The sequence below is a fragment of the Ovis canadensis genome, chromosome 22 (assembly GCF_042477335.2).
Source record: "Ovis canadensis isolate MfBH-ARS-UI-01 breed Bighorn chromosome 22, ARS-UI_OviCan_v2, whole genome shotgun sequence".
Classification (NCBI taxonomy): Eukaryota; Metazoa; Chordata; class Mammalia; order Artiodactyla; family Bovidae; genus Ovis; species Ovis canadensis.
In genome coordinates, this window is record NC_091266.1 from 67,036,763 (window position 1) to 67,097,710 (window position 60,948).

At 58.9% G+C, this 60,948-nt stretch overlaps 2 protein-coding genes across 2 annotated transcripts; one reads left to right on the plus strand and one right to left on the minus strand.

Moving 5' to 3' along the window:
* Positions 1 to 3,101: 3,101 nt before the first annotated feature.
* LOC138427642 (olfactory receptor 226-like) lies at positions 3,102 to 10,607 on the minus strand. The gene is made up of 2 exons (XM_069567408.1): positions 9,964 to 10,607; positions 3,102 to 4,548 (listed from the first exon to the last, which is right to left on the minus strand). Exon 2 carries the CDS (start codon positions 4,538 to 4,540, stop codon positions 3,575 to 3,577), a length of 966 nt encoding a protein of 321 aa, XP_069423509.1. The 5' UTR covers positions 4,541 to 4,548; positions 9,964 to 10,607; the 3' UTR covers positions 3,102 to 3,574.
* On the plus strand, positions 8,352 to 57,967 carry SCART1 (scavenger receptor family member expressed on T cells 1). The gene is given in 36 exon segments (XM_069567439.1): positions 8,352 to 8,491; positions 25,346 to 25,614; positions 26,253 to 26,768; positions 27,371 to 27,684; positions 28,068 to 28,368; positions 28,508 to 28,531; positions 28,534 to 28,977; positions 28,980 to 29,111; positions 30,872 to 30,940; positions 30,943 to 31,185; positions 31,387 to 31,446; positions 31,528 to 31,566; positions 31,569 to 31,841; positions 33,996 to 34,059; positions 36,926 to 37,121; positions 37,358 to 37,615; positions 37,803 to 37,860; positions 42,899 to 43,054; positions 43,101 to 43,113; positions 44,547 to 44,692; positions 44,909 to 44,999; positions 45,083 to 45,213; positions 46,309 to 46,617; positions 47,932 to 48,263; positions 48,647 to 48,947; positions 49,087 to 49,110; positions 49,113 to 49,556; positions 49,559 to 49,690; positions 51,451 to 51,519; positions 51,522 to 51,764; positions 51,966 to 52,025; positions 52,107 to 52,145; positions 52,148 to 52,420; positions 54,170 to 54,405; positions 56,607 to 56,711; positions 57,547 to 57,967. Coding segments are annotated over 35 exon segments (6,483 nt in total). The 3' UTR covers positions 56,691 to 56,711; positions 57,547 to 57,967.
* The last annotated feature ends 2,981 nt before the right edge of the window (positions 57,968 to 60,948 follow it).

Here is a 60,948-nt window from a genome sequence, read left to right on the forward strand (position 1 = left end):
CTGTTTGGTCAAACTATGGTTTTTCCAGTAGTCATGTATGGATGTGAGAGTTGGACCATAAAAAAGGCTGAGCTCTGAAAAATTGATGCTTTCGAACTCTGGTGTTGGAAGATTCTTGGGAGTCCCTTGGCCTGCAAAGAGATCCAACCAGTCCATCCTAAAGGAAGTCAGTCCTGACTATTCACTGGGAGGACTGATGCTGAAGCTGCAACTCCAATACTTTGGTCACCTGGTGTGAAGAACTGACTCATTGGAAAAGACCCTGATGCTGGGAAAGATTGAAGGCAGGAAAAGAGGGGGACAACAGAGGATGAGATGGCTGGATGGCATCACTGACTCAGTGGACATGAGTTTGAGCAAGCTCTGGGAGATGGCTAAGGACAGGGAAGCCTGGTGTGCTGTGGTCCGTGGGGCCGCAAAGAGCTGGACACGGCTGAGCAAGTGAACAACAAGACGTGAGCCTGGAGCAGGTGGACACATCGCTCCCCACTCCCCCAGGTGGACGCCTTGCTCCCCGCTCCCCCAGGTGGATGCCTCGCTCCCCGCTCCCGCAGGTGGACGCCTCGCTCCCCGCTCCCCCAGGTGGACGCCTCGCTCCCCGCTTCCCCAGGGAGGCTTCTCGCTGGTCCCTGCTCCTCTGAGCCAGCACCCTCGGTCCCATTTCTGAAATGCTGTTGTTGTCCCCTTGGTGGAGAGGGTCCCTCTACCACTGTCCGGGGGGAATTAGAGGTGAGAGCGCATGGTGCCCAGTCCACTCTGCCTGAGAGCTGGTCTCCACTGGGGGTCGTGGGAGGAAGAAAGGACACAGGAGACCTGCGGGTGGGGTGGGGAGGGGAGGGGCCGCGGTCCCGGCATGAGCTGGCATTGCAGCGGAGCACTGGCACGAGGCAGCTAGCCTCCCGACCGCTGATGGGGTGTCTTGCCTGGTGGAGCGGGGTGCGCTGGGCAGACCCCCTGGTTTCTGGCCGCTGCTCCGACAAGCAAGTGGGAGAGCCGGGCCCGCAGGCCTCCTTTGCTGTAGCAGCCGCGTCTTCATGGTGCAGATAGAAAGGCATAGCCACTGGGAATACACGTTTCCAGAGTCCGAGGAAACAGATGGAGGGTGGGGTGGCGCGGGCTCAGCCGGGTCCCCCCCACGTCCCCCTACCCTGGGCCCCGCCCCACCCACAGTGGACCCCTCAGGGCGCCTTCCTTTGCCCTTCAGTTGGGGGCGTGTGTGTGGAACGAACGACCGTCATGGGTGGACGCACCTGTGTGGACACGCCTGGGAGCTGGGGCGGTTTGAGGGGCCTCCGTGTGCAAGTCCTGCTGGTCTGTAAGGAAGAAGGCGGGGAGAGGCGGGGTGCCCTGGGGGACCAGGCTGGGAGGCTGGTGAGCGCTGGATCGCAGGGTCCTGGTACAGCTTTGGGACTTTGTCCGATGGGTAACGGGGCTTTGAGGAGGATGGTGGGGAGGGGCGGGGGCTGGGGAGGGCCTGCAGGGGTCCCCGTTGGGGGGGTACAGGAGGGCAGTCGCAGAGCCTGCAGGCTGGTGGTGTGGAAGGAGCAGAGGACGGTGCCGGGCTGGGCCGAGGGGTGGGGGGCTGGCTCTGCCCTTGGAAGAGGAGGGGCCAGCAGTTGCGCCGCCTGGAGTGAGGGCGTTGAGGGCGGTGGTGGGCCTGAACCTAGAGGACCCTCCTGTTGGAGTAGATGAGAACGGTCCTGGGCAGCGGCCAGGGCCCAGGGTGTGGCTGGAGCCAAGGGTCCCACACAAGGAGGCCTGCGAGGGGCCCCACAGCTCTGCAGAGTCTGGGAGGGAGAGCCCCACCAGGGTCTTGGGGCTCAGACCTGCGCAGTGTCGTGCCTCAACAAGAGGCAGCTGAGCACTGTTTATACTAGCAGGACACGGAAGCCACCTGGATGTCCGCTGGCAGACGAACGGGTAAGAAAGCTGTGCTACCCAGACACAATGGAGTGTCGCTCAGCCATTAAAAAGAACACGTTTGAATCAGTTCTAATGAGGTGGATGAAACTGGAACCTATTATACAGAATGAAGTAAGTTGGAAAGAAAAACACCAATGCAGTCTATTAACACATACACACGGGATTTAGAAAGATGGTAACGATGACCCTGTATGCGAGACAGTGAAAGAGACACAGATGTAAAGAAGACTTTTGGACTCTGAGGGAGAGGGCGAGGGCGGGGCGAGTTGAGAGATAGCATTGAAACATGCGTATCACCATGCGTGAGACAGATCGCCAGCCCAGGCTTGACGCATGAGGCAGGGCGCTCAGGGCCGGTGCACTGGGACGACCCTGAGGGATGGGATGGGAGGGAGGTGGGAGGGGGGTTCATGGTGGGGGATGCGTGTGCACCCGCGGCTGATTCACGTCAGTGTATGGCAAGAGCCACCACAGTATTGTGAAGTTATTAGCCTCCAACTAAAATAAATAAATTTCAAACAAAAAGGGTGGGCTGAGGGCTGAGGCCGCTGGCCGGGAGGCGCCCGTCCCAGCTGAGGCCGCCCGCCTGTCCCCACGCTCCTCCCGCCCTGAGTGGGTCGGCCGTCCCTCTGTCCCCCTCCCCGAGCCCCAGACCCTGCTCTCCCCCGCTGGCGTCTGGCCCGCTGCGATGAAGCCAGTGGAAACGCCTCGTCTCGCCTGGCCCTCTCGTCCAGGTCGCCGCCTGCGTGCTTCAGGCTTTCTCTGAGGGTGAGGGTGGTGTCTGGCCTCTTCCTTCCTGGGCCTGCATCCTGCCCTTGGGCACGGTCCTGAGTCCGGCTCCCGCTGTATCCTGGTGACACTGAGGCTTTATTCTGGCGCCTTCTGTCTGGAGCCCCAGATCCAGGCCGTGCACTGCCTAGGGGTGTCTCCAGATGTGAGCTCAGCCTGGCCTGGGGCCTGCCCTCCCCCCACCTCCCGTCACTGCGGCCGTCCCACAGGGGCTGACCACACCTCTCCCTGGCCTGCTGGCTGGCTCAGGATGGGGCCTGGGGCCCCGGCACCTTGGAGGCCCTGCTGTGTGGTCCTGACCGCCCGTGCCTGCTGCTCCGCTGTGTCAGCCAGGCGTGATTCCCTGACCCCCCGGCCTCAGCAGCACCTCGCAGCACCCGGCGACAGGCTGGCATGCAACACTCACTTTATTGGTTAGATGACAAGTCAGGGACCCAGTATTTTCACTCTGCTTTTTACAATGATTGCTTCACAGACATTTGATTTGAAAGTACACCCATTTTGAAAGAGGGGCACACCCATAGTTTCTGAGCTTAGGCGCCTCTCAGGGGACATCTGTTCCGTCCTAGTGGCTGCCATGATAGCTGAGCGGCCGGAGTTTCGGAGCCTGGCCTGGCGCAGCGATGGGCAAGCTCTCCCAGGGCGAGCCCCCTTGGTGGGCTCTCCCCACAGTGCTGGCTGAAGGGGCAAAGCGTGGGTGTGGCCCCCACCCACAGTGCTGGGGCTCTGTCCCCTCCCCTTCCCCTGTGGATGGTGCAGAGGCCTCCCTCTCAGAGCCTTGGGCTGCCCAGCACTGTCTCCCGGTGCAGCAGGCGGTCCCGTCTGTCTGGGCAGGGTCCCGGGGGTGTGTGGGGAGCCTGTCCTAGGAGATGGCGCCCCGGGCCTGGGCTGCCCTCTGCACCACCTTGTGCAGGGCCTCCTTGACCTCCCGGTTCCGCAAGCAGTAGATGATGGGGTTGAGCAGCGGTGTGAGTATTGTGTAGACCACGGACACCAGCTTGTGGAGGTCAAAGGAGTAGATGGCACGAGGCCGGGCGTAGATGAAGAGCGAGGCGGAGTAGAAGATGACCACCACGGCCAGGTGCGCGGCGCAGGTGGAGAAGGCCTTGTGCCGGCCAGCGGCGGAGGGGACACGCAGCACGGTGCTGATGATGGCCGTGTAGGAGGAGACGGTGAGCAGCAGGGGCCCAAGCAGGATGAGCAGCGCCAGGAGGAAGTCCACCAGCTCAGCCAGGGCCACGTTGGAGCATGCCAGGTTCAGCAGGGGTGACACGTCGCAGAAGAAGTGGTTCATGACGTTGGGGCCACAGTAGCCCAGCCGCGCGATGAAGAAGACCTTCCCCACAGAGATGGTGAAGCCCGAGAGCCAGGAGCCGGCAGCCAGGAGGCTGCAGAGGCCGGGGCTCATGATGGCCGGGTAGCGCAGGGGGCTGCAGATGGCCACGTAACGGTCGTAGGCCATGACCCCCAGGAGGGCGCACTCGGTGCAGGCCAGCGCCAGGAAGAAGTACAGCTGAGCCATGCAGCCCGCAAAGGAGATGCGTCGGGCCCCGGGCACCACCAGGCTGACCAGCATCTTGGGCACTGTGACAGAGACGTACCACACCTCTAGGAAGGACAGGTTGCTGAGAAAGAGGTACATGGGCTTCTGCAGTGCGGGGCTGGCGCGGACCACGGCGATGATGAGCAGGTTCTCGGTGACGGTCAACAGGTAGGCCAGCAGGAACAGTGCCAACAGGCACGCGTGGAGCCCCAGCGAGCCCGGGAAGCCCACCAGGATGAACTCGGTCACCTCCGAGTGGTTGGCCCCTGCAGACGGGGCCTGCATGGCCCTGCCTGAGGGCAGAGGTGGCGGATTAGGCGTCGCGCCCCCTGTATGGCGCCCAGCTCCCTGTGACGAGGGGTCCTGACCATCCACATCCCCGCTGCTGGCCACGCCTGGTCCACGGCAGTACAAGTTTCCTGCCAGGCCCTGGTGGGCGCTGGGCAGATGTCTACTCTGGGGCCACCAGCCTGCCTGGCAGCAGGCAGACAGACGTGGTTATTGTAGGGAGGGGGAGCAGGTCGCCTGCAGGACACCTCAGAGGCCAACCTGGGGACCTGCAAGACAGCTTTGGGAGGGATGGGTGGGGGGCCATGGTCCAGGGCCTGTGGTTGGGGACAGTGGGCAAGTGAGTGGGGCAGCTGGGAGGGGCTAGGCCTGGAGCCAGGCTCGCTGTCTCCCCAGGTGAGGGCACCCTGCCCGCAGTGACAGCCTCGCCAAGCTTCCCCACAGTCACACCGCAACTCTCGGCAGACTCCGGGAGGGGGGCACATGTTTCCGAGGAGAAGCATGCTCCAGAGGGTTAGCAGCACCCAGGGGCCGAGTCCCCCCACCCTGGGTCCCCTCCATGGCCTTCAGGGTCCAGCCCTAGCCGCCTGACCAGTTCTGTCTGAACCTGGCCCTGGGGCGGGACCATTCTGTGTGGGTCTCCGCCCCCTCCACCCCAGGGGGACAGTCAAGGGGCTGCCGGGGTTGGCGGCAGCTTCCTCCCTGTTACAGGAAATCATTCTCACAGGCTTGGAAGGGCTGGATCCTCAGGCTAGAGTCAGCCCTGACCCCACCTCACCGGGCAGCCGGCTCTCTTCTCCTGCTGCCCCACCCCAAACCCCCTGCCCCACGTTAGCCTGTTCCATCTGTCCTGGGCCCTCTGGATGCTCCTGTGAGCTTCCAGGCCTCCAAAACCCATTTACAGACCACTCAGCTCATTGCGATGTGGCTGGGTTTAGCTTTGTGTCCACTGTAAGAGCCTCAGAACTGGCCCTGAGTGGGCCCAGGCTTGGTGCTGGACTCACACCCCGTTGGTGGCAGGCTGGTCACCTGTGGAGAGCGTTTCTGGGTAGCAGAAGCCCCAGCCTCTCATCTCTGCCCCGTGTCCGGGTGCTCCAGGCGGCAGGAGCTCCCAGTTTTCATCCTGCAAAGACGTCAGGGGCCAGTGGAGCCCCAGGCTCCCGGGTGTGGCCCCAGGGCTGTCTGCTTGGGTTCAGACCTTGCCCTCCTCCGTTCACCTGCTGTCCCCTCGCCTCCGGCCACTCAGCTGTCCCGCGGGGGCATGGCATGGCCCCCGCTCATGGGGATAAGCTCTGAGGACCTGCACTCACTACTGACCCTGGGGCGCCTTGCGGCCCGCGGGGGCGGCAGTGACTGCGGGCCGAGGAGGGCGCCTGGCTAGACCACCGGGGCGGTGCTGGGCCCGCTGTGGCCGGGCCTGGGCGGACCGCCCCGGGCCCCCTCCCCACCGTGGTCCCCGGTGGTCTGGCAGCCACGTCTGCTCAGATCGGTCGCTGACTGGCTGCGGGGCTTGGAACAAAGTCTGTCTTCAGCCAGCACCCGTTTCTCTGAAAGATGGAGCAAGAGGCTGCTTCCCAGGGTCGTGGGAGGGGGAGCCCCAGAGCTCGCCACCTGACATGTCACACAGACACACAGCACATCACGCACACAACAACACATCACACAGACACACAACACATCACAGACACACAGCACATCACACACACAACACATCACAGACACACAACACATCATACATACATAGCGCATCACACAACACACAGCAAGCACATCACCACCCAACACATCACAGAGACGCACAACACATCACAGACACACAACGCATCACACACACAATGCACACACACAACAACACGTCACACAGACACACAGCACATCACACACACAGCAACACACAGACACAACACATCACACACAGCAACACATCACACAGCAACACACAGACACAACATATCACGCACAGCAATACACAGACACACAACACATCACACAGACACACAGCACATCACACACACAGCAACACACAGACACAACACATCACACACAGCAACACATCACACAGCAACACACAGACACAACATATCACGCACAGCAATACACAGACACACAACACATCACACAGACACACAGCACGTCACAGACAGCGACACAGCACATCATACACATGACATGTCACACATCACACAGACACCCAACACGTCACACAGACACACAGCACGTCACACACACAACACAGACATACAACACATCACCACCCGACACATCACACAGACACACAGCACGATACACACAGCGACGCACAGCTCATCACACATGACACGCCGCACAGACACACAGCACATCACACACACAGCAACACACAACACATCACACACACAGCAACAGACACAACATATCACACAGACACACAACATCACAGACACACAACATCACACAGACACCAGGCACACAGCAGAGACGCAGGCCACGCCGTGCAGACCCTGCGCAGTCCCTGTCCTGTGCCGGGATGCACGGTGAATGTGCTGCTCCCCAAACCTGACACGATGGCTGAGCCCTCAGGCCCCAGACTCAGATTCATTCACGGGTGCCCGCTCCCTGCACACCCAGCCCACGGGCCCCAGCAGAGCGCCGTTCATGCGGACCCCACGCCTCCAGGCAGACAAGGGCACACAGACAGACGTCCTCTGCCCCACGCCACCTGCCTAGACGCGGCTCTGACACACAGGTAATCCCCAAGCCACAGACATGCCCCCTCACGACAGCGCAGTCGGGGCAGCCTAGGTCGCTGTGGGCACAGGTGCGCCCCAGTGTGCTCTCGGCCATGCCGAGACTGCGCCAAGACGGCAGGGTCCCCGGGGTGGAGGCGGGCTCACTCCAGCCCTGCCAGGGGGTCTGAAGATCTCTGGGGCAGGGACCCGGCCAGCGAGGCTCCCTGCCTGGTCCGGGGCGCTCAGAGGGGCTCGGGGGCTGTGAGGTCAGGTCACGGTGCGTGGGGGTGGCCAGGGCTCACACAGGCTGGGCCTGCTCTCAGCTGGACCCGGGTCTGGGCGCCCAGCCTGCGGATGTCCCCTACACCCCCCACCCAGGGCGGTCCGGTTCCCCACAACCATCTGGGTGCGTCCCTACCAGGACAGAGCTCTGAGGAGGCGGAAGGGTGAGCCTGGTGGCACAGAGCCCCTTTGCAGCAAAGAGGCCCCTCCAGTCAGGAACGGCGGCGACACCTAAGGTGGAAACAGGTGCCTCCTCAGGGTCCCCGCGTCACAGGAGCAGAGGCTGGGCCTTTTGGGGAGCTCAGGGACCCCGGTCCTCTCTGCATGGGGAGAGTGGCCAAGGGCAGGCGCCCGGGAGCCCACACCGCCCCCTCCCCAGGCGCAAGTGTTTCTGCAGGGGAGCCGAGTCTTAAGTGGGAGGCTGAGCTTGGTCCCCACTGCCTGCCTTCTCACATGAGATGAGGAGGAGGAGGTGGGGGCAGACAGGGCTAGCCCCCCCTACCCCCACCCGCCCTCCTCCCAGGGGCCAGTGCCTGACACTGCACGGCCGCAGCTCCTCTGGGGAGGCCAGGCCTCCGCCCAGGGGCCCTCCGCCCCTGTGATCCACCATCAGTCGTGGCGGCTGGAAGCAGAGCTCAGAGGGAAACCTGCTTTCCCCGCTCTCCTCCTGGGGCCAGAGCTGGTGTGATGGGTGTAGTGTATGTGGACCAGTGGACACTTTCTTCACCTAGCAGCTGCTTGGTGCCAGCAGAGGGGCCTCAGACAGGAGCCCCTGCCCAGCATGGGCCAGACCTGGGACTGCAGGAAGGGCCCAGATCATGGCCCAGACCTGCTGTCCTGGGCGAGCTCCATGCTGCCCCGCAGAGGGGCTGGAGCTGGGGCCGCCTGCTAGTCTCACGGTCACCTGCTCCCCCGGGGCCTACTGCGGGGGTCACAGGAGGTACACGGAGACTCCCCTGTGAGGCAGGAAGGGGAGCTGGCGCTGGGACCATCTGCCCTGGGGAGGTGAGGGGAGGTGCTGGAACCCCACGAGTGGGCCTTGGCAGCCCGGCACGTCGGTGTCTGCTGGAGCAGAGAAGGGGCCCACGGGTGACAGGGACAGCTGGCCAACCCTAAGAGGCGGGCAGGGGCCAGGAGCGGAGCCGGAGGTGGGCACATCAGGGAGGGGGATGTCAGCCCGTGAGGCCGGCTTTCCCTTGCTGTGGGCGAGGGCCTTACCGCGCCTTGTTCTGAGGATGGTAAAGCTGACCTACTCGGGGTGATCGAAGTGACCGAGAGTGTGGCCAGCCCTGATGACACTGGAGGACACTGGGATGTTGTTGATGGTGTGGGTGGCGCCCTTTCAGTCTGGCGCCTCTTTTCCTGCTGGGTGGAGCAGCTGTGGGCTCTGGGCTGGGCGGCCCTGCCTGGGGGGCCCTGTCTGCTGACCCTGTGGCTATACCTGCACGGAGGCCCCTGGAACCTCTGTGGGGGCGTGGCTCCGGCCTTGTGAGCAGCCCCCCACTCCTGCATGCTCAGGGCTCGTTCTCAAGCCTCAGGGACCTGGCACCAGCCCCCATCCCTGAGTCAAGGTTGAGTGTCTCCTGGAGCCCTGGTGAGCACGCAGTATCTCAGAGTATCTCAGGCTGCAGAGCGCCTGGGATGTCGTGCTGTCTGTTGAAGACCTTGGCGTGTGGTTGGAGCTTCTCTTCTTGGGAACCCAGGCATCTGTGGACAGCCTCTTGGCTCATGGTTGAGGGTTCCCCAACCTCCGCTTCCCAGGGCCCTGCGCCCCATGCCGAGTCAGACCCCCCCGGCCGACACCCCGGCTTCACGTCACCCCCTGTCTAAGACCTCTTATCCTGCCTGTTTCTTGGGTCACTCCCAAAGCAACCCTCCCGCCCCCGTCCCACATGCAGCCTCACCCACTCACCCACCCCTGCGGGGCCCCCTTCTCTGTCTCTGCCACAGGAACTGCCTCCCCAGGAGCCACCTAAACTCCGCAACTCCACCTGCTCAGAAAACAAGCCACACGGTAGGGGCAGGCTTCCTGCCTCTGCACAGAGAGCTTATCTGTACCCAGGACTTCCGAGGCCTCCTGCCCGCAAGTGGGGCTGGCCTCCCCCTGCTGTGCTGAGCTCCACACCCCACCCCACACCCCGAGAGCCCTCCCCGGCTTCCCTCCTGGCTCCCCACCTGCTTTCGCTTCTGGCTTCCAGCCCCAGTGTGGGAGCTCCCAGCCCCGTGGTCTCTCCCACCTCTGCCCTTGGTCACAGACCCTCCCTTCCACACCCTGCTAGTGCCAGCTGGGCAGAGGGGCCTGTGACCAGCCGTGTCTGTGGGAGGAGGGAACCCACTCCTGCGCCCCGCTCTCTGCCCCTGCTCTGCTCTTCCGCCCCACGCTGCCTAGCCAACCCGTGTGGGAGACCCCCAACCACATGGACCACTCACCCAAAGAGGGCCGCTTGGAGCTGCTTGCATTGCCTGGGATGGCTGTTTCTACGTGTTCGGTGCCCGCATGCTAAGTCGCTTCAGTCGTGTCCTACTCTATGTAACCCCGTGGACAGTATGTCGGCCGTCAGGCCCCTCTGCCCATGGGCCTCTCCAGGTAGGAATGCTGGAGTGAGTGACCGTGCCCTTCTCCAGGGGGTCTTCTTGGCCCGGGGATCGAGCCTGCCTCTCCCAGGTCTCCGGCATCAGCGGGTGGGTTCTCTACCACTAGGGCCACCTGGGAGGCCCGTGTAAAATTCGGCATCATTTTGCCAAGTTCAGTCCCTTGTTTAACATGCCATCTAGGTTCGCCAAGGAGCAGGCGCCTTTTAGTTTCATGGCTGCAGTCACCGTCTGCAGTGATTCTGGAGCCCCCCAAAATAAAGTCTGTCGGCGTTTCCATTGTTTCCCCATCTATCTGCCATGAAGGGATGGGACCAGATGCCTTGATCTTAGTGTTTTGAATGTTGAGCTTTAAGCCGGCTTTTCACTCAGTCGAGTTATTCCCAAATAGTTCACCCTTTTGTTGCTTTTATGAGGCATTGCTATTTAAAAGACTTAATTTTCTGTTTATTCTTACATGTAGAAAAACAAATGGTTTGTTTATTGACAAGTATCAACTGCAAATTGGCACTTGCCAAGAGCGTTTGCCAGCAAGTGAGGAAAAACAAGGCCATTTGCCACCCGCCTCCGGGGAGACGGCGCCCTGTGCCGCCGCAGCTGCAGAGCGTCAGCACCGGCTGACGGGGTTCCGGGTGGAAAGCGGGGCGCTGTGTTCCAGGGCATCTGGTGGGACAGGTCTTTAGATAGTTAGATATTTTCAGGAACTGATTTCATGATCCCAATCCTTCCATCTCTTTGTATCTAGAAAATCACTAAATTCCTTAATGGTGACATCAGCTCCTCATGACTATCAGAGAAACTTTTGTAAATAAGCACTTGATGGCCTTGAACTCCCCCCTTCGCCAAAATCTCGTACACTGACCGCCGCCGCCAGCGCTCTGGAGCAGTCTGGGCGCTGTCTGAGGTGCTGTCCCCAGGCGGCAGTTCTCCTTCTGACCCCAATAAAACTCGGCTCGCAGCTCTCACATGGTGCGTCTTCAGTCAACACAAGTTAGCCAGTTATCTTGCTAAACTTCTTCTGAATTCTACTAACCTCTCTATAGCTTCTTCTGGATTTTTATATCCCAGGACCTTGTCTGTGAGAATGGCAACTTCACACGCATTTCCAGCCCTTACACGTTTTCTTCCCGTAACTCACCACACGGTCAAGACTCCAGGGCAAAGTCAGACAGAGAAGTGAGAGTAGCCTGTTTCTGGTCTCAGAAAGTAGGGCGCTGGCTGCGAGCTGTGTTCTGGTGACGGTTTTCATCAGATTAAGGAAATTCCCTCCCACTTCTCTTTTGCAAAGACTTACCTTATTTATGGGGCTCCTCCAGTGGCTCAGATGGTAAAGCATCTGCCAACGCAGGAGACCGGGGTTGGGTCCCTGGGTCGGGAAGATCCCCTGGAGAAGGAAATGGCAGCCCACTCCAGTGTTCTTGCCTGGAGGATTCCATGGACGGAGCAGCCTGGTGGGCGACGAAGAGTCGGACACGACTGAGTGGCTAACATGCATGGGTTTGCCATGTCTGCCTGTTGGCCGTCATTTTGGTTGCTTGAGATTCTGTCTGTTGTGAATAATTCAGTTGTGAACATTGCCCTGTAAGACTTTTCACACACACAGGTTTTAATTTCTCCTGGGCAACCATCCAGGAGTTAGACGGCAGGATCGCGTGCCGGGATGTACATCACTCACTGTGAAACGTCCCGCCTGCCCGGGGTGCTTGTAGACTGAGCTCCAGCTGCCCCACGGCTCCTCGGCCGTCCTGCCGGGCCTGTACGGCTGCTTTGCCCTTTTAATTTGCAGTTCCCCAGAGAGTCACTGGACGTCTATGTTTCTTCTTTGGTGAAGTTCAAATAGTTTGCTGATTATATCGCTGGGTGGTTTTCTTATCCTTGAGTATGAGACTTTATTATCTTTTGAATAGAAGTCCTTTATTAGATGTGTAATTTTCAAATATTTCCTCCTCATCTGTAGTTTGTCTTTTTGTTCTATTTCAAAGAATGGTTTTTAAATTTTGATGTAGTCCATTTATCTATGGTTGTTTTATATTTTTGGGTCATATCTAAGAAATACTGGCATAATCTCAGGTCAGAAAGATTGTCTCCTATGTTTTCTTGATAATGTTAGTTTTTTACATTGAAGTTTATGATATATTTTGTGTTAATTTTTGCATATGGTGAGAGGTCAAACATTCATTGGATCATAGAGAAAGCAAGGGAATTCCAGAAAAACATCTACTTCAGCTTCATTGACTACGTTAAAGCTTTTGACTGTATGGATCAAAACTAACTGTGGAAAATTCTTAAAGAGTTGTGACTACCAGACGACCTACATGTCTCTTGAGAAACCTGTATGCGGGTCAAGAAGCAACAGTTAGAGCTGGAAGTGGAACGACTGAGTAGTTCACAGCTGGGACAGGAGTGCGACCAGGCTGTGTGCTGCCACCCTGTTTACTTGCCTGATATGCAGAGTGCATCATATAAAACGCTGGGCTGCGTGAATCACAGGTTGGAATCAAGATTGCCAGGAGAAATAGCAACAACCTCAGATATGCAGATGATATGACTCAAATGGCAGACAGTGACAAGGAACCAGAGAGCCTTTTGAAGGTGAAAGAGGAGAGTGAAAAAGTTGGCTTAAAGCTCAACATTCAGAAAACTAAGATCATGGCATCTGGTCCCAACACTGTGTGGTAAATAGGTGGGGAGAAAATGGAAACAGTGACAGATTTTCTTTTTTGGGGGGCTCCCAAATCATTGCAGATCATGACTCCAGACATGGAATTTAAAACTGCTTGCTCCTTGGAAGGAAAGCTGTGACAAACCTAGACACGCTGAAAAACAGACACGTCACTTTGCTGACTGAAGTCCAAGCTATGGTTTCTCTAGTAGTTATGAGAGTTGGACCATAAAGCAGGCTGAGCTCCAAAGAACTGATCTTTCAGACTCTGGTGTTGAATAAGACTCAGGGGAGTCCCTTGGACTGCAAGGAGATCCAACCAGTCAGTCTTAAAGGAAATCCACCCTGAACATTCATTGGAAGGACTTATGCTGAAGCTGAAACTCCAATACTTTGGCCCCGTGATTCGAAGAGCCGACTCATTGGAAAGGACCCTGATGCTGGGAAAGATTGAAGGCAGGAGGAAGGGGATGACAGAGGATGAGATGGTGGGATGGCATCACCGACTCGATGCACATGAGTTTGAGCAAGCTCTGGGAGATGATGAAGGACAGGGAAGCCGTGTGCTGCAATCCACGGGGCCGCAGAGTCGGGCAGGACTTAGTAACTGAACAACAGCAACTTTGGGTTGTAATCTGATGTTGCTTTATTTATGTGGTTGCTCACATTGTTCTGTATTTGGCCTCTGGGAGCTCTTTCAGTTTGCCCCTGTGCACCTTGGGTGTACTTCCTTCAATTTTTTTTATTATTGTTTTTGATCACTTCTTTATTAGCTTCAGGTGTACAGTGATTCAGTACTTTCACAGATTGCACTAAATTAAAAGATATTATAAGACAATGATTCCCTGTGCTATAAAGCTAAACTTGGTGCTTATCTACTTTGTATCCACATGGTATTTTATATCTCTCAGTTCTGTACCCCCGATTTTCCCCTCTCCCTTCCCTACCTCCTTTGGTAACCATTGGTCTTCTTTTCCCCCTTAACATCTGTGCGTCTGTTTCTGCTCTGCATACACGTTTATTGCATTGTTTTTGGATTCACATGTGAGTGACATCACGCAGTGTCCGTCTTTCTCTGACTTGTTTCCCTAAACATAACGTTCTCTAGCTCTGTCCCTGTGTGCGTGCTCAATTGTGACTGACTCTGCAACCCCATGGACTGTAGCCCACCCTCTGCTGTCCATGGGATTTTCCAGGCAAGAATACTAGAGTGGGTTGACGTTTCCTTCTTCAGGGGATCTTTCCAACCCAAGGCTCCTGCACTGGCGGGTGGATTGTTTACCACTGAGCCACCTGGGAAGCCTAGGTCTGTCCACTGTAGATGGCAGAATTCCATCCTTGGTGATGGTTGAGTAATACTCCACCGCACACACGCACCACTTCTTTACCTGTTACTCTGCTGATGGGCACCGGGTTGCTTCCATATCTTGGCTGTTGTAATAACATTGGAGTACATGTATCTTTTCAGATTAGCATTTTAATTTTTTCTGGATATATGCCCAAGAGTGGGACTGCTGGACCCTATGCTGGTTCACTTTTTACTTTTTTGAGGAACCTCTGTGCTATTTCCATAGAGGCTGCCCCAAATTACATTCTATCAACAGTGTGGGAGGGCTCCCTTCTCTCCACCTCTGCTCCAACATTTGCTGCTTGTGGCCTTCTTGATGGCCGTCCTGGCAGGTGTGCGGTGGTGTCTCCTTGTCTTGATTGCATTTCTGTGTCTCTTGAGATGGTCATGTGATTTGTATCTTTCCTTTCGTTAATGTGTATCACATTGGTTGATTTGAGAACATTGAACCATTCTTGTGTCCCTGCAGAATAAATCCAGCTTGGTCATGGTACATGATCCTTTAAATATATTGTTGGATTCCACTTGCCAATATTTTGTTGAACATTTTTGCATCTATATTCATCAAGGATATTGACCTATACTTTTATTTTTTTGTAGTGTCTGTATCTATTTTTTGGATCAGGGTAATGGTAGACTTGTAATGTGAATTTGGGAGTGTCTCAACCTCTTACATTTTTGGAATAATTTGAGAAGGATAGGTACTACTACTTTTTTATATGTTTCATTGAATTCCCCTGTGAAGCCATCCAGTCCTAGAGTTTTATTTCCTGGGTTTTTCTTAAAATCACAAATTCAGTTTCACTACTAATGATCAGTCTTTAAATTATCTGTTTTCTGTGGGGTATTTTTTGGCCATGCAACCCAGATTGTGGGATCTCAGCTCCCTGACCAGGGGCTGAACCCACGCCCTGAAGTGGAAGTGTGGAGGCCTAGCCACTGGGCTGCAAGGAAGTCCCGCATTCCGTTTCCTCGACCCTGTCCTGGCAGCGCACGTGTCTCTGGGGATGCGCCCTCCCTCCAGCCTGCCCAGCCTGCCGCGTGTGGCTGTCGTGGGCTCTGTCTCCAGCCTGTGTCCCCGTGCGTGGCTGTCGCCTCTGCTTCCATTTTCGCTTGTTTGTTCCGCTCCTCGCGTTCTTCCTCCTGGTGAGTCTGGCTGCAGGCTCATCAGTGCCATTTTCTCCGAAGGCGGGGTCGGCTTCGCGGGCCTCCCCTCCCTTGCCACGTCTGTCTGCTCGATCACTCTCCTTCCGAGGACTCGGGCTCGTTCTTCTTCTGACTCTTTTACTTGTTTATTTGGTCCCTCTCGTTTTTCTTCTTGGTGAGTCTGGCTAAAGGTTCAGTTCAGTTCAGTTCAGTTCAGTCGCTCAGTCGTGGCCGGCTCTTTGCGACCCCATGAATCGCAGCACGCCAGGCCTCCCTGTCCATCACCAACTCCCGGAGTTCACTCAGACTCACGTCCATCGAGTCAGTGATGCCATCCAGCCATCTCATCCTCTGTCGCCCCCTTCTCCTCCTGCCCCCAATCCCTCCCAGCATCAGAGTCTTTTCCAATGAGTCAGCTCTTCGCATGAGGTGGCCAAAGTACTGGAGCTTCAGCTTTAGCATCATTCCTTCCAAAGAAATCCCAGGGTTGATCTTCAGAATGGACTGGTTGGATCTCCTTGCAGTCCAAGGGACTCTCAAGAGTCTTCTCCAACACTACAGTTCAAAAGCATCAATTCTTCAGTGCTCAGCCTTCTTCACAGTCCAACTCTCACATCCATGCATGACCACAGGAAAAACCATAGCCTTGACTAGATGGACCTTTGTTGACAAAGTAATGTCTCTGCTTTTCAATATGCTATCTAGGTTGGTCATAACTTTTCTTCCAAGGAGCAAGCGCCTTTTAATTTCATGGCTGCAGTCACCATCTGCAGTGATTTTGGAGCCCCCCAAAATAAAGTCTGACACTGTTTCCACTGTTTCCCCATCTATTTCCCATGAAATGATGGGACCGGATGCCATAAGCTTCGTTTTCTGAATGTTGAGCTTTAAGCCAACTTTTTCACTCTCCTCTTGTACTTTCATCAAGAGGCTTTTTAGCTCCTCTTCACTTTCTGCCATAAGGGTGGTGTCATCTGCATATCTGAGGTGACTGATAATTTTCCCGGCAATCTTGATTCCAGCTTGTGTTTCTTCCAGTCCAGTGTTTCTCATGATGTACCCTGCATATAAGTTAAATAAGCAGGGTGACAATATTCAGCCTTGACGTACTCCTTTTCCTATTTGGAACCAGTCTGTTTTTCCATGTCCAGATCTAACTGTTGCTTCCTGGCCTGCATACAGATTTCTCAAGGGGCAGGTCAGGTGGTCTGGTACTCCCATCTCTTTCAGAATTTTCCACAGTTTATTGTGATCCACACAGTCAGAGGCTTGTTAGCACTGTTATTTTTCAGAAGGCAGTTGGCTTCACAGGTCTCACCTCCCTTGCCGTGTCTGTCTGCTCGATCACCTCCCTTCTGAGGACTCGGGGGCTTGTTCTTCTGACTCTTTTGGGTGGCAGGTCAGCTTCTTTGGGAGTTTCCTTCTTTCTTGAGGAAAGCCTGTGCTCCTGTGTGACTGAAAGCAGTCCTTGGAACTGCTTTCGCTGTATGCCACAGATTTCGGAGAGTCGTGCGTCTGTTTCATTTGTCTCTGGGTGCTTCCTCATTTCCTTTTCAGCTTCTTCTTTGACCCACGTTTTGTTTGGATTTTATTTTAGTAGCATGTTGTTTAGTCTCCACATATTTTTTTTTTCTTTTTGTTTCTGTAATTGATTTCTAGTTTCATGCAGCTGTGACCTGGAAAGATGCGTGGATAACATATGCATCTTTCTTAAAGCTTTGGTTGTGCAGGAGGCCTTCTGCCAGTTTCCAGTGATAACTGCTCTACACGGAGGTGCATTTTTGGTGTGTCCCTGGGAGCAGCTGAGCTCCACTTCCTCTCACTCACCATCTTGACTGATCCCCTGAGGTGTGTATAACTTTCTTATTAGTTGCTCTAGCTATTGTACACATAGGTAACTCATCACCACGTACAGGTGGAGCACATATATTCAGATCAAATACTTAGGAAACTGTATTTTTAAATTGGGAGGGTGAAAGTGAAAGTTGCTCAGTTATGTCCGACTCTTTGCAACCCCATGGACTGTCCATGGAATTCCGCAGGCCCGAATACTGGAGTGGGTAGCCTTTCCCTTCAGGGATCGAATCCAGGTCTCCCGAATTGCAGGAGGATTCTTTACCAGCTGAGCCCCAGGAAAGCCCAGGGAGGGTGGACTGGGAGGTAAAGGAGCCTAAATGTGAGTAAAGAGCCTGTTTTTCGCTTGAAGGGATAGAATGTCCTGGTCTCTATATGGCTTCTATATACACTGAGCGCCGCTTCAGTCGTAAAGTGTGATGAGAGAAACTCACAGAGTGAGAGTCTGTCGCGTTCATGTCCACGTTTACCTGCTTCATTGTTCTTTCCTTTCGGAAAGGCCCATCTTACTGTTACCGTTTTCTTTCTGTTTGGAGGGTTTTCTTTAGCCGTTATTTAAGGGTAGTTCTGCTAACCCTTTTAGGACTTTTCCTCCGTCCTTAGTTTTCAGATGTTCAATTATTATGTGTTTTCATGTGAATTTCTTTCAGTTTATTCTCCTTGAGGGTTACTCAGGTTCTTGAATCTGTAACTTTACATCTGTGAAATTTGGGAAGTTTTCAGCCATCATACCCTCAAATTCTTTCTTAGCCTGACGTTCTTTTCTCTCCTCCCCAGATCTCCAATGATAGCAATGTTAGATCTTTAGTTATTGGCCCAGAGGTCTCTGAGGCTCTGTTAACTTTTTCTTATGTTTTTCTGTTGTTTACACAGAGTAAATGCTATGTTTTTCTTCGGGTTCACTGATGCTATCATTTGTTATGTCCATTCTACTACTGAGTCCACTGAATGAGTTTTTTTAAAAAATTCACTTATTGTATTTTCAGTTCTATAATTTCCATTTGGTTCTTTAAAAAACCTAGCAGCTTTATTGAGATACAATTGACATACCACGAACGCATCCTTTAAAAGTGCATCATCCAGTGGTTTTTAGTGGATTCATTCAACAATCACCACTGGCTAATTTCAGAATAATTCCATGATCACCCCAAAGGAGAGCTTGCCAGTGGTCATTTTCCATTTCCTTCTTCCAGCCCCTGGCAACCGCCAATCCATTTTCTATGTTATGGACCTGCCCGTTTTGGACACTTCATATAAGTGAAACCGTGTTTGCAGGCGTTTGTGGCTGACTTCTTTCACTCAGCGCGATGCTTTCAAGGTTCATCCCACTGTGGTATTTGTCGGTACTTCATGCCTTTTAGTGGCTGACTCATATTTCATGGGAATATCTTGTTCCATTAGAACAAGACCCAGTTTCCCCCACAGTCAGGCTCTCCCATCAGGAAGCTTCCATAAGCCTCTTATCCTTATTCCTCAGAGGGCAGACAGAATGAAAACCATAGTCACAGAAAACTAATCAAACTGATCACATGGACCACAGCCTTGTCTAACTCAATGAAACTATGAGCCATGCCGTGGAGGGCCATCCAGGATGGGTCTTGGTGGAGAGTTCTGACAAAACGTGGTCCACTGGAGGAGGGAATGGCAAACCACTTCAGTATTCTTGCCTTGAGAACCCCATGAACAGTATGAAAGGCAAAAAGTTAGGACACTGAAAGATGAACTCCCCAGGTTGGTAGGTGCCCGATATGCTACTGGAGAGATCAGTGGAGAAACAACTCCAGAAAGAATGAGGAGATGGAGCCAAAGCAAAACCAACTGTGGATGTGACTGGTGATGGAAGCAAGGTCCGATGCTGTAAAGAGCAATATTGCACAGGAACCTGGAATGTCAGGTCCATGAATCAAGGTGAATTGGAAGTGGTCAAACAGGAGATAGCAAGAGTGAATGTCAATGTTTTAGGAATCAGTGAGCTAAAATGGGCTGGAATGGACGGATTTAACTCAGATGACCATTTTATCTACTACTGTGGGTAAGAATCCTTTAGAAGAAATGGAATAGCTCTCATAGTCAACAAAAGAGTCCGAAATGCAGTACTTGGATGCAGTCTCAAAAACAACAGAATGATCTCTGTTCATTTCCAGAGCAAGCCATTCAATGTCACAGTAATCCAAGTCTGTGCCCCACCCACTAATGCTGAAGAAGCTGAAGTTAAATGGTTCTATGAGGACCTACAAGACCTTCTAGAACTAACACCCCCAAAAGATGTCCTTTTCATTATAAGGGACTGGAATGCAAAAGTAGGAAGTCAAGAGATGCCTGGAGTAATAGGCAAGTTTGGCCTTGGGGTACAAAATGAAGCAGGGCAAAGGCTAACAGAGTTTTGCCAAGAGAACGCACTGGTCATAACGAACACCCTCTTCCAACAACACAAGAGAAGACTCTACACATGGACATCACCAGATGGTCAACACCAAAATCAGATTGATTATATGCTTTGCAGCCAAAGATGGAGAAGCTCTATACAAGGTCTTGTCAGCAAAAACAAGATCAGGAGCTGACTGTGGCTCAGATCATGAACTCCTTATTGCCAAAGTCAGACTTAAATTGAAGAAAGTAGGGAAAACCACTAGAGCATTCAGGTATGACCTAAATCAAATCCCTGATGATTATACAGTGGAAGTGAGAAATGGATGGAAAGCATTAGATCTGATAGACAGAGTGCCTGAAGAACTACAGACGGAGGTTCATGACATTGTACAGGAGGCAGTGATCAAGACCATCCCCAAGAAAAAGAGGCCTTACAAAGAGCTGAGAAAGGAAGAGAAGCTAAAGGCAAGGGAGAAAAGGAAAGGTACACTCATCTGAATGCAGAGTTCCAAAGAACAGCGAGGAGCGATAAGAAAGCCTTCCTCAGTGATCAGTGCAAAGAGATAGAGGAAAACAATAGAATGGGAAAGACTAGAGATCTCTTCAAGAAAATTAGAGATACCAAGGGAACAGTCATGCAAAGATGGGCACAATAAAGGACAGAAATGGTCTGGACCTAACAGAAGCGGAAGATATTAAGAAGAGGTGGCAAGAATACACAGAAGTATATAAAGATCTTCATGACCCAGATAACCACAATGGTGTGATCACTCACCTAGAGCCAGACATCCTGGAATGCAGAGTCAAGTGGGCCTTAGGAAGCCCACTCAAACAAAGCTAGTGGAGGTGATGGAATTCCAGCTGAGCTGTTTCACATCCTGAAAGATGATGCTGTGAAAGTGCTGCACTCAATATGCCAGCAAATCTGGAAAACTCAGCAATGGCCACAGGACTGGAAAAGGTCAGTGTTCATTCCAATCCCAAAGAAAGGCAATGACAAAGAATGTCCAAACTATTGCACAATTGTACTCATCTCACACACTAGAAAAGTAATGCTCAAAATTCTCCAAGCCAGGCTTCAATAGTACATGAACAATGAACTTTCAGATGTTCAAGCTGGATTTAGAAAAGGCAGAGGAACCAGAGATCAAATTGCCAACATCCATTGAATCATAGAAAATGCAAGAGAGTTCCAGGAAAACATCTACTTCTGCTTTATTGACTATGCCAAAGCCTCTGACTGTGTGGATCAAAACTAACTGTGGAAAATTCTGAAACAGATGGGAGTACCAGACCACCTGACCTGCCTCCTGAGAAATCTGTATGCAGGACAAGAAGCAACAGTTAGAACTGGACATGGAACAACAGACTGGTTCCAAATCAAGAAAGGAGTACATCAAGGCTGTATATTGTCACCCTGCTTATTTAACTTATATACAGAGTACATCATGGGAGATGCCAGGCTGGATGAAGCACAAGCTGGAATCAAGCTTGCAGGGAAAGATATCAATACCTTAGACATGCAGATGACACCACCCTTATGGCTGAAAATGAAGAAGGACTAAAGAGCCTCTTGATGAAAGTGAAAGAGGAGAGTGAAAAAGCTGGCTTAAAACTCAGCCTTCAAAAAGCTGAGATCATGGCATCTTGTCCCATCACTGATGGCAAATAGATGGGGACACAATGGAAACAGTGAGAGACTTAATTTTCTTGGGCTCCAAAATCACTGCAGATGGTGACTGCAGCCATGAAATTAAAAGACGCTTACTCCTTGGAAGAAAGGCTATGACAAACCTAGACAGCATATTAAAAAGCAGAAACATTACTTTGCCAATAAAGGTCTGTCTAGTCAAAGCTGTGGTCTTTACAGTAGTCATGTTTGGATGTGAGAATTGGACCATAAAGAAAGCTGAGCTGAAGAATTGATGCTTTTGAACTGTGGTATGGGAGAAGACTTTTGAGAGTCCCTTGGACAGCAAGGAGATCCAACAAGTCCATCCTAAAGGAAATCAGTCTTTGGAAGCACTGATACTGAAGCTGAAACTAATCCTTGCTCACCTGATGTGAAGAGCTGACTCATTGGTTAAGACCCTGACGCTGGGCAAGACTGAAGGCAGGCGGAGAAGGGGACGACAGGATGAGATGGTTGGATGGCATCACCGACTCGATGGACTTGAGTTTGAGCAAGCTCTGGGAGTTGGTGATGGACAGGGAAGCCTGGTGTGCTGCAGTCCATGGGGTCGCAAAGTGTCGGCACGAGTGAGCGACTGCGCTGAGCTGGATGCTTCATGGCATGGACATGTGGCAGCTTGTTGACCTGCTCACTGACTGGAGTGCATTAGGCTGTTTCTGCTTTTCCTGTACGGATAATGCTACTGTGAGCATTTACGCACAGGCTTTGATGGGAACATGTCTCAGGTGTAGCTGATTTGCAGTTTTATATTAGTTTCAGGTGTATCTGTTAGTCACTCAATGATGTCTGACTCTTTGTGACCCCACGGACTGTAGCCTGCCGGCTCCTCTGTCATGGAATTCTCCAGGCAAGAATACTGGTGTGGGTAGCCATTTCCTTCTCCAGGGGATCTTCCCAACCCAGGGATTGAACCCAGGTCTCCTGCATTGCAGGCGGATTCTTTATCATCTGAACCTTCAGTTGTACAGCAGAGTTTCAGTATTTTTACAGATTATACTCCATTTAAACGATTACTACTTTGTAAAGTAATATGTATGATTCCCTGACTTGCGTGATACAGCCTTGTTGCCTGTCTTGGACATAACCTCATTTCTCTCTGACACACAGGATTTCTGGGTCACAGGGAACCACTGTGTGCTGTGCTTAGTCGCTCAGTCGTGTCCAGCTCTTTGCGACCCCATGGCCTGTAGCCCACCAGGCTCCTCTGCCCTTGGGGATTCTCTAGGCAATAATACTGGAGTGGGTTGTCATGCCCTCCTCCAGGGCATCTTCCCACCCCAGGGATCGCACCCAGGCCTCCCGCATTGCAGGCAGCTTCTTTACCATCTGAGCCACCAGGGAAGCCAGAGGGAACCGCTGTGTTTAACATTTGGAAGAACTGCCAGATCGTTGCCCAGAGCGGTTGCGCTGTTTTACCATTCTGACTGCGAAGCATGAATGTTCCAGTTTCTTTTTATAACTTCTTTTTCTTTGCTGGAATTTTTTTTTCATTTGTTTAAAAAGAATTTGCAGTTTATAACAGAAGCATCTTCATGGTGACTGAAAGCCCTCATCAGGCAAGTTCGACGGTATCGGCAGCTGATTGTCTCTCCCCGTCAGCTGTGGTTTCCCTGGCGCTTCTCATGGTGAGTGGCTTTAAGCTGCACCCCAGGCACGCTGGCTGGGGTGCCAGACTCCCCTGCTTCTGTTTAAATCTTCCATTTCAGCAGCGGCCGTTCTGTTGAGACTCAGCGAGCAGGCTCCAGTCTTCTTTTGTGGCCTCAGTTCCAACGGCAGCCTAGGTCTCAGAGCCCTTGCAAAGCTGTCAGGGGTGTCTTGCTCTTCTGTGCTCTGGGGCTCCTCCTGTGTCCCGCTAGTCCCCGTGGCGTCCGGGGTCACTGTGTCACCACCCACGATGGGGAGCTGGAGCCTGGGTGGAGGGCAGGGCTTGGCTGCCGCCGCGGCTGTGAGCCCATTGGACCACCTGCCTGCCTGAGCGCAGCTACCCTGTCAGCATTAGCAGCAGAGGAGGAAACCCGCAGGCCGGGCCCCTGAAGCTCAGGGCCGCCAGGCCACTGGCTGCTCTGCCCACAGATGGAGAGACGGAGCCACTGACACGCACGGAAAGGCCCGCACGGTAGCACTGGTTCTGAGGGGCCGCTGATGGCTCTGCTTCTGCGTGTTGCCCTGGGTTGAGATCCCCGCCTCTGCGCAGGCTGAGCCGCGGGAGCTGCCTGAGGCTGTGGGGCCATGAGGGTGGCTCTCTGGGCCTTTGGACTCGGTGTCCTCCTCCTCAGGGCCGAGGCCGCCCCCACTGGTGAGAGTTTCCTTCCCCCGTCCATGGAAGCTTCTGGAGGCTCTGCTCCACAGAGGCTGAGGCCCTGGAGTGTCAGGGTCCCCGGTTGTGATCAGCTGTCTGCTGGGGTCTTGCTCAGCCCAAGTGGGGGCACGTCCTAGGGCAGAAGACACGTGGGGCTCCAAAGTGCAGACACCCAGAGACACTGGTCCCTGCCCTGACTGAGCAGGTTCTACCCGGGGTAAGCCCAGAGCCCCCTGCCCTGCCACTCGGAGTCCAGGGCGCAGGGCTGGCCAGAGTGCAGATGGAGTGAGGGGCATGGCTGGCATCTGGCCCCAGTGACCCAGACAGACAGGGGACGCTGAGAGGTTCTGCAGGGAGCTGCCCCGTCTCCTTCCCTCGGGGCAGGCAGGTGGTGGGTGGGTGTAGGGGAGCTCGGGGCTCCTGGCCGTGACGGTGAGCGTGGTTTGGTGCTGGGCCACGGAGGAGAGCCAGCCCTGGAGAGACGCCACATCAGGGTGGGGTTGGGGGTGGGGGCTGCTGGGTCCAGAAGCCAAGAGGCTGAGTCACGGCAGGAGCTGAGGACAGGTGTCCTGCGGGAGACAGCGCGGAGAGGCTGGGCTGGGTGCGCTGTGCGGTCTGCGTGTGGGCACCGCGGGGAGTGTGAATGGTGAGTATAGGCGGGGATGCGTGTGAGAGAAGGCTGGGCAGCTATGTGCAGACCCATGCGAGTGTGTCTTGAGGCTGGGGAAGGGGTGAGGGTGGCCCCGTGCAGTGCCCTGGGGGCTGATGGGAGGAAAGCTCACTGGGCAGGTTGATCCAGGGTGACAGAAGGTGACAGAAAGCCGGACAGAGGGACAGGCTGGGTGGCGTGGGGTCTGGTTGGTGATGCTGGAGCGCGTGAAGGGTGGGGGGCTGGGATCTGAAGCGCAGTGAGGTCGGCTGGCGGGAGGGGCGCTGGCTGGTGTTGAAAAGGAGCACACTGTGCTCCGGTACGTCCAGAGGAGGAGGGGTGGGCGTGAGGGGCTTTGGGGGCGGGTGGGCGCGGGGCAGGCGGTGGGAGCGCTGTGCCTTCTTCTCTACTGAGGCTGCGGGCTCTCCCTCTCTCTGCTCCCTGGTGAGTCCTGGACTCTCCTGCCCCACGAGTCCGGGACCGGCCCTGGAGGTGGTCTGGCCCAAGCTGGGTATACAGTCCCTGCGGAGGCTATCTCACCCCCCTGCATCAGCCCAGGGCTCGGTGGGAGGATGGACAGTCCAGGGGCTGAGACAAGGGGCTTCTGGGGCTGTGGTGCAGTGGGGAGGACAGTCAGTCCAGGGCCCAAGATGAGGGGCCTGTGCAGGAAGGACTGGGGTGAGGGGCCTAGTGAGGGGTGCAGCCCTGCTCCCGGTGGGATGGGAATGTCAGGGGGCAGCTGAGACTCTTGCAGACCCAGGAAGCAGCCCCCAGGAAAGTGAGCTGGGGGACACATGGTGGGCAGTCGGGGGTGGGGCAGGGGCGAGCAGGAAGATTGGCGGCTGCAGGGCTGCTGGGAGTCAACCTTCGGCTGGGGGCTGGGGTGGGTGGTGGGAGGAGCCCTGCTTCAGGTGGAGGACAGGGGACTTCCATGCCTGGGGCCTGCGGTCACCTAGGACATGGGGGCTCTGGCGGGCCAAGGACGGCACTCAGGGCTCCTGCCCCACCACCCATCTGGACTGCTCTGCGGGGCGCAGGACTTGGCTTTGCACAAAGGCTTCGGAGCCGGGCCTCGGCAGGGCCCCAGGCACTGTGTCACCACTACCGACTCTCTGCTGTCGCCGGCCCTCACTGGCCGTTCCATCTGCAGGCGGACCCGACGACCTGCGGTTGGCCTACCGGCCCAGTCCATGAGACAGGGTGGTGCTGGTCCGGCACGAAGGGGCATGGGGACACGTGTGCAACCGGGAGTGGGCGCTGAAGGAGGCGTCCGTGGTCTGCAGGCAGCTGGGCTGCGGCCGGGCCGCGGGCGCCCCCAAGTACGTCCCGCTGCCCGGAGAGGCGGTGCAGCCCTGGCTTCACAACGTGTCCTGCCGGGGAGACGAAGCCTCCCTCTGGGGGTGCAGCCTGGGGGCCTGGACGAAGAGCAAGTGCCCCTATGAGTGGGTGGTGGTGGCTCTATGTTCCAGTAAGTCATGGGTCGGGGTGTGGGGGAGGAGGGGGCCCCCAGAGCCATCTGAGATGGGCCGGCTCTCAGCTCTCCCTGCCTCCTGTGTCAGCAGTCCCAGGGTTTTGCTTAACAAATCCCTCCTTTACAAGGCAGCGGCAGTGTTCTGGGTGCTGGGGAGGCAGCCACGAGTAAACTGTACGAAATTGGCTGCGCAGAGCCTGCCGTCCAGGGAGAGGCCGAGAGGGAACACAAGGGCAGGTAGAAGAGCAGTGAGGGGTGGACGCGCAGGCAGGGGCGGGGGCGACACGCGAGGGGCCCCACGGCGTCTTGCCACCGTCACCAGCTCGAATGCTCTCCCTGGAGGCCTGTGTGCAGGGCCTGGGGCTGTGTCCGGCCCTTCACGTCCGGTCTGAGTTGACCCACAGGGCGGTTTGTGGGGCCCAGAGCAAAGCGAGAACGCAGGCTTCTGTGTTGAAAAATCGAGGGTGTCCAGAGATCGTTGAGCCAGGAGGGCCTCTGAGCGGCCCTGTGCTGGCCCCTCAGTGAGGCCCAGGGCTGGCCTGGCCCGGGCAGGGCCCCACTGGGGGTGGCTGTCGCCGAGGCCGGAGGTTGCGCGGTCAGCAGGTACTGCACGCCACGCCCTGTGTGCTTTGCAGACGGCACTTTCCGGGAGGTACGGCTGGTGAAGGGCCGGAGCCCCTGCACAGGGCTCCCTGAGATCAGGAATGTGAACGGGGTGGACCGCCTCTGTGGCCTGCACCGGGAGGAGGCCACGGTGTTCTGCCGGGAGCTGGGGTGCGGCCCTGCTCTGCAGGCCCCCCACCAAGATGGCAGCGTCGCCAGGAAGTACATGACCTGTAGGGGCGACGAGCTGACCATCCGGAACTGCAGACTGAACAAGTTCCACAGCGGCTGCGACTTCCAGCGAGATGCCCAGGTGGTCTGCTCAGGGGAGCTGGACCCTCCACCCTGGCGTTGGGGGGGCGGGTGGGGACAGCAGGGAGCTGGCCGTGTGCTGGCCGTCCCTTTGTGCTCCGAGTGGGCTGCAGCAGAGTGCGCCCCGGGAGTGCCTCCCGCTGGCCCAGTCCTGCCTGAGGCCTGGGGTGCCATCGTCGGGGGAGGGGCGGCCCCTGGCCACCTGTCGTCGGGGAAGCCAGAGCATGCCGGGGAAGGTGAGCAGACAGGAAAGTCTTGAGAACGGACTCTAACTCCTCCTGGCTTTGGACAGAGACGAGAGGTCACGGCACAGGATGGAGCCGGGGCACGTACAGCCGGTGCCTCGGGAGCCGCCCGCTGCAGGGGTGCAGGGCGGCCCAGGAGAGGCGCGGGCTGGAGCCGAGGGCTGCTGCAGTCCCGGCCTGTGCCGCAGCTGCGCTGTGCTGGCTGTGACAGCTGTGGGTCTCATCAAGTCAGGGTCGGTAGTGGGAGCAATCTGGTCTCTCGCATCCTGGTACATTCTGGGCGGGAATGAGGTAAAGCGTCCACTCTCCCTGGTGTCCTCGGGGGCATGCCCTCAGGGGGCCTCGACCTAGCCTCTGAGACAGGAGGGTCTTGGTGCCACCACCCTGGGCAGGCAGAGGATGTGCAGCGTCCATTCTGACGGGGACGGAGTGGACTCGCCATCGGTTCTCCCAGTGCTCAGCAGGCGCCTGCTGCCAGCGGATGATGATCGCCGTTAGCAGGACTGCTCAGGGTCCACAGTGGCGGGGCGGGGGGACTCAGGGCTGAGCTCTGAGTCAACCTCTGTCACTGTTGGAACTTTCTCCTCCTCCAGGGCACACGGAGGCCCGGCTGGCGGGTGGCAAGCACTCCTGTGCTGGGCGCCTGGAGGTGAGGCGTGGCCTGACCTGGGGCACCGTCTGTGACGCTGACCTGGACCTGGCCACTGCCCACGTGGTGTGCCAGGAGCTGCAGTGTGGTGTGGCCGTGTCCACACCCCAGGGCGCCCACTTTGGCCAGGGCTCGGGGCTCGTGTGGACCGAGGCCTTCCGCTGTGCGGGCAACGAGTCCCTGCTGTTCCACTGCCCTCGAGGGCCGGGGCACCGGTGTGGGCACGACCAGGATGCGGGGCTCAGGTGCTCAGGTGAGGCCGGGAGGGGGGCTCCGAGGCTGGGCCCTGCCCCCTCCCTGACAGCCCCCTCTGTGCTGCCCCCACCCTCTCAGGATGCAGCTGGCGCAGCTCCAGGGGGCCTCCTGCCAGGAGGTGAGCCCTTCCCCTTGAGGAAGAGCTGCTTCTGTGGGCGGCGGGCAGGAAGGAGAGGGAGCAGGCTTTGGGGACAGAGGGATGTGACCCCAAGGCCAGCACAGAGCCCTGCACACATGTGTCTGCTGGGCACTGCCGCTGAGGCGGGTGGGGAGCTGGCAGAGAAGGGGCCCCGGGAGCCCCACCCTGGGTGTGAAGGGAAGAAACAGCAGGGCCCTCGGTTGAGGGGGCGGGTGGAGCGACGCCGACACCCCCTCCCCCTGCAGAGTTCTGGCTGGTCAAGGGCAGCAGCGCCTGTGAGGGGCGCGTGGAGCTCCAGGTCCAGGGGGCCTGGGCGCCCCTCTGCGCCGCCCACTGGGACGTGGCAGACGCCACGGTCCTCTGCCACCAGCTCGACTGCGGGAGCGCGGTGGCCGCAGCCCCGGGGGCTCACTTTGGCGGCGGGGCCTCCGCTCTCTGGCCGGCCGAGGTGCACTGCGTGGGGCCGGAGCCGTGCCTGTGGAACTGCGCCCTGAGCGCCCTGGGGGCGCCCGCCTGTAGGCCCGGCGATGCGGCCGCCGCCTGCTCAGGTGGGTCAGCACGAGCGCGGCCGGAGGGGAGGCCGGGAGCGGACGGGGCTGCGCCGGGAGGCGGCGTCCTGGGCCCGGGCCGGGCCGGGTCCCGCCCGCCGGCCCCGCCGCCCTGCAGTGTCCCGCCCGCCGCCCCCAGGTCTCCCCGCCGCCCTGCGGCTGAGGGCGGACAGAGCCGCTGCGACGGCCGCGTGGAGCTGTCCCTGGACGGGGTGTGGGGCCGCGTCCTGGACGAGGCCTGGGACCCGCGCGGCGCGGCCGTCGTGTGCAGGCAGCTGGGCTGCGCAGCAGCGGAGCGAGCCTACGAGGCGGCGGCGCCCGCGCGCGGGGCGGTGCCGCTGGGGCTGAGCCGCGTGCGCTGTGCGGGCACCGAGCCCCGCCTGACGCGGTGCGGCGTGTCGGCGGCCCCGCTGGTGTCCGCGGGGGCGTCGCGGGACGCGGGCGTCTGTGCTCGGGTGAGTGCGGGCTCCGCCCCCAGGACCCCCTCCCGGGGCCCCGCGCCGCGCCCTGACTTGGCCTCTCCCTCCGCAGGGAGCCTCCAGGTGCGCCTGGCCGCGGGGCAGCGGGGCTGCGGGCACGCGCTCGGCGCCCCGGGGGCCGCGCACTTCGGCCCGGGGCCGGGCGCATCTGGACGGACGAGCTGGCCTGCGAGGGCCACGAGGCCGCGCTGTGGCGGTGCCCGTCGCGGGGCTGGGGCCGACACGACTGCGGCCGCAAGGAGGACGCCGGTGTCCTCTGCTCGGGTGGGTGCTGAGACCCGAGTGCCCTCCCAGGGCCGCTGGGTCTCCAGGGGTCTCGCTGTGTTGGTGCGTAATGTGATGGCCAGCGCTTTCCTGGGGTCGCCCGGAAACGCCCCGCGCTGTTCTGCCGGTTTGAGAACTGCACGCTTGACTCCGCAGGGCCCTCTCGCTGCCGGGATGCTGGCTGGCGCCCCTCCTTTGCCCCTGGGTGGGGGGCGGGCGGCAGGGCTCTGCTCGCTGTGGGGCGGCACGGGTGGGGGTCTTTCTCCGCTGCTGCCGGGAGCCGCCTCCCATTTGCACTTGAGGCTTCCTGTCTTGGAGTGCTGACTTTGATGCACATGGCAGTGTGCGGGACGGCTTCTTTCCGGAGTACTGTCGAGGCGTGGTAGGAAGATGCTTGCTCTTAGCTCATACATCCCTGAGGCTTTTTCTGTGCGTCTGGCCTGGGGGCGACATTCTCGGTGGCGGGGTTTGTCACGTGCTGGGGGCGTCTGCGCCTCCGTCCTCCTCTGGCATCTCCGGGAAACCCTTGGGAGGGGTGGGCACCCCGGGTGGCCTCCCGGCCTCTTCAGCTGGCTTTTGGTGCCCATCTGTGCTTTAGGAACGGTTTCTCCAGCTCCCCTGCGTGTCTTAGGTGACGGCTTCTACGTCAGCCATCGTTTCTCTTCAAGTCGCAGGCCTGTTGCTCTGGCTCGCCCGTCCTTGTCACTCATCTGGCGGGGGTCGGGGCTCTGCTCTTTCGTCCTGCTTCCCGGGAGAGGGCTCTAGGCGCTGTCCACTCCGCACTTTGCTCTGTGGGCACTCCTGGTCTTTCTGCCCTTGGAGGCAGGTTAGCTCCCACTGTGTTTCCAGCTCGAAGCTCTTCCTTCCTCCGGGCTCCTCAGCCAGCTGCTGGTGCTTGCTGGCGGGCCGGCCTCTGCAGGGGGCCCGGCTGTTGGCGGGGGTGGGGACTCTGCCGTCCCGATTCGGCCTGGCAGCAGCGGGGTCCCCAGGGGGGATCAGAGGCAGGCAGGCAGGTGCTCATGAGGCCCAGGCGTGGAGCGGGCACCGGTCACTCTCGCCCCGTGCACTTGGGTGGTGGAAGGTCAGAGGTCAGCCCAGATCCAGGGCTGGGAGTAGGCTTGGTGAGGGGGCAGGGACAGGCGGGGGTCTGAGTGGCCGCTGCTGTTCTGTGGCAGGTGTGATCCCTGCCGCTCGTTTTCTAAGCGTATTTCACTTCGTTACGGTCCCGTCAGATGCAGTTCGTGTCGCAGGTCCTCGGTTTATCCCCGTGTGTGTGTTTTTGAGGCATTACGGGCCCTTTTGACTTACTTTCAGAGGGCTGTGTCCTCCTCCACTATGTGGAAATATTACAGTCGGCTTAACACACCCCTCGTTCCTGGGCTTTCGCCGCTCCAGGGTGACAAGACACTACTTGGGCGCTGACCAGCCAGGGCCAGTGACAAACTCGGAGAGCGGGCTAATTCCCTTTTTGTTGTTGAATGTTGACGGTTGTTTAAAAGGGTTATTATGTATCTGAGCGATTTCCAGGGACGGGTTTCTACAGTCGGTTGAGTTACTAGGGACTGCAGTGTTAGGGCTGGGGCTTAAACTGGCTCCCTGTAGGCAGCGGCTCCCGCCTTTGGGTGGGGACGGATGGGGATGTGGGGTGGGTGTGAGCTGGCTGTCAGAAGCCCTAGCTTGGCATGGGTCTTGGTGCTGGGAGCCCCTGGTTTTGGCCTCCTCCTTCAGAGCTTCTCTGACCCGAGTGGCTTGTCTTCCAGAGTCAGTGGCCCTGAGGCTGCGAGGTGGCGCCGGGCCCTGTGCTGGGTGGTTGGACGTGTTCCACAACGGAACTGGGGGGCCGTGTGCAGGCACGCCCTGAAGGGCGCCTCCTTGTCCGTCATCTGCCGGCAGCTGGGCTGTGGGGAGCAGGGCTGGCTGGAGAGCAGGCCGGTGCACACTAGCCTGGGCACCTCCTGGGTGGACAACATCCAGTGCCGCCGGCTGCGGAACTCCACGCTGTGGCAGTGCCCCTCAGCCCCCTGGCACCCGCACTCTTGTACCCGTGGAGAGGAGGTCTGAGTCACCTGTGCAGGTAGGCCCTGCCGCTGACTGCAGGTGGCAGACTCTGGGGGCCCTGGAGGCAGCTTCGGTGTCCTGACAGGGCATCCACAGGGGCTGCCGCTCACCCGGGTCTGGGGGTGGTGGGCTCACGTGGCTCCACAGGCTCTGTTCTGAAGCTTCTCTGAGCATCGACAGCCGGTGGACCGCTATTTAAATCCAGCAGGATCATCAGGGACGACGACGCAGGATTCCGGGGAGGCCCTCAGTTGCTCCTCGATGGGCAGCTGCCCAGGTACCCCTCCCCCCCGCAACCGGCTCCCCAGCCTCTCCCATCCGGGTCCTGCCCCCCGGTGACCCCAGGCCCCTCTTGCAGAGGAGGGCGAGCTGGGCGTGCGCGGAGGTGAGGGCCGCTGCTCGGCCGCGTGGAGCTCTGGCGCGCTGGCTCCTGGGGCACCGTGTGTGACGACTCCTGGAACCTGGCGGAGGCCGAGGTCGTGTGCCGGCAGCTGGGGCGCGGCCGGGCTGTGGACGCCCTGGCGGGGGCCGCCTTCTGACCAGGCTCGGGGCCCGTGTGGCTGGATGAGGTGGGGTGCCGGGGCAGCGAGGCCTTGCTGTGGGGCTGCCCAGTGGAGCCATGGGGCCACGGAGACTGCGGGCACAAGGAGGACGCGGGCGTGCGCTCTGCAGGTGAGTGGTCTGGGGGCTCCACCTGCCCTCCATGGGGTGAGTGGTCGGGGGCTCCGCCTGCCCCTCCATGGGGTGGATGGGTAGGTGAGGCCTTCCTATCGTCTGGGGATGGAGTGCCCGGTTGGTTCCTTTGGAGGTCCCCTCAGCCCTGGGTGCTGCAGAATCCAGCCCTGAGGCTGCTCCGTGCTGGTCCCTTGGACGGTGGGACAGAGGCTGTCTCCATGAGCTCTGTCTCAGCTTCAGGAGGCTGGGGTGCTGCTCCGGGGGATTGGCTGGCGATAGTTCAGGCTCCTACTTGAATCCCACCCACTTCTGCAGGTGACAGAGAAGCCGTCACCCTACGTTCAACATCCGGTAGGTGAGCACTTCCTCAGGCCTCAGCTCTGGCCTCCCTGCCTCAACCCAGCTGGAGGGGCCCTGCATGGGGGCCCAGTCCCACCCAGAGTGGCCCTGCCCCACTCAGAGGGGCCCTGCATGGGCTCTGCATGGGGGCTCAGTCCCACCCAGAGGGGCCCTGCCCCACCCTGAGGGGCCCTACGTGGGGCTCTGCATGGGGGCCCTGCCCCACCCAAGGGGCTCTGCCTGGGGGCTCTGCCCCACCCCGAGGGGCCCTGTAGGGGCTCTGCCTCAGAGGTGCTGTGGACTCTCCCACATCTGCCTGGCTGGTGGGTGGAGGTCAGGACCCCAGGAGTGCCGTGCTGGAGATGCTCATCTCTGCAGGTGCCCTGGGCCAGCCGGGCAGAGAGCCCAGGGAGGGTCGGCCAGCCTGGGCCCTGCTGGGCCACCTGCTGGGCCACCTGCTGGGCCACCTGCTGGGCCACCTGCTGGGCCTCTCTTCTGGACCTTTCTCTTACCAACTGCGGGGTTTGGTTCCGGTACACTGTCCTCTTAGACACGGAGTCTGAGTCCAACGCCGTCAGGACGCTAAGAGCTGCTCTCTTGGCGCCTCTCTCCTGGACCCCCTCCTGGATTTAGCACTGTGACCACAGGGCCCACCTCTCCTCTGGGTACCCCCCCCCCCCCCCCGCACAGGCTCCTGTGGTCCAGGCCGAGGGTCACAATGCCCCTGAGGAGCAGGCACACAGGGGAGACCCTCCTCTCCCTGTTTTCCCAGGCAGTCCTCTGGTCCTGGCACCTGCCCTCGAGGCTGGGACTCTGCCCATGACCTTCGGCCTGGCCCTCGGCACCCTGCTGGTCGTCATCTCACTGGTCCTAGGGGCGCAGTGGTTCCGGGGCAGAGGCACCTGCAGGGGTAGGTGGGTGTGGTGGGTGGGGTTGACCCTGATCCCTGGGGGTGGGGAGGCTGGGGGGGTGCTTTGAGACCTGTCTGCCCCTGCCCCTCCGCCACAACTTGTGGCAACTTCCTGCGAAGTAAATCCGAGTTGTCGGTGACTGGAGACACTGAGAGGGGCCAGACGGGGGAGTCCACAGTCCCAGGGCTGCCTGGGTGGGACAGAGGGGCCCAGGGGCGTCTGGACCCCTCTGTCCTCCATGCAGCTGGGGGCGGCTCCCACACGCTGTGCCTGGGGAAGCGTGTGGCCGCTGGTGAGGAGCTGCAGCAGCCGGTCCGCCCCGCAGGGGCCCCGTGGGCGGGCTCCACTGCTCGCAGTGTCTCAGCTAAAGGGCTCCGGTGTGACCCCTGCAGGCTCTGGAATGTCGGGGAGTCTGCCCTCTGAAGGCCTTTATGAGGACATTGGAGCTGCTGCTGCGGGGGAGGAGGACGAGGCTGCTGGAGCGTCCGCGGCGCCGGAGGAGGAGGATGACGACGCGGCGGAGCCCGAGCCCGAGGAGGGCGCCGCGGAGGAGGGCGCGCCCCTGAGCGCCGCGGGTGTGCAGCTCTGCGTCGTGGCGTCCGTGGCGCTGTTCCTGCGCTGCTGCTGCTGCGCCCCGGGCGCCGCCCCCGCCAGCCCCTACATCTGAGAGCCGGAGAGCCCCGCGTGCGTGTGACTCACTCCCGCCGCAGCTTGGTGCCGGGCTCCCCCTTAGACTAGAATCTTCTCAGGGACAGACTCGCGGTGTAGGGAGGGGCCCTGGGCTGCTCTGTGGGTTTCCTCCGAGCGGCAGCCGCTGGAGGGGCTGAGCAGGCTTTGGGAGGAGGCGCTCCAGCAGCAGCCTGGCCCCTGCCCCGCCCTTGTCTCGCCCCCTGGCCTCCAGGTGAGCAGGAAGCCAGGGCCCAGGAGTCCTGGGTCTCTGAGGAATTGCTGAGGGTCCCCAACAGGTGTCTTTCTCTCTCAGTGCAGGCGGGGCTCTTCATAGCCTGGGCCTTCTCACACCTCAGGCTGGGAAGAAGACCCCAGTGGCCTGTGCCCCGGGGCGTGCTGACCACGAGCCGGCTCCAGGGGACATCAGCGAGACCAGGGCAAGGGAGAGGCCAGTGTGCCTGGGGCTTTCATCCTCCTTGTTTCTTAAAGAGTTTTATTAAATGTCTCATCCATAATTCATCTCAGTCACTCAGACGCCCACCACGGCCTGGGGTCTGTTTCTGGCCCCCTCTCTGCCTCGCCCTGATCTGGGGTGGGCTCCGAGGGTCTTCAGCTGTCATGTACGCTTGCCCTCAGGGTTCTCCTGAGTTTGTGTGTGTGTGTGTGTGTGTGTGTGTGTGCGCGCGTGCGCGCGCGCGGGGTCCCTGATGAACCAGCTCCGGGCCGCCCCTCCTTTCCTCTGCGGACGTTGCTTGGCCTGGCTCAGGTGTTGTGCCAGGGTCCCCAGCGTCCACGCATGTCCAGCCCTGATGCCCCCACCAAGCCCCTGTGGCCTCAGCCCCTTGACCACACCTTCTCTGGGAACCAGTTGCCCTGTGGCTTCTTCCCTGTGCGGGTCTGGTATCAGTTTGCAGATGACCGGGTCCCTCCCCCATGTGTAGACCTTTCTGGACTCCCACCTCCCACCTCAGCACCCTGGGAAGGACCAGGCTTACTTCTCCTGTGCTCCCTCCCCTGCAGGGCCTGTCCAGCCTGCCACTGGTTCCTGCCTGCCCTCCGTGTTTAGCTTCGGGGCCTGTCCAGCCTGCCACTGACTCCCGCCTGCCCTCTGTGTTTAGCTTCAGGGTCTGGCCAGCCTGCTACTGATTCCCGCCTGCCCTCTGTGTTTAGCTTCGGGGCCTGTCCAGCCTGCGGTGGCCGCCACTGGCGCTGGGCTCTTGGAGTGCCTCTCTCTGCTGCCACCCACCTCCTGGCCCTTCCCCTGTGCCCTACCCTTGGGCTGTAAGAGAGATGCTGCTGTGATCTCAGGGACTGTGGTGCTGGAGAACGTGAACTTGAAGGTCTCTCTCGGATGGGAGCCCTGATGAGGAAGGTGATCAGGCTGATGTCCAGAGGGCTGGGCAGAGCCTCGGGTGCAGTGAGGAGGGCAAGTCACCAGGCCCCAGGGCAGACCTCACAGAGCTTTGGGGGGCACACAGGGGAGTTTCCTGGGTGTCTGAGCCCACCTTGCTCCCCTGTGCATGTTCAAGGCCTGCCTGCTAGCCCGGAGAGCTGGCCGGCCTGGCTCAATGGTGCGCACTGGGCGTCCGGGGGCCCTGGGAGCGGGAGAAAAGGCCCCGGGTTGGAGGGAAGTGAGCTGGCAGGAAGTGGGGCGAGGCCTGAACAGAGTACGGGTGCCAGCCCAGCAGTCAGAGAGGGTGGGGACTTCAGGAGGGGTGCACCTGCCCCTTCTCCTGCCCCCGGCATTCTGGTTACACCCCCTTCAGAGCGGACTGTGAGCTCTTCCCCGCGGGCTCCCAGCCCTCTCAGTCCACCTGGGGTACTGATTAGGCAGGCACCTTGTGAGTAGAGCCCACTGGGGACCCCACTGAGGCTGCGGCAGGTCCATGCGTCCCTGAGGTCTGCGCTGGGGTGCGGCCCAGTGCACGGCGCAGGCTGTGGTTTGGGAGGCGCTGGGGCTGCTGCACAGAAGGGCCTGCTGACAGGTCCCTGACTTCTCTAGAAACCCCTCACCTTCTCCACACTCCTCTGACAGCCCAGGCTGCTCTCTGTAAAACTGGTTCTCTGGCAAATCTTTTGGAAAGTAACCTTTATTGGTCTTATTCTGCTTAGAACATAATGCACATTCAAAACTCACGTAAGGAAGAGAGAGAATGAAAAGCATGCGTTCTGTCACTCAGAAAAGAGTGCCTTAGCATCTCGGCTGACATCCACTGAGAACTTTCCAAAGATGCTGAGGCCTGAGCATGAGCAGCAGCAGCACGTGGCACCCGCTCTGTGCTCCTGTGTGTTTCCCACGAGAGTGCAGCTAGCGCGCTGCCGGGCCCGCGCTGCATGTCCAGTGGCTGCTGCTGTCCCTGCAGCTGCTCCTCTGCTGCCACACCTTGGCTGCTCCCCAAGGATACCACCCTCTGAGAGTCATGCTTTTAAGGGTTTGGATCAGACTGTCTGTTCATGGCACGCTGGAGCGTGGGCTCATTCTGCAGCATACCTGTGTGTGTGGGCAGAAGGCTGTGCCTCCCACGAGCCTGGCCCCTGGCTCCAGCCTGGCCTCCATGGGCCCCAGCTCTGCGGGAAGCCCAGCCTGGGTCCCACCACCGGCTCCACTCCACGTGTCTGGCTGGCGGATGCGCTGGGTAGACAGGGTGGGGCTCCCATCGAGCGGGAGGCTGCCTCCTGCACCTGAGGGCCGCACGCTGGCCTGTGCTTGGGCGGCTGCAGGGCCTGAGAGGCCAGGCTGGTGCTGTTCCCTCCCTGGCTGTGACCCTCCCTCCAGGGAGGGTGCCCTGCGGGCCCTGGGCTGGGAGGATGCCCTGTGAGGGCCCACTGGGGGTGCTGGCTCTGCCAAGCAGGGCCACCTGCGGGAAAGTGACCCCAGGCGTGTCAAAGGCGGGGCCCCAACTCCAGAGATCCCACCGAACATGGCCCTTGGATGTTCGTTTGTGCTGGCCTTTCACTTTGCTAATGTCGCTGATGCCATCAAAATACAGCAGAAAACCTGGGAAGGCTGAAGTTAAGGGCACAAAGTGGAATGGAGGAGGAAATTAGATTTTTAAGTTTTGAAAATCCTGGACAAGAAGCACCGTCCCGCCATCCACGAAGTTCCCGCGCGTTCTTGTCGGGAAGGCCTAGCCATCCATTGAGTCCCTGTCTCTGCTGCAGAGCCGGCCCCCCACCGCTGGGCGGGGGCGGGAAGCAGGGTGTCTGCCGGCGGCCACGCCCCCAGCTCCGCGGCCCGCGGGAGGCCTCGCTCACTGCTCCAGGGCGTGCGGTGCATGGGCCTCGCTCTGGGCTGCGCGCTGGGGCTATGGGGCCGCCGGGGCTGCCCGTGTGGATGCGTGAGCACCGCGCAGCCCAGGTGGGACGCGCCACTCTCCCAGCCGCGCCCCACTCCCGCCTGAGGCAGCCCCCAGGGCGGAAGCCCAGGAGCCCTGGGCTGTGGCCCTCCGCCCTCCGCCCTCCGCCTGTTATGATGACCCTACACACGGCACCTTGAGCCATATGCCCTCTCCGAAGGCCTGGCGGCACTTCCCCAGCTGCTTTTCACGCCCCAGCCCTCTAATCTGCAGCGCGGCGCTCCGCCCCCACCCCCAGGCCAACCCTACCGCCTGCCCTGTGGCTGAGCGAGGCTCGCCTCCGGCCCTCTGCGCTCTGGCGGGGAGCCCACTGAACCTCTGGAAGCCAGAGGGCAAGGGGCACGTTCCTGCCACGCTGCTGGGCACCTGGCTGGGGGAGCTCGATGCACCTGCCGGCGGCCTCTGTCCTGGGGTCCTGGGAGAGAGGGAAGGGCCTTTCTGCCCCAGTGCCCTGTTGCCTGCATGCCGAGCGGGCCCTCACGGCTGCGGGGCTCAGGTGAGGAAGGGGGTCTCCTGTGCTGCTGTGGAGGTGGGACTCTGGCCACCGGAGGACTGAGTGGTGGGCATCCCTGTACTGGCACCTTTGAGAGGCGCGGACGGGAAGACCTGTCTTGAAGGGTGGCTTGCACGCAGTGGAGGCGGGTGTCTTCTGCAGGAGGCTGGGGTGCCGCTCTGCGCTCCAGACATCCAGCCCCGACCTCTTTGGGGTCCCTGAGGGCCGAGTGCCTAAGGTCATGAACTGTAAGGAAACAGTCCAGCATCTTCAGCTACAGGTTCAATCTGAACTTTCTGGACCTGTGCAAGCTGCCTACAGACCCAGGTTCTGTGTTCAGGTAGGGAGTTCAGTCGCTCAGTTGTGTCTGACTCTTTGCAACCCCATGGACTGCAGCACGCCAGGCCTCCCTGTCCATCGCCAACTCCCGGGGTTCACTCAAACTCATGTCCATTGAGTCGGTGATGCCATCCAGCCATCTCATCCTGTGTCATCCCCTTCTCCTCCCACCTTCAATCTTTCCCAGCATCAGGGTCTTTTCTAGTGAGTCAGTTCTTTGCATCAGGTGGCCAAATTATTGGAGGTTCAGCTTCAACATCAGTCCTTCCAATGAATATTCAGGACTGATTTCCTTTAGGATGGACTGGTTGGCTCTCCTTGCAGTCCAAGGGACTCTAAAGAGTCTTCTCCAACACCACAGTTCAAAAGCATCAATTCTTCAGCACTCAGCTTTCTTTTATAGTCCAACTCTCATATCCATATATGAGTACTGGAAAAACCATAGCCTTGACTAGATGGACCTTTGTTGACAAAGTAATGTCTCTGCTTTTGAATATGCTGTCTAGGTTGGTCATAACTTTTCTTCCAAGGAGTAAAGTGAGTGAAGTCACTCAGTCATGTCCGACTCTTTGCAACCCCATGGACTGTAGCCTACCAGGCTCTGAGGAGCCTCTCAGTCCATGGAATTTTCCAGGCAAGAGTACTTGAGTGGGTTACCATTTCCTGCTCCGGGGGATCTTCCCAACCCAGGGATCGAACCCGGGTCTCCCACACTGCAGGCAGATGCTTTACTGTCTGAGCCTCCAGGGACGCCTTCAGTGCAGCCCCTTCCTCCAAGGAGCAAGTGTCTTTTAATTTCATGGCTGCAGTCACCATCTGCAGTGATTTTGGAGCCCCCCAAAATAAAGTCAGCCACTGTTTCCACTGTTTCTCCATCTATTTGCCATGAAATGATGGGACCGGATGCCATGAGCTTCGTTTTCTGAATGTTGAGCTTTAAGCCAACCTTTTCACTCTCCTCTTTCACTTTCATCAAGAGGCTCTTTAGTTCTTCACTTTCAGCCATAAGGGTGGTGTCATCTGCATATCTGAGGTTATTGATATTTCTCCTGGCAATCTTGATTCCAGCTTCTGGTTCATCTAGCCCAGAGTTTCTCATGATGTACTCTGCATATAAGTTAAATAAGCAGGGTGACAATATACAGCCTTGACGTACTCCTTTCCCTATTTGGAACCAATCTGTTGTTTCATGTTCGATTCTAACTGTTGCTTCCTGACCTGCATACAGATTTCTCAAGAGGCAGGTCAGGTGGTCTGGTATCCCCTTCTCTTGAAGAATTTTCGACAGTTTGTGGTGATCCACACAGTCAAAGGCTTTGGCATAGTCAATAAAGCAGAAATAGATGACTTTCTGGAACTCTCTTGCTTTTTCCATGAGCCAGCAGATGTTGGCAATTTGATCTCTGGTTCAATCAGTCTCATTAACATAGTTTAAGAGAACATTTGCATGAGTAAAACATACTGGTTTGTCAAGTCGGTTCTGAGTCTTAGGCAGAAAGGACGTGAAGACAGAATACATAGTTCACTGACACAGTTGAAGACAAACGTTTCCACAGGAAAAACGTGTTGGTCAGCTCAAGGTTTGAGAAAAGTCAAGTTCAGGTGGAACCAGGTGTTGTTATGGCAACAGAATTTTAAGAGAAACCTCTTTTTAAATTTGTATAGAGAAGGGAAAAAACCTAACATCAGTTTGTTTCCTCCTGCCACTTAAGAGAGAGAGAAAAAATGTCTGGCACTTGCAGCCTATTTCCTCCGTTCGGAGACACCTGGCCTTCCAGCCTTTACCCTGTCAACATCATTCAAGATGCTCCCATTCTTATTTTTCCTGTGCTTGATAAAATCTTCTCAGAGAAATGTTAATACGTTTCACTATGATTATATACTTTTCTTTTCCCTTGTATTTCTTCTTATGTTTGCTTTATGTGTCTTTGTTTCTTTGTTGTTAAGGCGTGTATGGTTTATGATGTCTATCTTCTTTGTGAATTGTACCTCTTATCATTAAAAATATTCATCTTTGTTTCATTTAAAATAAATTTAAGAAAAAAGAAAAAACACATCAAAGACTTAAATTTAAAAGTTAAATCATAAAACTCTTAGGGAGAACATAGGGGTAAGTCTCCATGACCTTGACTTACTGGATTCTTAGAAATGACACCCAAAGGAGAAACAGCCAAGAAAAAAGGTGTATCGAGTTTCATCAAAATTAAAACCTTTTATGCATCAAAGGACAATATCAAGAAAGTGAAAAGGCAACCTTTGGAATAGAAGAAAATATCTGAAAATTACGTGCCTAATAAGAGTCAAGTGTCCAGAAAAGGTAAAGAACTCTTACAACATGTCAGTGAAAAGAGAGAACCCCATTCCAAGTTAGGTGGGAGACCTGAATAGACATTTCGCCAAAGAAGATGTGCTGACGGGCAACAAGAACATGAAAATATGCTCACCGTCATCAGCCGGAGAGGAAATCTCAGGAGCGTCCACTGCACACCCACAACGGGGGCCGTCGTAAAAGCGTGTCAAAACCACGGAGACTCCACTGCACACCCACTGGGGGCTGTCGTAAAAGACACGGACACTGACAGGTGTTAGAAAGGAGATGGAGGAAACAGACAGAACAGGCTCCGTTTGAAAGCAGGACTCCATCTTGGGCCGGACTGTGGACTTTGAGCTCTATGCCCGGTATCTATGGAAACGACGTAGCAACTGGAAAACCAGGCCCCCGGAAGGAAGAGCCCCAGGGCTCCTACCTAGACTCTCGGTAGCCTAAAAGAATACCCTAATTATCTGTGTAACCGAATAGAATGATACACCCTATTAAGCCTGTTGGGGTGTGACCACAGGCCTATTGATAACTGTCCACTCTAGCTACCTGGGCTTAAGGCATAGAATCGCGGGTTAACTTAGATCGTATCTTTCTTTTCCTTTGTTCAGACTAGTTTCAGGGAATTTGGGGAGGTGGGTTTGGGCACGCACACTTAAGGCATATAAGGTTTTCACAAAATCTGGTTGGGGCCTTGGCTTAGAGTGTTAGGGGAAGCACCTGACTGACGCCGCCCACCCGCCGGCACCATAGCAACCATTTGCATGAGTTGTTTTATGACAGGAGGTCCTGGTGAGGAACACGGAACTAATAAGCCACCACCAACCAGAAGCGTTCGGGAAAGGTCTAAAGACACACCGCGCGTCCATCCAGTAATGAACTGCGCTCCACTGTCTGCGTCGTCCTCCTGAGTGAGTTTGTTTCCCGAAATGCGGGGCTACGACAACGTGAGCGGTGCAGCTGCTCTGGGAGGCAGTCTTCCAGCCTCAGAGGCCGCCTCAGGCCAGCCGTGACGGCCGTCACACTCCTGGGTGCACGCCCAGCAGAAGTGGAAATGCGTGTTCGTACAGTGACTTGGGCCCACAGCAGCGTTATTCGTAACACCCAGAAGTGGCCATTAACTGACAGTTGGGAGGGGGCCCATCCACCCAGTGGGATGCTGTTCAGCCGTGAAAGGAATACAGGCCGGGCGCACGTCACAGCAGGACGGTCCCTGAACACACGGAGCTCGACGACAGACGCAGAGAGCTGCGCGCCGCACGCCTCCATCTGGAGAGACAGACGGACTCGGCGAGTCGGGGCAGAGGCCAGGTGAGGCGCGGGGCTGCGAGCGAGGAGGGGGCTGGGGGGTGACGGCACGGGCTTCCGTTGGGGAATTAAATGGCGCTGGTGGTAGTGCAGCTTTGTGAATATCCTAGAAGCTTGCAGCTCACGGTTTCAGATGGCGAGTTCGCGGCACGCTAACTGATGACGGCGAGTTCACGGCACGCTAACTGTATCTTGGTAAACCGAATGCTGGGCTTCCCCAGTGCTCACTGCTAAAGAGTCCACCCTCAGTGCAGGAGACGCAGAAGATGGGGGTTCCATCCCTGGGTTGGGAAGATCCCCTGGAGGGGGGCATGGCAGCCCACTCCAGTATTCTTACCTGGAAAACCCTATGGACAGAGCCTGGCGGGCTACAGTCCGTGGGGTCGGAAAGAATCGGACACGACTGAAGTGACTGAACGAAGTGCGAACACAAATAATCTCATCTTTGAAAAATCCAGCCTCGTCTCAAAAGCAGCCTGTCTCTGGCGGCAGTTCGCCTCCGCTCCTTCAGTCCCTGGTCCACCTGCAGGTCTTCCCCCGTCACATCTGGTGGATGTGGGCAGTTTCACTTGCAAAAGGGCTCTTCCTGCCATGACCCTGGCCAGGGCCCCCGCCTGCCCTGCTAGACAGCCTCCCTGCAGTCTCTCCTCTGCCAGCCAGAGGGAGGGTCACACTGTTCATGCCCTCTCAGGCCCCCAGGCCTCCTGTCCCCCGGGTGGAGGTCAGTCGTCTCCGTGTGCCTTCTCCTGCCCCTGCCCTGCCCCAGCCCCAGGGCCCCGGCTGCTGCAGGACCAGGCAAGGTGCTCCCACCCCAGGGCCTTGACACCGGCTCCCTCTGCCCCAGAAGCTTTTCCCTATGACACGCTCCAGCTCCGTTCTTCAGGTCCTTATTCCCGAGTCTTCCCTGACCACTCAACTTAGGGTGGCAGCCTCCCTGGGTCTCCCAAAGCCCCTCCTCCCACTGGTCCAGTGCCCACTCCCAGCGTCCCCGCCCGGACGTGCGCTGTCTCCCCTCTGCCCTCACTGTCAGCCTGCCCCTGCCACCTTGGCAGCACCGCCCTCCTCCGCGGGGCACGGGGCCTCCACGGGGCCTGCCTTCTCGGCCTGTGCTGGTTTCCCCGCTTTGTCACGGCCTCGGGCTCAGCATTCCCGTCCCTTCACTCCCGGCACAGCAACACTCCTGCTTTCCCCTCCCGGCACTCAGCCGCCCGTACCGGGCAGGCCTCGAGCCACCTGGGCCGAGGAACGCCCACTTCAGGTAACTCACTGGGCACGGAGCTGCCTTTCTAGGTTGTTGCTTGGTGTTGTCCGGGGCACAGGGACCTCGCCCATCTGCACCCTAGTGGTGCCAAGCACGCAGGGCTGCACACCTCCCAGTGACCGGGGCAGCCCCCTGAGGCCTCTGCAGCCGCACCTTCTGCCCGGAGGCGTGCTTGTCCAGATGGAGGCACCGCCCAGGGCCACCTTCCTTGCACGTACAGGGTAACGGGGGTGTGCGGGCCCCTTGTGCTCACCCTCCAGGCTGCTCCCGCAGGTGAGTGTCTTGCTCCCACTCCAAGGGCAGCACAGATGGGCTGCCTTGGGAAGGGTGGGCCTTGCTTGGCCCTGGGTGTGGTTGGAACGGGCTTCCATGCCCTGTGCCAGGGGTCCAGCCTCAGTCCTGGCATTTGTGACTAATCATGGTTCTTGAAATGTTTCACGATGTAGAATGACTTAAAAATGCCGTTTGTTGGTAAGAATACCACCGTGGGTGCTTCGTCTGGGATCTCCTCCAACACGGTTCATCTCGCCACCTCCCCGGCGCCCCGCTTTGCCCGGTGCCCCCATGCACACCCTGCAACCCCCTAGAGGCTTCCAGCATCTGGTCCAAGGAGCTCGGAGCTCCCCTCCTCCTGCTGTGTGGGGCCCGGAGCTCCCCTCCTCCCGCTGTGCGGGGTCCCGGAGCCATGGAGGGTCCGTGAGGTGGGGAGGGGGTCGGGTTGAGCTTCGCTTCCCTCGGTTCCCAACCTTCCTCTCTTGGCCTCTCTGGTCTCCCAGGAGCCCTTCAGTCTTCCTTCTCTGAGTCTCAGGCTGATAGCCAGTCTCCTCTCATCTCAAGGAAGGTCCCTAAGGCCTCCGCAGTGCCAAGCGGTGGCCCCAGCCGGCTTTGCCCTGACCCCATGTCCTGACCTGGCTGACCCCCTGCCCTTCTCTGGGCTGGGACTGCGGGGGGATGCTCCTGTCCACAGAGGCCTCCTGCACAAGCTGTGTGTCCCAGCCCGATCTTCCGGCTGCGGCCTTGTTAGGAGACACGCGGGTGCCCCAGCACACCACCCGGGAGGGGCGGGCATTCCTCCAGCTGTTGGCACTGCCGGCCTCCCTCTCACCGGAGCCAGGGCGGGGCTGGCTCTCCCTCTGGCCTTGCTGCAGATGGGTTCTGGCCGCACGGCTGCCCTGGTCAGGCAGCAAACGCCTCGGGAGGGATTTTATCCTCTGAGTCAGGACAGGGACAGAGGGGATTCTGAATCCTCTCAAGTGTGCAAGTGATTGTGCACACGTGTGTGAGTGTGCACCTGCCATCTCTGGAGAGCTGGGTGAAGGAGTGTGAGCAGATTTTTGGTGACCTGGATGGGCAGGCAGGGAGGACGGGCCCTCCACCCTGGGGGCAGTGTAGACAGTGCTGTGTCCTGCTCTGGCCCCTTGCTGCTGGTCCCTTCCACACCTGAGGTCCCCGGATGCTCACCTACGTGCTCCCTCTCCCTGACCCTCGTCTGGGCCTGAGCACCATCCCGCAAGCCACCCCAGCCTGCCCTCATGAGGTCCCCGTGCTTCCCCAGCCCCCTTGAGCCATGTCCTGCCTTCTTCCAGGAGGATCAGGGACCATCAGTCCCTCCCCTCTCCTGCTAGGAAAGCCCTGGGAGGGAGGTCACAGTGGTCTGGTCCTCGCCTGCCCCGTGGTGGGCTCTCAGAGCCCTCTTGTCCTCTGAGGGTGGAGGTGGAAGCCTTGAGGTTTGGAGAGAAGGGCCTGGACGCTGCTTCAGAGGCCCCAGGCCCCAGGGATCCAGCTCGAGTCGGGGCAGATGCCCCGGGGCTCCTTCTGCGGCACCTTTATGATGAAGATGCAGGCATCGGGGGTGGGGCAGGAGGACCCCAGCACGGCCAGCCCGGAGGCCCCGAAACGGTCAGTGCCGCTGGGGGTGTTAGGACCTCACTCAGAACAGGTTTGTACTTGTCCCATGAAAGGACCTCGGGCCTCTGGGGGGCCTGTTCCTGGGCTCCTGGAAAGACCCCTCTGGTCTGGGGGCAGGGTCTGCACGGCGCTCCTTGACCGGAGCCTGCATCTCCCACAGGAGCAGCCTCTGAGGAGCAGCTGGCCGTCTTCCTTCACGTCGCGCGCTGCAATGGGATCCTGCTGCTCCGCCACCACGGACAGCTGGGCCCGCAGGCACAGACACCTGGGGCTTCCCGGAGGCCGCGGTGGTCTGCGGGGAGCTGGGCTGTGGGGCCCCCTTGGGTGCCCCCAGGGAGGTCCCGGGCCCTGAGATCATGGCTCAGCCCTGGCTGCACGGCCTGACCTCCCTCCAGGAGTGCGCTCTGGGTGCCTGGGGCCCTCGGCCCTGTCCGCACGACTGGCTGCCAGCCGTGATGTGCGTGGGTGCGGGCTGCCCCTGCCCGCATCCCCTCTGACGCTCGCACTGGGGCCTGTGCTGGACCTGGGAATAGGAGGTGACCCTGCAGTCCTGCTCCCAGCGGGCAGGGAAGGGGCCCCGGTGCCACGGTCGCGGGGACCACCAGCCCTGGGTGCGCAGCTATCAGAAGCACAGGAAGGGCCTGTGGCCTGGGGCCCAGGCTCAGGAGTTTCCCAGCCCTCTGAGCAGTGTCCATGTGGGCAGCTCGCATCTATGTGGCCTGCAGGCCAGTGACTTGAGAGTGGCAATGAGATTCCCGCTCCACAGGTCGGGGAGTCGGGGAGATGCTAGTCCAGCCTGGCTGGTGGAACGGCGCTCAGAGGCGCCCGGAGTTTCAGCAGGGAGCCGAGCCTGATATTCTCAGTGGGCGGGCGATTCTTGCCAGGCTCCTGACCCCTCGGGGAGTGGGAAGGCTGGGTCTTGGTTGAGTGGTGGTTACACGCGGACACATCTGCCTACACCCATCAAGCCGTAGGCTCAGAGTGTGTGCGTGGAGGAAGACCCGCACGGGGAGGTGGGTGGTTTGCATGCAGACTTGGCAACACTTCCAAGGAGGGTCAGTCAGGGCTGTGGGGTCAAGGATGGGGGTGGGAGTGCCGACTTTCAGAAAAGAGTAATAAGCAACAGGAAGTGGGTGTGGGTGCTGGATGAGGGGGGCTGCGGGGGCACGGGAGTGAGGGGGGGTCACAGCATGGGTGGTGGGGTTCTCTGTGCCCAAGCCTGAGGTGGCACTGGGGTTCTGGACAAGGCGGGGGTTGGGAGTGGCAAGTGGAGTTTATCGGGTGGGGGAGGGGAGCATCCTGCCCTCCTCTGGCAGAACGTTCGTGCAGGGCAGGGGTGGGTGCTGAAAGGCTGGTGCAGGATCTCGGAGGCAAAGCCAGGACTCCCGGGGACTGTTCTGGACACAGAGTGGAGGAGCCAGGCCGGGGGCCCTGGGAACTCGGCCGTGAGGAACGGGGAGGACCCAGTCCCCAGGGAGCAGGCAGGAACCCTGCAGCCTGAGCGATGAACCTGCAGGGCCGGGGACACGGCCGCCTTCCTTCTCTGACACTCCTCTGCAGGGGGTCTGGAGGTGGCGATAGAGCTGGTGGGTGGGAGTAGCCCCTGCGCTGGCGTCCCGGGGCTGGAGCACTCCAACCAGACACTAACTTCCTGCGACCCGCAGTCAGTCGAGGCTGGCACCGTCCTCTGCAAGGAGCTGGGGTGTGGCTCGATGCTCCAGGCCCCCAGACCCCCGCCAGAGACAGAAGGTCCCAGAAAGGGGCAGCAGTTTGTTGCCTGTGAGGGCTCTGAGCCGACCGTCCTGAACTGCAAGATCAACTGGGCAAACTTCAAGCCCTGTGTCTCAAATGGTGAGGTGATCTGCTCAGGTAAGAAGGCCGCTTCCCCCTCCTTTAGAGCCCTTGCGACCCTTTAGATCCGGTGTCCACGGCCTAACCCCAGTTGACCTGGGGCTGCCCATAACTTCTGAGGTTCTTGGTCTCTGTGTCCCCTTGTAGGGTCAGCTGGGTGACCTCTCGATGAAGAACTGGTGCCCAATGTTTCATGATTTTAGGAATGCTTCCTGGAGGCTGTGGGAGGAAGAGGACTCTCCCCAGAAATGCCACGGTCCTCCCCCTCGGATTAGGCCTTTCCAGGGTTCTCTAACAGAGGGAGCACTTTCCTCCGAGAGGCTCCTGAGCCATGTAAGTGGTCGCTCTCCTGCTGCACGCACACGCTTGAAGGCCTTGCCAGCAAGCAATCAGTGCAGGATGGAATTTTGAAAGTGCTAGTTTCGTTTCTAAAGGAAGAGCTGGATGGTTTAGGGTGCTGCTTTGGGAGGTGAGGTGGGGTGGGAGGAGGCTGGCTGGTGCCCAACCTTGACCTCAAGTGATGGCCCAGGTCAGCCCCAGTGACCTCAATAAAGAAAGGGGCGGGAGGGATGAGAAAGCATGCCCAGGCTCACTCACTGGGCACAGTGAGTGCTGGGGTGTGGCGGGTCTGTGCTCATGGCTCTTGGCATCCAGAGCCTCAGCCACGGGGGCAGCAAGAGTGGCTGCAGGGCAGCTGGCTGGCGCCTGTCTCGGCCCTTCTCTCCAGGAGGTGCAACCATGACCAGCGTTGTGGTGCTCAGGGATCACCGTCTCCGGGGGTCCACTGGGCCCTACGTGGGGAGAATCCGTCAGAACCTTTAGGGGATTTTTCAACACACCCCCGCATGAGTAGGGTGCAGCCAGCTTTGAGAATCTCTGGGCTAACTTCAACTGTAATTGGGGCTTATTGGAAACACACAAGACAGCTTCGGAGTTCAGTCAACTGCCTGAGCCAACAAAACAGCGCAGGGCTCGCTGGTCTGGATGGGATGAGAAGCTGGCAGCTCAGGGCCCATGCTCCTCGGGAGGCCTGCTGGGCGTCCCCGTCTCCGCCTGCTACCGCAGGCTCAGAGGCACTTGTCACCATGCAGTGCTCAGAGGCAGCCTGGCTGTGGGGGGAGGAACAGGAACACGGCCGTCCAGGAGGGGCAGGCACAACTGCTCTGTGGCCGCTGCAGACCACCGGTGTGGCCAGGCAGGGCCTCCAACGGCCCCGGGAAGTTGTGAGAGGGACTGGATGCAAGAAAAGACCACTGTGGGTGTGGGGAGCCGCTGGGGGGCCCGGGGTGGGAGGGAGTACCCGAGAACACGCGGAGGAGGGAAGGGAGGTGTGAACGCTCTGCGCCTCCGGGCACACGGAGGCCCGGCTGGCGGGTGGCGAGCACTCCTGTGCTGGGCGCCTGGAGGTGAGGCGTGGCCTGACCTGGGGCACCGTCTGTGACGCTGACCTGGACCTGGCCACTGCCCACGTGGTGTGCCAGGAGCTGCAGTGTGGTGTGGCCGTGTCCACACCCCAGGGCGCCCACTTTGGCCAGGGCTCGGGGCTCGTGTGGACCGAGGCCTTCCGCTGTGCGGGCAACGAGTCCCTGCTGTTCCACTGCCCTCGAGGGCCGGGGCACCGGTGTGGGCACGACCAGGATGCGGGGCTCAGGTGCTCAGGTGAGGCCGGGAGGGGGGCTCCGAGGCTGGGCCCTGCCCCCTCCCTGACAGCCCCCTCTGTGCTGCCCCCACCCTCTCAGGATGCAGCTGGCGCAGCTCCAGGGGGCCTCCTGCCAGGAGGTGAGCCCTTCCCCTTGAGGAAGAGCTGCTTCTGTGGGCGGCGGGCAGGAAGGAGAGGGAGCAGGCTTTGGGGACAGAGGGATGTGACCCCAAGGCCAGCACAGAGCCCTGCACACATGTGTCTGCTGGGCACTGCCGCTGAGGCGGGTGGGGAGCTGGCAGAGAAGGGGCCCCGGGAGCCCCACCCTGGGTGTGAAGGGAAGAAACAGCAGGGCCCTCGGTTGAGGGGGCGGGTGGAGCGACGCCGACACCCCCTCCCCCTGCAGAGTTCTGGCTGGTCAAGGGCAGCAGCGCCTGTGAGGGGCGCGTGGAGCTCCAGGTCCAGGGGGCCTGGGCGCCCCTCTGCGCCGCCCACTGGGACGTGGCAGACGCCACGGTCCTCTGCCACCAGCTCGACTGCGGGAGCGCGGTGGCCGCAGCCCCGGGGGCTCACTTTGGCGGCGGGGCCTCCGCTCTCTGGCCGGCCGAGGTGCACTGCGTGGGGCCGGAGCCGTGCCTGTGGAACTGCGCCCTGAGCGCCCTGGGGGCGCCCGCCTGTAGGCCCGGCGATGCGGCCGCCGCCTGCTCAGGTGGGTCAGCACGAGCGCGGCCGGAGGGGAGGCCGGGAGCGGACGGGGCTGCGCCGGGAGGCGGCGTCCTGGGCCCGGGCCGGGCCGGGTCCCGCCCGCCGGCCCCGCCGCCCTGCAGTGTCCCGCCCGCCGCCCCCAGGTCTCCCCGCCGCCCTGCGGCTGAGGGCGGACAGAGCCGCTGCGACGGCCGCGTGGAGCTGTCCCTGGACGGGGTGTGGGGCCGCGTCCTGGACGAGGCCTGGGACCCGCGCGGCGCGGCCGTCGTGTGCAGGCAGCTGGGCTGCGCAGCAGCGGAGCGAGCCTACGAGGCGGCGGCGCCCGCGCGCGGGGCGGTGCCGCTGGGGCTGAGCCGCGTGCGCTGTGCGGGCACCGAGCCCCGCCTGACGCGGTGCGGCGTGTCGGCGGCCCCGCTGGTGTCCGCGGGGGCGTCGCGGGACGCGGGCGTCTGTGCTCGGGTGAGTGCGGGCTCCGCCCCCAGGACCCCCTCCCGGGGCCCCGCGCCGCGCCCTGACTTGGCCTCTCCCTCCGCAGGGAGCCTCCAGGTGCGCCTGGCCGCGGGGCAGCGGGGCTGCGGGCACGCGCTCGGCGCCCCGGGGGCCGCGCACTTCGGCCCGGGGCCGGGCGCATCTGGACGGACGAGCTGGCCTGCGAGGGCCACGAGGCCGCGCTGTGGCGGTGCCCGTCGCGGGGCTGGGGCCGACACGACTGCGGCCGCAAGGAGGACGCCGGTGTCCTCTGCTCGGGTGGGTGCTGAGACCCGAGTGCCCTCCCAGGGCCGCTGGGTCTCCAGGGGTCTCGCTGTGTTGGTGCGTAATGTGATGGCCAGCGCTTTCCTGGGGTCGCCCGGAAACGCCCCGCGCTGTTCTGCCGGTTTGAGAACTGCACGCTTGACTCCGCAGGGCCCTCTCGCTGCCGGGATGCTGGCTGGCGCCCCTCCTTTGCCCCTGGGTGGGGGGCGGGCGGCAGGGCTCTGCTCGCTGTGGGGCGGCACGGGTGGGGGCCTTTCTCCGCTGCTGCCGGGAGCCGCCTCCCATTTGCACTTGAGGCTTCCTGTCTTGGAGTGCTGACTTTGATGCACATGGCAGTGTGCGGGACGGCTTCTTTCCGGAGTACTGTCGAGGCGTGGTAGGAAGATGCTTGCTCTTAGCCCATACATCCCTGAGGCTTTTTCTGTGCGTCTGGCCTGGGGGCGACATTCTCGGTGGCGGGGTTTGTCACGTGCTGGGGGCGTCTGCGCCTCCGTCCTCCTCTGGCATCTCCGGGAAACCCTTGGGAGGGGTGGGCACCCCGGGTGGCCTCCCGGCCTCTTCAGCTGGCTTTTGGTGCCCATCTGTGCTTTAGGAACGGTTTCTCCAGCTCCCCTGCGTGTCTTAGGTGACGGCTTCTACGTCAGCCATCGTTTCTCTTCAAGTCGCAGGCCTGTTGCTCTGGCTCGCCCGTCCTTGTCACTCATCTGGCGGGGGTCGGGGCTCTGCTCTTTCGTCCTGCTTCCCGGGAGAGGGCTCTAGGCGCTGTCCACTCCGCACTTTGCTCTGTGGGCACTCCTGGTCTTTCTGCCCTTGGAGGCAGGTTAGCTCCCACTGTGTTTCCAGCTCGAAGCTCTTCCTTCCTCTGGGCTCCTCAGCCAGCTGCTGGTGCTTGCTGGCGGGCAGGCCTCTGCAGGGGGCCCGGCTGTTGGCGGGGGTGGGGACTCTGCCGTCCCGATTCGGCCTGGCAGCAGCGGGGTCCCCAGGGGGGATCAGAGGCAGGCAGGCAGGTGCTCATGAGGCCCAGGCGTGGAGCGGGCACCGGTCACTCTCGCCCCGTGCACTTGGGTGGTGGAAGGTCAGAGGTCAGCCCAGATCCAGGGCTGGGAGTAGGCTTGGTGAGGGGGCAGGGACAGGCGGGGGTCTGAGTGGCCGCTGCTGTTCTGTGGCAGGTGTGATCCCTGCCGCTCGTTTTCTAAGCGTATTTCACTTCGTTACGGTCCCGTCAGATGCAGTTCGTGTCGCAGGTCCTCGGTTTATCCCCGTGTGTGTGTTTTTGAGGCATTACGGGCCCTTTTGACTTACTTTCAGAGGGCTGTGTCCTCCTCCACTATGTGGAAATATTACAGTCGGCTTAACACACCCCTCGTTCCTGGGCTTTCGCCGCTCCAGGGTGACAAGACACTACTTGGGCGCTGACCAGCCAGGGCCAGTGACAAACTCGGAGAGCGGGCTAATTCCCTTTTTGTTGTTGAATGTTGACGGTTGTTTAAAAGGGTTATTATGTATCTGAGCGATTTCCAGGGACGGGTTTCTACAGTCGGTTGAGTTACTAGGGACTGCAGTGTTAGGGCTGGGGCTTAAACTGGCTCCCTGTAGGCAGCGGCTCCCGCCTTTGGGTGGGGACGGATGGGGATGTGGGGTGGGTGTGAGCTGGCTGTCAGAAGCCCTAGCTTGGCATGGGTCTTGGTGCTGGGAGCCCCTGGTTTTGGCCTCCTCCTTCAGAGCTTCTCTGACCCGAGTGGCTTGTCTTCCAGAGTCAGTGGCCCTGAGGCTGCGAGGTGGCGCCGGGCCCTGTGCTGGGTGGTTGGACGTGTTCCACAACGGAACTGGGGGGCCGTGTGCAGGCACGCCCTGAAGGGCGCCTCCTTGTCCGTCATCTGCCGGCAGCTGGGCTGTGGGGAGCAGGGCTGGCTGGAGAGCAGGCCGGTGCACACTAGCCTGGGCACCTCCTGGGTGGACAACATCCAGTGCCGCCGGCTACGGAACTCCACGCTGTGGCAGTGCCCCTCAGCCCCCTGGCACCCGCACTCTTGTACCCGTGGAGAGGAGGTCTGAGTCACCTGTGCAGGTAGGCCCTGCCGCTGACTGCAGGTGGCAGACTCTGGGGGCCCTGGAGGCAGCTTCGGTGTCCTGACAGGGCATCCACAGGGGCTGCCGCTCACCCGGGTCTGGGGGTCGTGGGCTCACGTGGCTCCACAGGCTCTGTTCTGAAGCTTCTCTGAGCATCGACAGCTGGTGGACCGCTATTTAAATCCAGCAGGATCATCAGGGACGACGACGCAGGATTCCGGGGAGGCCCTCAGTTGCTCCTCGATGGGCAGCTGCCCAGGTACCCCTCTCCCCCGCACACGGCTCCCCAGCCTCTCCCATCCGGGTCCTGCCCCCTGGTGACCCCAGGCCCCTCTTGCAGAGGAGGGCGAGCTGGGCGTGCGCGGGGGTGAGGGCTGCTGCTCGGCCGCGTGGAGCTCTGGCGTGCTGGCTCCTGGGCCACCGTGTGTGACGACTCCTGGAACCTGGCGGACGCCGAGGTCGTGTGCCGGCAGCTGGGGCGCGGCCGGGCTGTGGACGCCCTGGCGGGGGCTGCCTTCTGACCAGGCTCGGGGCCCGTGTGGCTGGATGAGGTGGGGTGCCGGGGCAGCGAGGCCTTGCTGTGGGGCTGCCCAGCGGAGCCATGGGGCCACGGAGACTGCGGGCACAAGGAGGATGCGGGCGTGCGCTCTGCAGGTGAGTGGTCTGGGGGCTCCGCCTGCCCTCCATGGGCTGAGTGGTCGGGGGCTCCGCCTGCTCCTCCATTGGGCGAGTGGTCGGGGGGCTCTGCCTGCCCCTCCATGGGCTGAGTGATCCCGGGGTTCTGCCTGCCCCTCCATGGGGTGAGCGGACAGGTGGGAGGGATGGGAACCAGTTGAAGTAAGGGGGATCTGGTGGGTGGGAGTGCCCTACCCAGTCGGGACTGTTACCCGGGTTGGTGATCCTTCCCACTGCTCTGTGCCCCTGTTCCCAGGAAGCTTCCAAGTGTCTGTGAGGAGTACTGGGGTCTCTGGGGCACAAGAGTCCCACAGTGCGGGGCTTGGGATCACCAGGCCCTCTTCCTGCAGCCCCTCCTGGACCAGGAGGCACACATGGGCTCTGCTGGGTCTACTTGTGAGTGTGATGGGTGAAGATGTGAGTGTGTGAGTGCTGTGTGCCCGTGTCCATGTGTGAATGTGTGTGTATGTGTGTGTCTGCATGCGTGTGCTGGATTCTTGAGCTGCCAACCATGTGGCCTGGTTGGTCCACGTCCCGTGGGGGCGTCCCCAACCTGCTCTGGGGATAAAGGTGGCCGTGCAGGAACCTTGGAGCTCCAGTGGGTGGGGAACTCCACTAGGTCCAGGGTGAGGACTTTGCAAACCCAAGCGCTGGCAGGGGGCTCCTGGTGCCGCTGGGCAGCTCAGGACCGACTCAGGCAGGGGCTGCAGCCCCGCTGTCGTCATGCCCCTCCTGTCCCTGCTGGAATGTGGCTGCAGCCCACCTTCGAGGGGTCCCCTCTGCCCATCCTCAGAGTAGTCTTGCTAGGGCAACACCAGGAGCTCAGAGGCCCGAGGACAGGTGGGCTGCACCATCTGCCCTCACCTGGAGGCCTGTGAGACTCCCTCTTTCTTATAGGAAAAGTGGACGGGGGAGGAGTGGCTTAGGAAAGCCTGATCTCAAGGAGGGTCAGGCCAGAGCCGGCCCTGGCTGGACACCTTCCGCAGGCTCTTAGCTGGTCTTCCCACCTTCAGCCCTCCCCTGAAGCGCATCCTCAGGGCCCATCATGCCCTGTTGCTCTGTGGCTCTTCCACTGGAGCTGGGCTGATGTCCAGGGGTCAGCCTGCCTTTCTGGACTCTTCCTGGCATTGACCCAGGGCCTGTGCTCCATCTTGGCGCAAACATTTCTCCAACCCTGGCAGAGCCAGCTGCACTTCAGCTTTGCTCCAAAGTGATCTGTAGAGTTTTCACGCCAGTCACACACGTGCACACACACCCCTACAACATACATGCACACAACCCCCCATAACATAGACACGTGTACACCCCCCCATAATATACAGACAGGCATACCCCCCACAACATATACACACACGCACACCCCACAACATACACACATGCCCACCCCCCACAACATATACATATGTGCACACCCCCCACAACATATACACACATACACACCCCCCACAACATACACACGTGCCCACACACCCCTGCAACATACACATGTGCACCCCAACACATACACACGTGCGCACACACTCCCACAACATATACATTCATGTACACCCCACAACATATGGACATACACACACACCTCCACAACATATACACACATGCACACCCCCCCACAAATACACACGCACACACACCTCTAAGCTCCTCTCCCGTGGGCATCACTGCTGCCTGGCGGAGTCTCCTGAGCTCCCCCAGGCGGGGCCCTCACAGCTCTGTGCCTCTCGCACCCAGGGCTTCACCCGCAGCACGAACACAAGAGGGCCTTCAGTTGGACACCACGCTGGGCGTGCTTCTCCCCTCTGGGCATCTCCCTGCAGGGCCTGTGCAGCCCAGCCAGCCAGCCACGCCTGCCAGGGTCTCAGGGGACCCTGCCTGCCATCACAGCCGTCATCGTCCGGGGTCACTGCTTGGCCTTGTCCTCAGTGGGCTGGTGGCTAGGATGCTACTTGGGAAGCTGCGGGGCAGGGGTAAGTGTCCTGGGAATTCAAGTGTCCTGGCCCTTAGGAGTGCGCTGGGGATCCAGGCCAGTGAGAAAGGAGACCCAGTGGAGAAAGCAGGAGATGGACGCTCATGTGCCCCACACAGCGTGGGCGGGGGCAGGGGGAGGGTGCGGAGCTGCTTCAGTAATCCCAGAGGTTCGTGTGTCCGCTGACCAGGGCTTCACCACTGAGGGCTGGAGCCAGGAACTCTCTGCCGTAGGCATCCTGGGTGCCGTGGGGTGCTGAGCGGCACCTTCCCCCCATGCTTCGACAACCAGAAGTGTCTCCAGACATGACCAGCTGTCTACTGGGGGCAAGCTGCCTGCATCGGGAGCTCCAGGATCAGAGGCAGGTTTGATAGGATGAGGAGCATTCTTCCAAACCACCACCAGCCTGTAGGGTCTGACAAAGGAAGTTCCCTTATTTGTGAATTTATTTGTGTAAAAAGTCTTAAAATATAAAGATATTAGCTCCTTAGTAACTATACATATAATGGGTCATCTATAGAGAAGAATACTACATAGGAAAAATAAATTTTAGCGAAATTGTAACGTGGGGAAGGTTTTGCTAACCTGGAACCTGAGAGGTGACTCAGCTCACTCAGTAGTTACGACTGTTGTCACCCTGTCAGTGGCAAGTCTCCCGTGTTGCCTCTACGCTCTATTCACCGACGATCGCACTCATCTAAAACTGTCCACTTCTGAGATTCTCAGTGGCAGCATTGGAGGGTGATTCAGGCAGTTTCGTCATACTTCACGTATTTGCATCCTTGCGATAGGAATTCTCCTTTGTGTTGTCAACTGTTATGCTTATCCTTGTTCATTTCATGAATTTGCGTTTACGTGCAGTTTCAGGAGCAGTATTTATTATAGAGAATGGACTACAAAAAACAGGTAGGACGTTGCCTGCCTGTTGTGTTAGGAGGCCAGGGGCTAGAGGTGACGGGAAGCCTCCTGTTAGCAGCTGTAAGGGCTCGGCTGGGCACAGCCCCTCAGGACGCGTCCTGTCTCTCAGGTTCTGAGCGGGGTGCACACGGGCGTGACGTCAGGTCTGATATGTCTCAGCCCCTGTTCAGTACATTGGCAGAATCAGAGCACCCGGGTTCAACCAGAGAGGCTTTAAACTGAGGGTGTGGGGCTGAGCCCCAGCCCAGCCCCGCCAGGGCCTTGTGGCTCCCTCACCCTCACGGCGCCATTGTACAGTTAAGCCAGACCGTGTTCAAATGTGCAGGCGATCAGTGCGTGAGGTGTGATTACTGGGCCCTTCACTGTACTGATAACTATGATATGATGACCGTGCAGGCTCTCGCCATCCTTTGTAATTAACCGACAGTCTCAGGGAGAGATTCTCAGAGTGTGATTATTTGGAACTTGTACGGTAGCGCTGTGGTGCATACTTTCAGAGACTTATCAAGAAGCAGGTGAATGCTCAGAAAGGAAATTGTCACTTAATCGCTGACCTTACAAGTTGTCCAGCAAGTTAATAAAAATATAGCCATCAGCACTGGGAATCCTTTTACATTTAAGGACAGAAGGATGGAGGCAGGCAAATTCCTGTTGCAAATCTTCTGATCTCTGAAGCAAGAGTTAGCTTTATCTCTTGCTGTCTGGGTCTAGACTGCTGCTCCCAAAGACGAACAGTGGGTTGTATGTTGGTGTGTGAGCCCCCTGCCATGGGTCTGACCTGGGTTCCACATTGTCACCCATCTCTCTGAATTGTCCGACCCTGTGTGGGCACCCAGCTGCCTTTGCAGACTCATAGGTGCAGAGAGCTGCTGACCTGGGACATGACTGGAGTCCACACCTCCATTTGGAGGCAGAGCTGGAGCTGTGAAGGGGCCGGGACAAACAGGAGAGGTGCTGGGGCCGGTGAGGACACTGTGAGCCCCCGGCATGGGATAGAGGGGCCTGGGATAGAAGGGCCGGGACAGACAGGAGAGGTGCAGGGTGAAGTGAGGTGAAGACACGGTGAGCCCCTGGCCTGGGACAGGTGTCCTTAGCTCCAGGGCCGCAAGGGCCCAGAGCGCCGAGGCTGGAATCGGAGACTGATTCGAGGACACTGTTACCTGCAAACATCTGCCTTAATCAGGAGGCAGCCCTGGCAGGTCGGGCTGCTCCCCACCCGTATAGTGGCTGCTTTGCTTTCTCCAGGGCCTCCCAGGGCGGGGTCTCTCAGTGTGTCCTTTGCAGAATCCCAAGGGCATGAGGAAGTCTCTGAGGTCATCTATGAGCAGATCCTTGAGGAATGGGTGGACTCACGTGGTGCAAACCTGAGACCTGGGACCTCCCTGACTGGTGAGTGTGTGGGCCTTGCGCCTCTGGTGTAGGCTGTCATCAGGATGGGGAGGCATAGCCACCACGACCTTCCCCACAGCCCTCTGCCACTTCTGGCGAGACATATGTCCGTGATGCGGCAGGTGGCAGAGCTTGTCGTGAACAGATGGGGCGTGAGTGTCTGGCAGGTGCTGGCAGCCTGGTTTATGTAAAGGCTGCAAGGAGGACAAGGTCTCTGGGGTCAGACAAGGACATGTGCTGAGCAGAGTTAAAGTACAGAGATGTGATGGGGTGGGTCCTGCCTCAGCCCCCAGGTGACATTAGGGCAGGCCCTCAGGGGCGGGTGGGGACCAGTTTGCCAGAAGCAGGGAGGAACCTTGTGCTCCCAGGGTGGCAGGAGGTCTGTGGGGGACGTTCAGACGGGCAGCAGCAGGGCCGGGCTCTAGGCTCATGGACCCACAAGTGTGCACCCCTCCCCCTGCCCATGCGGTGTTTGCTGGCTGCACGCCCTCTTAGCTGTCCTGGGTTCCCCGAGGCCCCTTTGCCCTTAGGAGACCCAGCCAAGCCAGCCAGTCTCTTGGCCCATGAGGAGGAGTGGTAACAGGTGCCAACAGGTCAACAAATCTTGACCCATCCCTGGGATCCCACACACTCTGCTCTGGTGGTTAAGGGTTGGGGGGCAGAGCACACCTGGAATCAACCCAGGGGAGTTAAGCACCTGAACTGAGGCTCCTGGGGTGGGTCAGGGCAGCCCAGCACAGAGCCCACCGCCAAGGATGTGCTGGGGTCCGGGGCCAGGAGGGCTGGTGAGCAGTCATCACAAGTCAGGCAGCCCTCCCTTACTCTCTCCCTCCAGGACATGTCCTGAACTCCTCCAGCGAGTCTTTTGGACAAACTGGACCGGAGTGTCCTGGGCAACCCCCCGTGCCTCCCGGCGGGCCCTGCCCAGGCACAGAGCGTGGGAGCCCCCGGTACTGACGACCCTGGTAACCCACGCTTCCTCTGGCCCCAGGTGACCCGCCCGCAGAGGACACACCTGTCACGCTGCAGGGAGGTGGCCCCCCGCAGGTGGGGCAGGAGCCCCCCTTGCAGGCGTCCTCGGGGTCCAGCCACGACGATGTGGGCGCGGCGTGCCCGGGGCTGTGAGCCCACTGCTCCTTCTCCACCGGCTCTTCTGCCCTGGGGCGCTTCCAGGGCGAACCTCGGTCTTCCTAGTTCTGACAGATTTGTCTTCCTTAACGATCCCCTCCTCTCCTGACGTTAATAAAACTCGCTCGATTTAATAAGAGTCCCGCCTTGCACTCGTGGGAATGGGTTCATTAACCACAGAGTCCCTGGACAGTGCAGATGCCCAGTCCACGCCTCTGCCGGTTCCCATCCAGCAGTGACGGGTGCCAGGCCTGGGGGTCTCGCCCCCACCACCTCCCCTCTGAGCGGGCGGCCTGGGTCCCAGACGCCGGCTGTGCCCCTGCTCGCGCTGTGCCGCTCTTAGGGGGCCCCTGCTCCCTTCCAACCCTTCAGCGGAGCTTTGTTCCCAGCACACGTGATTTGTGAGGAGTGGGGGCCCGCTTTTCCCCATTGCCCTGATGGTTCTCCATTTTCAGGCGACTTTTATTTTTAGTTGGAGGATCACTATTTTTCAATATTGTGATGGCTTCGACTCGGGCGACATTTTCATTCTTACAAGATGTCCTTTGTGGAGAGTGTGTGGAAGAGGCACCAGGAGAAAGAAATGCTCACCCTGCGGCCAGACTTGCTGACGACTGTCTCCTTAGAAACGCGGGTGAGGCCTTCCCCGGTGGCTCGGTGGTAGAGAGTCCGTGGCTTCCGTCCCCGATCTGGGAGGCGCCCACTCCTGCGTGTTGAGGAGCAGCCGGCCTGTGCGCCGCGACTATGGAGCCTGTGCTCGGGGGCTTGGGAACCGCAGCTGCTGGAGGCCGTGCGCCCTGGACACGCGCTCATCAGCAGGAGAGGCCCCCGCAGTGAGAGGCTCGAGCCACCGCTAGGGAAAAGCCCTGCTCTGGCAGCCGAGCCTCAGCACAGCCCCAGACAGCTAACTGAACAGACAGAATGTGAGAACAGTAAAGCGTCTCTAAGAAGACATGCAAAGCGCTGGGGTGCATATTTGTCTCCAGTCTGTGCGCCGGCAGGATGCAGACAGAGAAACGCCAGGGTGGGAGGAGGGCTGAAGCCTGTAGCGAGATAACTGGGGTCCCACCTGGCCCAGAGTGGACAGCTTTCACACATCAGAGCTGTGCGAGCACCGTGAACACACGTGCGCACACACGTGTGCTGCACACTTGGGGCCCTGCCTCCACCAGGTTCCAGGCCAGGGCTGCACGCTCTTGCCCTCGGCGAGATCCCCTCCTCCATGACATGCTTTTTCAGGCAATAACCTGAGGGCTACAGTCCAGGGGGTCGCAGAGAGTCGGACACGACTGAGAGACAACACTTTACCTGTAACGTGCGATCCTGGGGGCGCTGCCGGTGTTCCAGGCGGTCCTTAATTAAGCGTTCTAAAGCCCTAAGGGTGGATGCTATCAGGGCTTCAACAGGGAGGGGTTAAGGGGTAATGGCAGAGTCAGCGAGGCGAGGAGGAAGGGCGGGAGGCAGGCAGAGTCCCTCAGCCCCCCGTCCAGCACCTTGCAGGCTAGTTTCCCCAGCACCTGGCACCTGGTGGTGCGGCTGGCCCCTCCCATTCCCGGGCCAGGGGTCATGTGCGGGGGAGTTCCAAGAGTCAGACCCACCCAATGTGCACACTGCCTGGTACGTTCTGATGTGGGGTCCCCCAGGCCCCGATTCTCCAGTCAGATACCCATTGGCGTGTGGGGAAACACACGGTGCGGAGCTCTTTGCCTTGTCTGGGAGCTCCTGGTCCTGGCACAGAGGGACGGAGAGAGACAGCGGAACCCAGCCTTCCGCCTGAGGACCTGCAGAAGGTGCTTTTATTTGCTTTTTCTCTTCTCACAAAGGGCACGTTCATCCCTAATGGTTGCAGGCGCCACATGTGGAGCCGCAGCTACTGCCTCAGCGCTGAAGCCCAGGCTGGCTGCCCTGGGTGCCTACCTGACACCTGGCCCTCAGAGGCACCCTTCCCCGGTAGACCTGGAGGTCCTCAAAGGCTTGCACGACAGGTGGAAGACCACCTTCAGCCCCAGCCAAGTGGATCATTTGATGCAAATACAAGGAAAAATGAGGGAAAGAAAGAAACCTTTTTCTTGTGATGAGAACTTTTGGGATCTACAGTCTCAGCAGCTTCCCAACGTCCCACACGCTTGTGTTTCCTCTATGTTCATCCTGGGACTTGCTTACACCCGGAAGCTTGTGACCTTTGACCCCCTTCCTTCTCTCCCCCAGTCCCACCCCTGCCTCTGGTAACCTCAAGTCTGATCTCTTTTTCTATGAGTTTGTAAGGGTTTTTAGATTCCACATTTAAGTGAGAGCATACAGTGTATATCTCTGTCTGACTTATTTCACTTAGCATAATGCCCTCGAAGTCCCTTCATGCTGTTGCAAATGGTAGGATTTCCTTCTTTTTAAAGAAGAATTTTTCTTCTTTTTATGGTCTATATGTGTGTGCGTATGTGTGATATGTGTGTATATATATATATCTTTGACATAGTGATATCATTTCCTTTGGATATATACCCAAATATATATGGGATATATGTCCCAGTAAGTGGGACACTGGATCTTATGATAATTCTATATTTAATTTTTTGAGGCCCCTCCATACTGTTCCATAGTGATGGGACCAATTTACAGTCCCACCTGCAGTGAACCAAGATTCCCTTTTATCCGCATCCCTGCCAGGATTTGTTATCTTTTTGTTTTTTCAATGGTAGTTATTCTAACAGGTGTGGAGTGGCACGTTACTGTGGTTTTCATTTTCATTCCTGGGTGGTCAGTGACGTTGAGTGTCTGTCCACATACCCCTTGTCCATTTGACTATCTTCTTTGGAAAAAAATGTCTATTCAGGTCCTTTGTTCACTCAATATGAATTCATTTGTCATTTGGATTGCTTGTTCGCTATTGAGTTGTATCAATTCTTTGCAAATTTTGGATATTAGCCCCTTATCAGATATATGATTTACAAATATTTTCTTCCACTCAGTAGGAACCCTTTTCATGTCGATTGCTTCTTTAGTTGTGCAGAAACTTTCAGTCTGACACAGCCCAGCTCGCTGATCTTTCACTTCGCTGCGTGGGCTTCAGGTGTCATATCCGAAAGATCACCGCCCAGACCCGTGCCGCGGG

What these genes read in the sequence shown, in the direction of transcription:
- LOC138427642 (XM_069567408.1), bottom strand. Translation starts at nt 4,540, where the DNA reads ATGCAGGCCCCGTCTGCAGGGGCCAACCACTCGGAGGTGACCGAGTTC.